The following is a 72089-nucleotide window of genomic DNA, read 5'->3' as shown; positions in this document are numbered from 1 at the left end:
GGTCGGGTGGTGGGTTGACGCACTTTGTAGAGGGCTCTGCTTTTGTTGCCAGCTTCTGCTGTGGTGTTCTGAAAGTAGGAGGCTTTGGCTGTGTTGATTAGTTGTCAGCAGGTTGCTTGGAGTTCCTGAAGGAGCGGCAGGTCGGATGCAGTCCTGGAGTAGCACCAGGTTTTCTCCTGTTTCCTGATGACTCTTTTGCTGTGGTTCAGTTCTTGCATGTACCAGGGTGCTGACGGTTTCGGTTTTCAGGTGCCTTGTTTCAGAGGAGTGTGTCGGTGGATGGAGGCTGAGGGGGTGGCATTAATTACTTCCAGTAGAGAGTCGCAGTTCAGTTAGGGGTGTTAGGTCAATGCGAGGTGGAGATTGGTGAGGTCTTCCATGAGGGATTCCACCAGGAAGTTCTTCAAGGACCTGGAGGTTTGTCGGATGGGTTTGTGGTGGGAGTGCTTGACTGTGGTGGTGTGAAAGGCACAGCCAGGTGGTCAGACCAGTCAAGCGAGAAAGGAGAGCTGTCGTAGAGGGAAGGCAGTGCAGTGATGATTAGGTTGAGGATGTTACCTTTTACGTGCATCGGGTACTTCGTGTGCTTTGGGAGGCTGAGGGTGTTGAGAAGGCTGAGGGGAGGTTCCTTCATTAATTTGGTGACCTCGTTGCCTGGGAGGTTGAAGTTGCCTAGCAAGATGTTGATGGCGTGCGTGAGGGAAATGGTGGTGACCACGTCAGTGAAGTCTCCGATGAAGGCAGTGTTGGGTTTGGGTGGTCTGTAGATGAAATGGAAGGTGACTGTGTCAGTCAGGGAGAAGGGAAGAGGCAGGAGAAGACTCTGAAGGAGCCAATGTTGTCGATGTCAATTCTTGGTGCAGGGTCAGAAGCTCTTGCAAATAACTCGAGGCCTGCGTCTGTCTTGTTTGGCCAGTCTCTGTGTTGGATGCTGTAACCTTCAGGGAACAGGATGTCTAGGATGGGGATGGAGGTGGGTGGGAGGAAGGTATCAGTGATCAAGATGGCGTCAAGGTCATATATAGTGATGAGGTTGGCAATGTCTGCTGAACAGGTGATACTTGAGCAGACGTTAGTGAGCATCAACTTCCGTTTTTGTGGATGGTGATGTGGTGCTGATGTGCTTTGGGCTGATGGGGGTGAGATGTCTGCATTGAGGAGTCCATGCCTTAAAGAAGGAGCGATGTCATTGATGTTGGCTTTGCCTGGTGATAGTGGCGATGACCTGTGCGGACGGAAGGAGAACACACATTTCAGCACATGCGTACCTGTTGTCTGAGCAGGGATTCGGGCCCTGGGTCCTCATGGTGCGAACCGGTCCAAACAGGAATTTCCCTCTGCTTCATATGCCCTTCACTTCGGAGAAAACCGGGCGAGAGACGCCCCTTGATCTAAGAGTTAAGAGCAGAAAGAAAGAGGCAGGGCTAAGAAGGTGGTTGGGGCTTAGGCCATGTGACCTAGATCCACTTGCACCAGCTCACCAACTAGAAAGGAAAAGAGTCTGGAAGGCTGCATAAGTAGCGCTTAGAAAAATGTGTGTACAGGCACGTTAGAAATTCCATATCATATCATATCAAGTAGAGGAAAAGGGCAGCAAACCCGAAGGCACCAACAGTTTCACAATGATTGACAGGTGGGTGGGGCTTTACCCACATGACCTAGATCCACTTGCACTTGCTCACCAACTGCAAAGGAAAAGAGGCTGGAGGGCTACTTAAGTAGGAAAAAAGGGCAGAAAAACAGGAGGGCACCAACAGTTAGCAGTTAGCAGTGATTGACAGGTGGTTGGGGCTTAGGCCACGTGACCTATATCCACTTTCACCTGCTCAGCAACTGCCATGGAATACATTAAGGGAATGGTGAGTGCAGACAAATTAAACATACACAATTAAAGTGGCATCTACTGAGGGAGTCATGCTCACAAGTGGCCAAGAGAATGGTGACAAGAAACAAACATTATACAAGCACAATGTGCAGGGAGAGGACCAACCAAATACAATCACACGTTGCCCTCTGACGCCTCAGGGTCACTGTCCCCCACCACTGCCACCTCAACCGCCTCTTCATTCAGCTAGCCATGAAGGGGCCTTTGGTTTGACGGGATGTATGCAAAGGAGAAGGAGGTTCCCACTGTTTGCCCACTTGCATCCCTTGGGCATAAGAGGAGGGAATGTGACTAAGAGCGCAGGGGACCTGTGAAGTGAAGTGGCTTTCTGCGTCAGCGATAGATGTTGTTGGATGACACAGAGAGCATCCTTAATCACTCTCATTTCTCCCCTATCCTCCTGCAATTCTGCTCTTAGCCCTGCAACTTCTTCCATCATGGCCCTCTGTTCCAGCAACTGCCAATCCCCCTGATGGTCAAAATGTCAAAAGTAGAATGACAACTAGCATGCACATACACAGCACAATTCCAGATAAACGTAAGCAGTCCCATAACATTTGCCCCCCCCCCCATCCCTTAGCAACTACTATTGCCTCGGCCCTCCAAGCAGGCAACCGCCCAATGGTTTGCTTGTTCTCAGCTAGCTCACTCGCCTCATCCAATGTATGCTATGTTAGCACACACCCCAAGCAGAGGTGTCTCTGGACAGACTCACACAAATCAAAGGCCGGTGGGCTAACATTTATTGAGGGAAATTAACATTTTAGTAGAGCGGGAAGGGTAAAAATGCACAAAAGTCTTTTGCCTGGTTGGCACTCACTGCACTCAGGTGTGGGGACTAAATGTGCATGGTATGAAAGAAGGCAACCATGGGCTACACAGGTGAGTGGGACAAAGCGCTGGACAAAGGAAGTGACTCTGATCATTGCACAGCCCAGAATATGAAAGCTTTCAAATGCACCTTACTACATCAGAACCCCTGATTGCCACAAATACAGTAAAACAAGCCCCTATTTGTTGCTATGACAGAAAACACTGGAAATACCAATCTGTGCTGCAGGCAATCTTGCAAGCATTGCCACTGCCAGTTGTCATGCCAACTAAATATTCTGCTTCTCAACACCTCTTCCCTTCTGTCATCTCTCTGTAGCACTGTTTTGTTTTGACATTAAGATGGGTCTGAGGAACCATCATGAGTACCAAACTGAACAAGTGCAGTCCCATTGCTGACATCTGATCATGGTTTTATTGTTCATATGTATTGGCTTTGCACCTTTTCAAATGAATGTGATTTCAGTACAAATGATTCTGGAGATTAAATGGTACATTTTCTGAATGTCCTTGATGTTGGAAACAAGGCATATGACCTGCTCCCAGAAAGTGAATAAAATGATTTTTGCAGTCAACCATAGTGACATTTTAGACTAGAAATTATGGAAACATCTGCCCCATTTTGGGGTCCATTTTCTGTATCACGTTGTTAGGGTAATTGTTTTTCTCCAAACGAATGTGGCCTTTCCAGCACCTAATTAATGTTAATTTTGCATTTAACTAAGGTTCTATTTGGGTTCAACTGAAGAGAGTTTTGATCGTCATAACTGGTGTTTTGGATTGAAATTAGAGAACAGTTTTGAGCCATTTTTGGTGAATGATAAATGCATAACATCTCTAATAAATTCTTGTCACCGCCAACTCCATCCTCTACTCCCCAGAGTGTGACAGGACTTTTGGAGAATAGTCTCAGGGACAGTGCACACCTTTATTGACAAGTGGGGCACAGTATTCACAGCTGTTTGTCAAGGTTGTAAGACTGGAAGTGGGGTTGAAAGCCCGCGGCTGGGAAGCTCACGGCTGAAATGTCTGAGGGAGAAAAAACGGAAAGTTATTTTTCTGAAAATATCAGTCTTCCCTTCCCTGAGAATTTCAGCCACAGGCTTCCAACCCTACCCACAACCACACCCCCACCCTCAACCCCCTACTTACCTTGCAGCGGCACACTTCGCTGTGTGCCACCGACTCGCTGTTTCCATGCGACAGCTCTTCTCTTTCACTTCCATGATCGGGAAACGGTGCCACAGGGTCCTTTCCTTTTTTAATTACAAGTTTTACTTTTTTCGGGACCGGCTGCAGGGGACACCCCCGCAAACTCCACTCACAATATAGTGAGCAAGGGTGCAGGGGACACCCCCTCATCCCCTGCCACCGAATGGGGGATTTGGCCAAACTTTTGAGCCGTTCGGAATTTTTGAACGGCCGAAATTTTCCCAAATCTCTCATTCGGTCTATTTTTCTCTAGCTTTTTGGACGTCAGAGTCAGACAGTAGTTCAAGCCTTAGGATACTATGACAACGTACAAGGCTATATGAGTGTTGTGGAAAGTTTCTGCTGAAAATGAGGGTTAGTGGCTGAAAAAAGTTTACAATCAAAGACCAGGTCCTTCAAATGAAGTACGATTTAGTTTAGAGTTAGAACTATTTTTTTAGGAGGAACCCTAACAAAAAAGGAAATCTGCAACCTGTAGGTTTCAGGATTGGGACAATCCCTTTAAAAGAGGAGGGGACACAGCTGGATCACATCTTGGAACATTAGTAGCCTTCTCATCACTTGGGAGTTAGTCCCATGCGCAACACAAACACGCACATGCCCACAAAAGCACACACACGCCCCTTCCCCCACCCCCACCAGTACTCAGCTCGTTGTCTGTATCCCGACATCCTTTGCTTTTTTCACAAGGCATTCCCATGTTGTCTTCCTCGAATGCTTGTACATCCTTTCTAAACCATTTGGTTCTCTTTGTTGACTGGGCCCAACAAATGCCCCCACATATGTCATCATTCCTCTTAGCACTGCTTTTGAGCGAAATCCTGTGGCCTAAACACTAAAGTTTGGAGCCACGGTGTTCGAGCTCATCCCCAGCCAGGACTTTGGGAAGAAACTCCGTTTCTTGATACTTTTTACTGCTGCGCCAGAGAGTGATTCCGCGAAAGGCTCTTGGCAACGAAGCCAAAATAAGTCAGCCTGGCTCCTCCTGGGTGAGACTCGATCTGTCTGGGCCTGACAGCTGTCAGCCGTCAGCCCTCCATCTCCAGGAGAAAGCACGAAATCTTATCATATTTCAATGCTCTCGCCTCTCACAGAGCCCCTCACTCCCCGGGGTGGAGGGGTCCCTATGAAGAGAACAAGAACTCCCTTCTATTGCCGGAGATCTGGAAACGCTTGCGCCAGGAGGGCCTACCTGATGGGGATATCACTCGTGTCTATTGAGGGAGGCGGGAGGTAAGCGCATTTCCACCTTGCGCAGCTCTCGAATGACAGACCCTGGCACTATCGCACAGGTTGCCAGCGAATCGTCCTCTTGTTCTGTTGTGAATATCAAAGAGCCGATCCAAATCTGAACCACCCCATCCCATGCATTATGCCAAGGCCAGCACCTACTCGACAGGGCACGCGCGTTCGCCTCCGAGAGCATCGCCCTTTCACCCAAGTCTTTCAAATGGCGCAGCGTCAGGAGAGCTATCAATGGCACACATCCAGCGTGGCGGCCATTTCCGGCTTTCCCGTTGAAAAGAAAAGTGTATTGAGTTTTTTTTTAAAGTACTATACAACACCTCATCTGTTCTCATGGCTGAATGGAAGCCGCCGAGTATACAAGGTGTCTTGGCATTAGTAGTGCGCATAATGTTCAGGAGTAGATCAATGAATGGCGGTTTCAGTTCTCGAAGGCCATCAGAATGAGGCTTAGGAAGGTGTCTGTACACTCGTTCAAGCACTCGACCGTTATGAAATGTTAAGTTACTTGAGATTTGACTAGCGCCACCTGCCATTTGTTATGGCTTTGAAGCGCTGTAGGTTGAATGGCCCTTCGGCAGATGCTAGTCTGAACAGTCACGATAAAAGGAGCATTTCTTTGCATGAAAACAGTACATTGGCATTAAAGCAACGGTTCAAAAATTGGCAGAGCGGATTAGTGAAGTGACAGCGTAGTAGCCGAAGTGCACAGAGTGTTGGGGTCCGGTGTGGATTGATGTGTACATTTCTGACATCTGGACCGAATTTTTGAAGGCTCTTAGCCGAATTCTATGGGACGAAGCGCTGTGGGAGGAAAGGGAGCAAGTACACATCAGTTCATAAACCCGAAGGGTAACTGGCTGCAGTTGAGAGCTCTGCTATAATGTGCAGAACACATGCGCACTGAATGAAATGCAGTCACATGACAATGATGGTCTGTCGGTCTGTTCCTGAGCCTTACTTTCCACTCACTGCAGATCTAGTCAGACGAATGTTTTACCACTCGGCTTACTCATGCACATACCTTTAGGTAACCTGCAATGGATGAGGGAGGAGACGCTCTGCTAGTAAGAGCATATCGCCTCTATCGCAAGCACCACTCACACTGGGGTACTAGTATGCACTGACAGACTAGGACCCTTTTTAATGTTATGTTACTATGCTTTGGCTGCTACCATGAGGCGATGCCATGCTCTGTGCAGCGCTTCTCGCCATGGTAAGGCTACCTCACAGGAATGAGGAGCAGGGATGGAAGCATTCAGGACCCCAGCCAACAAACCGGAAAACCTGTGGACACAAAGATCAGCACTGCGTGGCCAGCCCGACAGCCCGACAGCCAACCAAAGTAGAGAGAATGCCAACCAAAGTATAGAGAATGCCAACCAAAGTAGAGAGAATGCCAACCAAAGTGGAGAGAATGCGTTTGAAACAGAAATAAATGCGTCCCATGAAGGATTCAAGTGGGAGAGAAATTGTGACATGGGCAGCTTGTACATTTTACAATGATTCTAATAACATCTGGGAAGGGGTGTATGCAAGAAATGCGAGTTTGCTGTGTTTGCAAATCCCTGAAAAGTGAGCAAAACAACTTTTCTGTTTTGGTTTCCTCGTTTGTGTCATGGCTACCAGAAGGAGCTTATACTGCACCAAGTGCCTGCCACCGTAGTGTCTCTCAGAACTGCAGAGCCTTGTGCATTTGTGCAAAGTGCTTGAGGACAAAAAGACTTGCATTTGCTCAGCGGTGGTCAGACTTTTAAGACTTCCACGGTGTCGTGGCGAGCCTGTGCATGTTAAAACCGTGTCCAAGAAAACAAAGAGGGCTCAGCCCTTTTACACACTCCCTTGTGCCCTGAATAACAGTTGGGAGGGATTGCATGTTGGAAATGTGAATTTGTCAGGGTTGCAATTTCTTGAAAAGTGGCCACAACAACCTTTTTGTTGTTTTCCTTGTTTACACCATGCTGTATATGTACATTTTAGACCTTTGTCGCTAATGGGTTTTGGATGTTTGTCTAACAATTGAGTACCTAATGCTATGGCTTCAATACAAGCTTTTGTCTATATTAAGTAACACTCATTTTTTGCAAAATCTGCTTTTAAAAACAAATTATAATGTTTTAAAGAAGCAAATTAATGGAACAAAGTGCTACATTGCGATTTAGAATTTAGCCATAAAAACACAGCCTGCTGCGATAGGGTAAATTGTTACTGCGTGGGGGGCATACTGACAGAATGTATTCCACATGTAGAGTTTTGTGCCTCTGTGGGGTCGGCAGGGCATCCTTCATGGCAGTACATCATCTATACTCACTGACTACAGAAGTTGTATGAAGAACAGCATGCAGGCGGTGGAAAATACTGCAAAGGGGCAAATTGCATGGGAAGTAATGGGCAGCATGCCAGAAGTGAAGATCTCATGGATCAGCAAAGGTGGAAGATGCTGCTGCCCCAGTGTGCATCTTGGCGAATACTCATATACATCAATTCCCCCCGACCTGTCCCAGCACCCGGTCCACCAACTCTATAACTGGCGCAAACTGGTTACCGAACTACACCTTAAATTGGATTGCACCCTGACCGTGGCCTATAAAACGTGTCTGGATAGAATGCTCAATCAGACAGACCACTAGAGGTAGCAACTGTAGCGCGCCGAATTCGACTTGGGGACAGGTCATGTCACTCAGTCAGTTGGATCGCCCTATCAAATTATCAAGGGGCTTACTCAAGCACTCAGAATGCTCATCCCATAGGTTTCACTGGAGGTACAGAGGAAATGCGCCAGTTCAACTTGGACCATAGGGCACATACGCACTTAAATGGCTTCTGGGGGTAGCAATGGCGATGCACTAAGACACCCCAGGAGGGTAAAAACAGACTCACTTAGACGGTTCTTTCTTTTGGGGATCTGAAATGGTGCCATTGGTCTTAGGCCATAGGTGGCAATGTCTATAATTTACTTGCCTACTGCACTCAAAGAATGCCGCCAGCCTGATCCTCCCGCTTGTAGCATGCTAACCAACCAAAAGATGCACACAAACGACCAGCCTATCTCCTTGGGAGACCTAGGAAAGCGATATTGAAGATAAACTCTTGAGCTTAAGGTATGTATAAATTGCACCGCGTCTGTGGACACATGACGCAGACATGGCTCCCCATCCATGCACTCTAGAATGCAGCTACAGCAATGTCAAATTCAGTCTAGATGCTTGCACAGCCGTCCACACTGAAAGCCCCGACGTGCCTCAAAAACTCTGTCATTAGTATACAGCAAAAACCTACGAGCAATTCGGTTTAGCTTGACACACATCGAGTCTCCTGCACTAGCACTCTCTCTCAACCACCGACAGCACCCACCCACGTACCTGACCTCTGGGTTGCTTACTGGAGCCTAGCCAGCCCTCCTAAAACCTAATCCCAGCGGAATGCATATACACATCTTAAAGTAAAGTCTTAGAAATGTGCCATACTCCGACTTCGGTCCCTGAGGTGTTCCAACCACAAAGTCTACTGAGGTCAAACCAATGGGGAAATGGCGCCATATAAATGATGACTTCAATACAATACAATATAGAGCACCTTCCGGCAGGAGCATGTTGCCTAACATGACAAGGCGTCCAATTCTCCTACACCTCCTGCCACAAAAGATCATTCCACTAGCAAAACAGAACTGGATAACTGGATACGGAAAAACTGCAACTGATCCTTGGGAAAAGGACATATGTTCTTGTGCACAGTTTTTAAAGAGTATTTGGCCAGTGGTTAAGCCAACAAACTCAGTACAATCTAGGGGGCCTATGAAACCCTGTGAGATACATACATGTAGCATTAGCGAATCCACATGAAGAGGACAACAAGGTACACACAACAGAGGAAGAGGATGCAAGCCAAGTGACTGAGGGAGACCTGCATGATAGTGATCCCGTTGCTGATACCCAATGGGAAGCACAGTCATTAGATTCAACACCACAGCCAGCATAGCATGGACTGCCACTCTCTCGCCTCATAAAGGATTATATGGCATCACTTGTATTGGGTCTAAGATGCACTGAATTAAAGAGAGCTCAAAGAAAGGCAAATAAAAGTTCTAGAATGAGTCTTGGTCCACTGTTACAGAGACAACATGGAGAGCCGGAGAAAGAGGAAACGCTGTTCTGAAAGGTTACCAAACTGGCATCCCTAACATGTTCAATCATATCTTTAGGTGCTGAGGTCACAATAATTTAGAGATGTTTGATCTGTGAGAATATTTGCTGGCATGAGGGCTCCAGGTGTGTGGTGAAACAGGTGACTGCAGTCTTGGATTGACAGAAACGAGGGCTGCAACACATTCTGCCACATATATGTACTTTCCACCATTGCTACTCCCCATCTAATAATTCCACAGAAGATGTGGTATGTTGCCTCACAGACACCCACCCACTTGTGAAGCCACCCACTAACCATCCAAAGTGAGGGTTTGCCTCTGCTGATCCTAAACACACCTCCTCCCACACAGAACCTCTAGGAAAAAAACTTTGAGTGCATGACACAGAGCCATTTGGTGTCCTTCGGCACCAGAACATTGTCTATGGCCTGTGAGGCACCATACCACATCGGGTAGGACTTGGCAGGCAACTCCCACTTTCTTTTCACTTTAGACGTGGAAGGAAGTGGTGGCCAATCTGGAGGACCTCTTATCCGAGTGATCCATGTTCTTGGTCAGGATATTGGATTCTCAAGGACAACGCAAACGAGTCGTAAAACACAAGTGGCTAGACTACCCCAGGTCTCACAGGTGACCTCCTATGCTTCAAAGGATAATCCCCAAATGAGGGGACACAGTACTCTAACCAACCTTCTGTTGGGTCGAGGTGCATTGATCAAAGAAACAGCTAATCGATTGCCATCTATTTTCCTAGTAATGATTTTCTAATGCCTTCAGCAAGCACGTAGTTGTGTAATACGCTTTGTACTCCTTGATATCCTTGGTTTGTGCTTGCATGCATACACAAGGTTAGTCGTTTTTTTTGTCACAGCTCCTACGCTCCGGAACTCTCTGCCAGCCTCCATGAGAAACAAACAATCCTACCCTGCCTTCAAAAAACTTTTAAAAACGTGGATTTTTGATAAATATGATTGAATAATTCTGATGTATACTTTCTTCCGCTGTCTACTGGACCAAACGCTAAGATACCCCATGGTCTGGGCATTACATACATGTAATAAATAAATAAATAAATAAATAATAAAAACCATGAATAGTCAGCAATAGCGTTAAGGACACAGCCTCATTCTGGGAGGCAAAGACCCTTGACAGGGGAATGCGTTAATGCTCAACTACTATTGTACAGCCACAATGCCCTGCTCTGAGTAGGACACACATATGGTCATTTGAGTTACGTGTATGGGTGGTGTATGGGTGTGAGCAAAGGAGTAATTTGGGGGTCAGCGGGCATGACATCTAAAGAAAGGAGGGGAGACAGGTGAAGAAAGGGGTAGGTAGGGTGAAGGTAGGGTGCAGGGCAAAGGAAGAGGAATATACTGGAAAGTTTGGAATGAAGTGTGTCAAGTAGTCATTTCTAGGTCAAAATCTTTCTGGTGCCAGTGGTTGCAGAACTCTCAAGCTGCCACTTTCAACGTGTTCCCCTTTGAATTCTGGAACCTGTATATTGTTATGTTCAATTTAAAATTTAGGAAAGACGCAAGTTGCATATTTAAAAAAAAAACACAGGACTATGTCCTTCCCACACATGGCAAGGGGTACCTTGAGAGGTCTGCGGTTGTACCAGATCTACAATGATATATGGCATAGCAAGAGAGCTTAGCAGCTTGAGGGCATCCAGAACAGGATATGCGTGGATGATAAAGGAACAGTAATGTGCTTAAGCCCCAGTCAATGGGAGGATCTGGCACTGATGCACTGGCAGGTGGTGCAAGGAGCTCTAACGGGTGAACTGCATGAGGTGCCCACACTGGAGTACAATATGAAGAGCTGGTGGGGACAGGAGCTTGCTGCATTGCGATGTAAGGAGCTGAGATGTAGCAATTCATCATTGAGCACAAGGAAACAAAACCATGTTCCACTAGAGTTAAAATGGTCAACACACATATACCAAAATCATATATAATTAGATTGCAGCCTTAAATTGCAAGAACACTAACATTATCAATGAGATCCATTGACTCAGGCACTGTCTGTTCCTCATCCAAGCCTGGATGCAAAGCTCCTATCTGAAGTGCAACCCCACAAAGACTGAATTCCTTCTCCTAGGACACCCTACACCCCCAAGCATACAGAGTCCAGAACTGTCTGACTGACAAATAGCTGGACAGATTCACACTTCAGCTCTCACGCAGTGCAACATCTCTCAGCTTTGCTATCAACATTGAACTTTAATTCAGAAAACACATCACTCAGAAGACCCAGGCAGCATGGTACCAGGTTGCCTTTCATCCCTGCCCTTAGATTCAGAACAGTTGTCCAAACCTTGGTCATCTCCCGCCTGGATGGAGGTGACGCTGTACTCTAAGGATGCCACATGCCACATGGCAGTTGCCACGTTGATCCTTCTGAAAGCCATCCAGCATGCTGCAGCAGGACTAAGAAAATGTGATCACACCACACTCCTCCTCAAGGAGATGCACTGGCTACCCCATCAAACCTGCATCATGTTCCAGACAGCCTGCCTCACCTGCAAAGGAATCACAACCAAAACCCCATTCCCTGGCCGAGGAACTCAGCCTCTCCGGAGGCCAGTGCACCACCGGAAGCCACAAAATCACCAGGCTGGAAATCAAGAACTGCAAGAGGGAAAACAGACAACAGGGATTTTCCTGCTATGCACCTTGTCTTTGGAACAAGTTACCAATGCAAATAAGACTGTCCCTCTCCATCTCATACTCCAGGAAGGAACTTCAGAGCCTATTCTTCAAAGAACAACTTGCCAATCACTGATCGCTCCGCTCTACCCGTTCTTCTGACTGGAGTTCCCCACACCAGCTTTTCAGCAAATCCCGCACCCTACTTGTAACCGCTGGGTGCATCACCCTTGTTCAGTGATCTGTTACTTACCACCTAGGTTGTGCTTTGTAAATACCATACATACATACATACATAATACATACATACATACATGCATACACAAACAATGATGCTGAATATATGGAAAAACCACCTGTCAGCATGACAAGTGGCCTTTTACAGCATTATTATCAGCAACGCTGAGTGTAGGAATGGGGTCCATGGACAGCTGGGCTCTACACCCACCGGCTCGGCTATGGCTTTCTCACACACCAGAATTGATTCAAACGGCAGCAGAACTTCTCTGCCTGCTGTCCGTGTTCATATGCCTCTATCAGTTCCTGCGCACTGTCATGCCCTCTGCTTCGATACGTTCCCAGACCAGAGCCTTACACTGGAGCCTTACTGCATGTAGGAGAAAATTAACCATTTATGATGTATACCTTCCCCTTCCCCCTTTATTCATGGCACCAAGCTCACCTGGATGTGAGTCATAAACCCTTCCCTCCCTTCTCAATGCATTGGGAGGAAAACCCTGTTCAGCCGTATTATACCTTGTTTGATACTCCCACCCTCTGGTCACCACCATGGTGTTGTCCTTGTTAGGAAAGATGCTCTTTACTGCTCCTTTCCTTCCATCTTTATGGCACCCCTAAACTTGTTTGCTTTTATTTTTTAATCTGACCTATACTTTTTGCAGTACAGTGAAGCTTTCACTTCACTTCACTGGCCTTTGCTCATATTTTATGGGGAAACTGATATGTCCTTCAGGGTATCAGTACTCGGAAACAGTGTTTCCCTTAGTCGTGTTACTGTGTTGCTACTTGTGCTTACTTTTGTATCATTTGTGGTAACTTTTTATCATTGCACAAAGCAGCTTACACTCCAGTGCAACGGGGTGCATTTTCGTTTTGCCCTAAACTAACACTCAGAGGATTTTTGGTTACTCTAGATGTGCTTAAAAATTGGCTGGTGCAGTTACTTTCCCCCACTTTTTGGGGAATTTCGGTTTACTTTACTGCGTTAACCACATTTGGCTACTGACTGTGGCTACTGGACAAACATGGCCGTGCCACAAGATTTTACGCCTGTTTTTTTCCATTATGTTGTTTAGCCTTCTTTCCGGCCTCAGAGGCCAGGAAGATCTTTATAAGTACTTGCAAAGCCCGGGGGAAAAGCAGCTTTTGGCGGGCTACAGGGGGGCTATGTGTGTTTGCAGGCAGGATGTGGGCTGGGTCAGTATGAGTCCAATCTACATCCTGGTTTCTGTGTGTCTGATTGGTATGCATGAATGTTCCCACCAGTGGTCCTGATTGGACCACTGCTGGGGGGGGTGTGTGGGCTAGTCCTGCTAATGGCTAGTTGGAGTTTCAGCTACCACCTGGCTTTTAGGATAAGAAGAGGAACCCTACACCCATTCTTCAGAGATCTTGGATAAATCTGAAGGAGCCAAGTATCCGGTTCAGCTGTGAGACCTGCGAAGAAACCTGAAACCTGACTGAAGGAGACCTGGCAACCAACTTCTGCTGCAGCGCTGGTGGAGTCCTGTCTTGCTTGTGATCTTCAGTAGCCCTGGGAAGGTGCTATGACCCTTGGAGTGGAGGGCCATCCACTCCCGACGTCTGCTCAGTGCCCAGCATAAAAATCACCTTTGGAAGTGCCCTGGAATCGTCTTGCGGCTGACCAGCTTTGTTTTTCGGCTAGCGGGCTAACTTCGTCACAGCAGTGAGTCTTGGCCTGAAACGGTGTATCTTCAGCTGCTACTGCAAGGCTCCGTCCTGTGTAAATTCGGCATCCTAGTACAAGGGAAACCCGAGATAGACTGGAAAGTCCAACCGCGGCTATTGAGCACTGTTGAATTGCTGTGCGCGACATGCACCATCCGAAACCTGCTTACCGGAGTCCAGTCCCCAGATGGGTGTTGCATTGTTTGTTTGTGCATTCTTCGACAGAGAGTCCTTGCACCAGCTAAAGACACCAACCGGAGTGGAGCGCGAACCTGCAACCCCTGAAAATTGAAGACTGCAGATTTTGGTGGAAAAAGCAACGTAGGACACCCTTCCTTCGTTCTACCAAGTCTGGGGAAGATTCGGAGTAAGGGGGGTAAGTTATTGAGCTTTTAACTTACCCCTATATTCTCCTTATGTCAATGGGTTGAAGTAATCCGATTTCTAACACTATTGACTTTGCCAATGATTGCCTTTGCAAGACTTCTGACTTTGGGGATACTTTTGGGCATTAGCCTACATTGAACCCTAACTCTAAAAACCCTTCACTGGACCCCAGAGGCACTACCTGCATTTTTCCTTGCATCCTAAGTGCTGTGGAACTGTATCCTGAACTATTGGGCACAAGGCCCCAGGCAACATTGGATAGGGCTGGACAATTGTAGCTAGGGCTCATCTCTGTGGACCATTTGTGTATAATATGAGTCTAACCATTCCTTTGCAGGAGTATCTGATTTGTATTGTGGATCTGAACCATGTGAATGTGTATATGTATTTAGTGTAATAGTGTTGGGTGATAAGTCTACCTGCTTGTAGTCATTTTTCTAGAGTGCGTTTTGGCCATAATTAAATAACTTTATTTTTATACATCCTGTTTAAGTGCAATTTGTGATGCCCATTGTGTGACCTCATTGTGGATCCTTTACAAGCTCACCAACTCTGAAGAACTTAGCCTAGACCGCCTGTCACTGCTACCTAAACTGGTTTGGCTGCAGCTTCCCAGAGTTGTTCCTGTCACAATATAGGTTGGCCTTCTATACATCTGTCCACCAGGCCAGAGTATAGAAAATCAGTCGTAATAGTCCTTGCCTGCCTTTCTGCTGGCTAATCCTTCAAAGCTCATCTCTCACCTGGAGGATGGCATGATGTCAATATAACCTGGTCATCCCTGGGTAAAGGGAGGAACATGCAGCCTGTGCCGTGATCAACTTTAAGAGCTTAAGTGATTGGAGCATGATTCCATTTTCAACTTGCAATTGGAATGATGCTTCATTTCAAATGCCAACTGCTGAATAATGAGAGATGGGGTCAACCTCCAGTGCCACCAAAGTTGAGGGCAACAGACACTTTTATCCCCCTCCCTTAAATTACAGTTCACTTCTATCCCATCGCAGTTGATGTTGAAGTGTTTGCACTCGGGTCATTACTCTAATGGGTACGCATGGAATGTTGTACAGCACAGGATAATTGGATTTATGCATATATTGGGCCTCATCAAAAGGTGGGCGGTAGCCCTTAAATGCGGCGGTAACGGTATTACTGCCACATTTAAGTGTGAGTTGGGTGCTGAATTGGCTGTTTTACCTCCAGCTTTTTTTCTGGTGGTGAAAATTCCATTTAGCACCATGTATTAGCGCTGGCTGTATTAGCACCCAGTATTAGCGCAGTAAATTCCCCATTGGGTCTAATGGACCCAATGGGGAAGGGGGATTTTACTGTTAACACCCAACCCGTGATCCGGCAGTAATACCGCCAGACCAGTGGGCGCTAATGCTATTACAGTTGGGCAGTGTTACAGCGGGAATACTGCCCAACTCGTGAAGGGCCGGTTTGACTTGTCTTTTGTGTAATTTGTGTGTTTACTAACACATATTTGCTGCTTCATGCCATTGTACACAACAGATGCAGCCATTAACCAAGTCATTGGACTTATTTTATTGACTGCATAAGAACACAAGGAAGCGATCCATGCCAGGATTTCAACAAGTGCATTGTAGAGGAGCAGTTACATGCCTGTGCAGGAAGACCTGCCCCCCAACCTCCTGTATGTTGCAAGCCTGAGATTGTGCCACGCTTGACACCAGCAGTTGTGACCATACCACAGCAAATATTCGAAATAAGATGTCCACTGAGAAAACCCTATCAAATGTATCCCCAAAGAGACAATGGGCCTCATTACGACCCAGGCGCTAAGTGGTTAACAGTGCCGTAAAAGGCTGCAGCGCCATTAACCACTTAGCGCCTTACTACGAGGTCCCTTTGCGGGACCCGACCTGAACGGCTGGTCTGTACCAGCTGTTAAAGTAGGGACCCGCAAAGGGACCTCGCAGGCAATTTGCGGTACCGTAATTGCTGCCTTCCCCATTCCCATTGAGCCCTATGGGGTAAAAATGGGAATGGGGAAGGGCCATGGTGAAATGGGGAAATACCGCCCCGCCAACCTTGGAATGGGGCGTTATTTCCCCATTTCACCATGGCGGACTCGTTACAACACCGGCACCAACCATGGTGCTAATAGCGTCATGATTTAGCGCCGGTGTTGTAATGAGGGCAATATGTTTTTCAAAAATGGATTGTGTGCATGAATGTTGTGAATGTTGTCTGTGTGTGTGAGCCTGAATGTCCGTGTGTATATGAGCAAATACCTGTGTGTTGGAGGCACACATATATTTTACTGTGGTATGCAGCTGGCATATAACAAATGGGTGCTTATGCCATTGCGTACATATCCCTGTACTCCTGCAGAACAGTAGCCCTTTGTCACTGTTATATAAGAAATAATGGTTGCAGGTCAATCCCGGGGGATGCTGGCAGATTCTTGCTCTTTCTCATTTTTGCATTAGACTACTCTACCTCTTCCAGAGGAAGCTGACCCCAGAGACCAAGCATGGGAGACATTTCTTAATAGAAGTTTGCAAGGGGTTTGAGATCCATTGTGAGTGCTCTTTAATCTCCATGCATTCCTCTGGAAAAGAGTTGGTCACATATGCCAAGAGTGTCAGGAATTAAGAGCCCAAAAGTGATGTTGGGCTTTGGGAAGGGCTATAAATAGTTTCCTGTTTTCGTAATTTTATGCTGACCTCTTGCAGTTGTAGGTTAGCACTTATCATATGTCTCACTGCAGCGCGTGTGGTACTTGCTTACTGCCTCCAGTAGGGACACAGGAAACAACGACATGCTTTAACTCCATCTTGACTACAAAACCTGGTCTTAACATACATTTTAGCATGGATGGATTTTGCCCCAAATTTGAGTGACTGGGACATCGTATAGAATATTTCTCTAAACCTTCTTCCCAAGTAAATGGCGGATAATCTGCCTAAAAGATGGAGCATTCTACTGCAGCGGTGGCCGTCAGTGCATTGGTTCTCATTGCACGTTCATGGTGTGGGCAATTGTTTGGCTGTAGTTCAGTTATCGCTACATTTTTTGCTGGTGAATAAATTGCTGCTGATTTTACTCCACCGTAGACTCTGAGTTTTGAGGTGAAACAGAGGATTTACCTCATACCTCAAATACAAAGTTTGAGGTAATAATCCTTCACTTTACCTCCAAATATCTGTGGATTTACGGTGGCAGAATTACCACTCATAGTAAATCCCAAAAGATTCCCATATAGTCCCATGGACTCCAAAAATGGGAATTATCACTGCCTTACCACCATTTGTAATCGGCCGGTAATTCTGCTGGGCCTAGTGGTGGAAATGGTAAATAAGTTTTGGCGTAATTCAGCAGAATAATCAAATAATTACTGTCATACTCTTAATGAGACCCATTGTATTAACAGTGCAAAATACACCAGAAATGTGTTAAATTATAACACAAAAAGGGCCTGCAAGCATCAACTGGAAGAAATGCAAAAGACATATAACGTGCTGCTTGAGCTCTCCCCATACAGCAGAGCACTCTCCATACGGCATGTTGTGCTTGCCACAGGGGCACACTCTCTGCCTGTGGCCATGACCCTAAGCTTATGCGCAGCAGAACATGTTTGATAAGTACCGGTGTGGGCGGACTGATGGCCTGTCCCTTTGAAGACTTTTGGGCCTGATCACGAGTTGGGCGGTGCAGTAAAAATGTAGCAGTAATAGCTTTACCGCTGTATTACTGCACTGTCCAACTATGAGTTGGGAGAAAAGTTGGAGGATTCACCTCCAGCTCTGAGCTGGAGGCAAATCCGCTGACTTTCCAGTCATTTTCGGCAGAATTACTGCAGTACTAATTGCACGGAAATTGCCCCATTGAGTCCAATGGACTCCAAAAAAATGGGGATTTACAACAATACTGCCACTTGTAATCCAGCAGAGTAATTGCGTTGGGTGGTAATCTGGCAGATTTACTGCTGTAATACCAGTCAACTTGTGATGAGGCCTTTGCCTGCAAGAGCACATTCCTAATTTATTATTTACCCATAAGCCGCAGGATCACAGGTTTGGCGCTAACTGTTAATCTCCATTCCCCATTGGGTCCATTGGACCCATTGGGGAATGTTTGACGTATTTACTGCGCGGTTATACCGCTGGCAGTAATTCACTGAAAATGGTAATTCTATTGGTGAATTTACCAAACCAGACTCATGATACGGCCAGCCCTTAAATGCAACCGTAATATTTTTACAGCCGTATTTAAGGGATACCGCCCAACTCGTGATAAAGCCCAAAGTCTTTATTGTTATCGCTGCTGAAGAAAGCAGAAGAAAGGAAGGAGGGTGTGGCAGCAAAATTAAGACTGATGGTCAGTGAGGGTTGGATTGAAAAGAAGTGGCAGGGAGTTGGTGCAAGGAAGTGACAACTATGGTTTCAAAATTGATGATGGTGTAAGGGACACACCCAATGCACTGACACGGCCCCACAAAAACCTGCGAGAACCTTACCCCAGGTTTTCTCATGCATTCACATTCTGGATTTTCCCAGGCAGTCCACGAAAAGCACCAAAGTGGTGGGAGAAGAGCTCCGTCCACTTCAATGTGATTGGTCACAAACAGACTCCCCTTGTCTATCACACGGGATGGTCGGTTAAGATAAGGAAGGGGGATGGGAACTGCCAACAAAAATTAAAAAGGCACAGAATTCCAAGATGTTGCCTTATCTCTGAGAAATCCCCTCTTGACAACTCTGGCCCCCAGTGGCACCTAGACCCACCACGGTTACAAGGACTCTGAGAAGAGAGAGTGTACGTTGTGTTGTTATTCAGCACCGCTGATTTGGGAACAGCATTTGTGTTCCTGGCAGCTGTCAAGCAGTTGGCACTCTTGGGAGATGGGCAGAGACGAATACAAAAGAGAGAGGACGAAATTATCCATGGCCTGGACCAAGTCTAATAGCCTGTCCATCTGTATAAGGTGTGCCAAATCTTTATTACAGAGAAGCATTCACTTACTGTACCCATGTTTGTCCCTTTGTCTGATTGATCAGGACTCTTGGGAGGATAGCTCAGGGGCAACATGACATGCAAAGCAACACAGGTTCGATTCCCGGGTCCGTACTTAGAAAACTCTAGTTATTAAGCACATTATAAATAACCAATTATAATTATAAATTATAATGGATGCTTGCATTGGGCCTGTTTGCGTTGTACCTAATCTGCTACTGTCAATGCTTTTGCTCTTCTGCAAGATGGAACTTGCTCTGCTGCTCCCCATGCAGAACATGTGTGAAGTAAGACTGCAGTGTTGTCTTGTGTGCTGTTGTGAACTTTTCACATTTCATTACAGTACAAGAAAAAAAAACAGTAAGATAATAAACAGTTACATAAAAGGATTTCATCAAAGAGAAAGACACATAAAATACTGCTAATTTGAAACAACATCGAAATTCAATTGAATATCATTAATGAATTGACAAAGTGCAAATAATGCTAGATAAGAATGGCCATGCAAGAAATAAGAGCACAAAGCATCACAATCAACAATTTTAGTCCTAAAAATCAAATGTCTAAAATATATCATCCTTTTAAAGTGCAATGCAGGGCAGTTAATCACAACATGCTTCAAAGTCTGAATGCAACCCACATCCCTGTAATAGCAACAGGATACAGAGGGTGGGTTAAGCAAACCCCATCTAACTTTGATCTCCCTTGTAGGTGATATATTGAGTCTGAATAACATAAACATATCACACATTTTATTGGTAGGAGAAAGACTAAGATGTTTGGGTAATAACCAGCACACTTATGCTCGAATTTCAGGTAATTTAAGGAACTATATTTATGCATAGTTTCAATAGTTTCACACCAATCAACCTTACATAGTGCATTCTTAATTCCCATAATATCTGTAGGGATCATCTGAAGAGTGGATCCCAAATTCTGAATAATATTTGTACTTGCAGAAAGTAAAAATTGAATAGTTTAATTAGTGCCTTAGTCGAGTAAAATGTTCATATCCTTGTACATTGACATTAAGGGGCCAATTCATAGAATTCGGCGCACAAGTGGCGCACGCGGCTGGCGCACAGTGTGCGCGTGCGGTAGTCTGCGCCAGCCGCGTGCGCCGAAACACATCCAGGCGCACAGCGTATTCATGGATTCCAACATCCACAACCAGCCGTGGCGCACAGTGGCGCAGCGACCCTGCAGCAGCGTCAGTTACGCCCCCAAGAACGCCCCTCGCGCAGGGAAAAGCCATCAAAATCCCCAATCCAGCGCAAAGGGCAGCAGCAAACGCAGAGCGGGGAGCGTGTATTTCAGGGGTGTGCGGGTGTACCCACACGCGATAGGCCTGGGTACGTGTATTACAGGGGTGCGCGAGAAATTCTACACGCGATTGTCCTGGGTACGTGGATTTCAGGGGTGCGCGAGAAATTCTACACGCGATTGGCCTGGGTACGTGTATTACAGGGGTGCGCGAGAAATTCTACACGCGATTGGCCTGGTTACGTGTATTACAGGGGTGCGCGAGAAAATCTACACGCGATTGGCCTGGGTACGTGGATTTCAGGGGTGCGCGAGAAAATCTACACGCGATTGGCCTGGGTACGTGGATTTCAGGGGTGCGGGAGAAATTCTACACGCTATTGGCCTGGGTACGTGGATTTCAGGGGTGCGCGAGAAAATCTACACGCGATTGGCCTGGGTACGTGTATTACAGGGGTGCGCGAGAAAATCTACACGCGATTGGGCTGGGTACGTGTATTACAGGGGTGCGCGAGAAAATCTACACGCGATTGGGCTGGGTACGTGTATTACAGGGGTGCGCGAGAAATTCTACACGCGATTAGCCTGGGTACGTGTGTTTCCGGGTGCGCGGGTAGTTCCACACGCGATTAGCCTGTGTACGTGTGTTTCCGGGTGCGCAGGTTGTTCCACACGCGATTGGGCTGGGTACGTGTATTACAGGGGTGCGCGAGAAATTCTACACGCGATTAGCCTGGGTACGTGTGTTCCGGGGTGCCGTGAACTTTCACACGCGATTGGTTGAAATCCACGTGTGTTCTGTCATCACGTGCAATGAGGGATACACCCTCGCACGTCACTTCACAGACGCGCTCACGCGCTGAGGGCCCTTGGTCCAATGAAAATGCGTATGCGTGCAGACGCGCTTACGCGCTAAGGGCCTTTCCTCGAATTACACGCTGACGTGCACATTTTTCACGTGCCAAATCACTCCGTATCAAGCTGGCCACGCGAATACACACGGAAGACCACGCTCCTGCCCAGAAGGCCGAATCACTGCCCCCCAGTGCCCCGAGCAGCCTCCCATGTGCCATCTGCTGCTGCCTGCCTGCCTGCCTGCCTGCTGCCACCGTGCCCTGCCATTTGGTGCCTGCACATCAGCCATCTGCAGGGGTCCAGTTGCTGTGTCCACCCCTGCTGGAACAGTAGACTCCCGACTGGGATACCATCGCTCCACAGCCCAGCCCCAGGACCCAGTTGCCCACCCACGCCTGCCTCGGGGGTCGCCATGTCGGGGCAAGCACCATCTGAGACCAGTGGCGACCCCCAGCCAGAGAGGCAGAGGGCCACCAGCTTCAGTGAGAAGGAAGTTGGTGTCCTGGTGGAGCATGTCCTGGGGCATTATGATGCCCTCTTCGGAAGACCACGCGCCAACAAGGAAGGACGGGAGAGGATCTGGGACGATGTAGTGGTTGCCATCAACGCGGAGGGGGTGGCAACCCGCGACATCAAGCACATCAAGAAGCGCTGGGAGGACTTGAGGGCCAGGACCCTCAATAAGGCCCGGCGCCTCGCGGAGGGGGGCCGGGCACGCCTGAGTGACATCCAGATGAGGGTCCTGGAACGCGTAGACCCAGCGCTCCACGCCCAGATCCTTCGGAGGCAGACCCATCTGGAGTTGGCCGGTAAGTGGCCAAGCATTTCTGTGTGAGACAGGGCATGTTGCAGTGTGCTGGTTGTCTGATACCTGCCTGTATGTGTGACATAGGCCATGTACGTATGTGTGTGTGCAGGGACATCATGGTCAGGCATGTGAGTACAGTGATGTGTTCTATTGCAACATGGGGGGCTCTGTGCGGAATGGACACATGGAAGCATGGCAGTCTCTGTTCCTGGACATGGGTGGGGGTGAGGGATGGGTGCTGGTCCCATGTACACGTATGGTGTCCATGTGTGTGTGTCTGACCTGCGTGTCTGTGACTTGTCACCGCCATGGATGCATGACACATGTCTGTGACAATGTTCAGATTCACTGATGCAGCCTAGTCAACCTTGTATCCACTGCGTCTGTGGTGCACGAGGCCAGATGGATGGAACTACGGTGAGGTGTGTGCATGTGATGGAAAGACCCATGATGCATGTGAGTTTGAAACCAACATTGTATGAATCATGAGGCCCTTGGTCATGTATGCCAATGTCCATGGCCTGCGCCATGCCTGTTACTGTATGTGTTTTGCCTGCACTGACCCATGTGTTGTGGAGGGACATGATGGAAGTGATGTATGACAGTGCCACTCATCTGCTGTTGCTTCCTGTCTAGGGGACCATTGTACAGTACCCTGATGCTTGTGTTCTATGTCTCCCTCTACACAGTGGCAAGTGAAGAAGAGGGCGGAGAAGGCGCTGTGGAGCAGAGCGGCGGGGATGCCGCCACGGCTGCAGCAGAAGGGGTGGGTGAGCCCCCACAGGGGCTTGCACCGGCGGAAGACGGCATGGAGACATCCAGGTTGGTGGTTTCCACAGAGGGGGAGGAGGCCGCTACTGAGCCACACATGGGGCCTGGTGGGGGCATCCCCGCTGGTGCAAGTGGTGCAGTCCAGGGCCAGGGGCAGGAGGCAGCACAGGTCGCCGTGGAGGTGCCTGTGCATGTCACTGTCCCTGACACTGTGACTGCACCACCATGCACCAGCAGGGATGCCCCATCCCAGGCCCGTCCGCAGGTAGGGGAGATGTCCATGTCATCTGACACTCCTCTACCTGCGGACGAGGGGACCCCTGGCCGTGTGGAGAGGGTCCTGATTGGTGTCGCGTTGCGCACGGCTGGCATTCGTGATGAGGTGCATGCTTCCCGGGAGGAGCATGCACATCATCACGAAGAGCACCGTGCGTACGTGAACCATTTGGGAGCCGCCATGGTCGGGGGTTTCCTACATGTGTGTGGCCTTCTGGCGACCCTCTCCTCCTCTGTGGGGGCTATGCGCCAGTCGTGCTCCATGCCGTCTTCCGGCCCAGATGCCACCAGGGCCCCCTGTGGACCTGCCCCGACCAACGCAGCCAGCTCGGTGGGGACCCCATCCCTGCCACAGTCGGGAGTCGAAGGTCCAGCAGGGGTGGACACACCAGCAACTGTCCCCCTGCAGATGGAGGATGTGGCGGCATCATCTGGCAGGGCACGTGCACGACGGCATCGGTGGATTCCATCAGCCTGGATGCCGTCGTGCTGGCAGAGGCAGTGGCGTCGGAAGCAGCAGCAGGCTCGACGTGGGAGGCATCATGGCTCGGGGCCATCAAGATCAGAGGGGCAGGCATCGGCCGGAGGGCAGGAGAACCCTGGGATGGCAGTGTCTTCCGTGTGGGAGCAGTTGGTCCAGCGGATAGGTGCGGAGCGGCAGCGGGCGGAAGAGGAGCGGCTCACCATGGTCAGGGCGGAGTTCTCCATGCGTCGGGCGTTGAGGCGGGCTGAGTGCCTCGAGGAAGCTCGCAGGGAGTTTGAGGTGGACACGGGGTTGTCCCTGCGAGACCTCGGGGCCAGGACAGAGTCCCGCCTCCGTGACATCGACATGGAGTTCGATGATGCCCTGGCCGGCAACATCACAGAGTGAGCCGCAGGACTTGCCCGCTGCCATTGTATATAGTTCTTTAGTTAGTTAGTGTTAGGTTTCCTTTATTTTTTAAGTTTTTTTTTGACCGCTCGGACAATGGCCACTTTTCTGTATATATTTTTTTCATTAGTTAGTAGTAGTAGGTTTCATTTATGGTGTTGGGCTCATGGACCCTGGGATATTCTTGTACATAGTTTGATGTTTGGAAAACATTTGTTGAATTTATATTTCTGTTCACCATGAGGCAATGGTTTTTCCTTATTTTTTCCCCCCATTATTTTTCTTTGGACTACATTAGTTTTTGGATTCCTTTGTTTTTTGATTTTTTCTATTAGTTCTCGGACATGGACCATTTGTTTTGTCATCCCCATTGTTGTGTGTTTTATTTCTTTACTTCATTTTCATCTTTAATACATATATTTATTACTTACATTTGTGGTATTTTCTCATTGGTTTCATGCATGTCATGATATGGGCTTTGACATTCACTTGCACCCATTGTGTATGTGTGTGTGACGGACATGTGTTCATTTACATACTTGCCATTGGGGTTGTATCATGTAATTGCATCTACTATGTGGGTGGATGCAATCCTTGGCTGGGTGTTTGTGCTGGGTATGCTGGCCATTACTGCCATGATTGCGTTTCGTCAGGACCTGGGGGCAGGGGGACATGAGTGGGGGCCTGCTGGGGGGTGGGGGTGCAAGGGGACATGGTTGGGGGCCTGCTGGCAGGTGCCCCACAGTGCTGGGGGGTGGGGGTGCAGGGGGACATGAGTGGGGGCCTGCTGGGGGGTGGGGGTGCAAGGGGACATGAGTGGGGGCCTGCTGGGGGGTGGGGGTGCAAGGGGACATGGTTGGGGGCCTGCTGGCAGGTGCCCCACAGTGCTGGGGGGTGGGGGTGCAGGGGGACATGAGTGGGACATGGTTGGGGGCCTGCTGGCAGGTGCCCCACAGTGCTGGGGGGTGGGGGTGCAGGGGGACATGAGTGGGGGCCTGCTGGGGGGTGGGGGTGCAAGGGGACATGAGTGGGGGCCTGCTGGGGGGTGGGGGTGCAAGGGGACATGGTTGGGGGCCTGCTGGGGGGTGGGGGTGCAAGGGGACATGGTTGGGGGCCTGCTGGGGGGTGGGGGTGCAGAGGGACATGAGTGGGACATGGTTGGGGGCCTGCTGGCAGGTGCCCCACAGTGCTGGGGGGTGGGGGTGCAGGGGGACATGAGTGGGGGCCTGCTGGGGGGTGGGGGTGCAAGGGGACATGAGTGGGGGCCTGCTGGGGGGTGGGGGAGCAAGGGGACATGAGTGGGGGCCTGCTGGGGGGTGGGGGTGCAAGGGGACATGAGTGGGGGCCTGCTGGGGGGTGGGGGTGCAAGGGGACATGGTTGGGGGCCTGCTGGCAGGTGCCCCACAGTGCTGGGGGGTGGGGGTGCAAGGGGACATGGTTGGGGGCCTGCTGGGGGGTGGGGGTGCAGGGGGACATGAGTGGGACATGGTTGGGGGCCTGCTGGCAGGTGCCCCACAGTGCTGGGGGGTGGGGTGCAGGGGGACATGAGTGGGACATGGTTGGGGGCCTGCTGGCAGGTGCCCCACAGTGCTGGGGGGTGGGGGTGCAGGGGGACATGAGTGGGACATGGTTGGGGGCCTGCTGGCAGGTGCCCCACAGTGCTGGGGGGTGGGGGTGCAGGGGGACATGAGTGGGACATGGTTGGGGGCCTGCTGGCAGGTGCCCCACAGTGCTGGGGGGTGGGGGTGCAGGGGGACATGAGTGGGGGCCTGCTGGGGGGTGGGGGTGCAAGGGGACATGGTTGGGGGCCTGCTGGCAGGTGCCCCACAGTGCTGGGGGGTGGGGGTGCAAGGGGACATGTGGCTTGGCTGGGGGGCATGCCCATGGTGGATGGGCTGCCTGCGGGACATGACCAGGGGTGCAGGGTAGTCCCCTGTGGTGTGGGCTGCCTGCAGAGGTCGTGGAGGGGGTAGAGGGGAGACCTGGGTGGACCCACACTGGCAATTCACCTCTTCAACTTCCCGCACACCCACGTAATACACTGCCCCACTCGCACAGGCCCAATCGCGTGTAGGATTTCTCGCGCACCCCTGTAATACACGTACCCAGGCCAATCGAGTGTAGAATTTCTCGCGCACCCCCGGAATACACGTACCCAGACCAATCGCGTGTAGATTTTCTCGCACACCCCTGTAATAGACGTACCCAAGCCAATCGCGTGTAGCATTTCTCGCGCACCCCTGAAATCCACGTACCCAGACCAATCGCGTGTAGATTTTCTCGCGCACCCCTGTAATACACGTACCCAGGCCAATCGCGTGTAAAATTTCTCGCGCACCCCTGAAATCCACGTACCCCGCTCAATCGCGTATTTGACTTCCCGCGCGCCACTTTTTTGATGCGCTGGGACTCTACCGCCTGCCTTCGTGTGGCGGCCGTGTTTCAGCTTGTGCGTGTCTTTGGCTGTGCGTGGCTTTGCCCTATTCGATTCCATGAATACGTGTGGTTCGAGTGCGTGTGGGCGTTCCGTCTGCTTCCCTGCAGTACATCCCCAGTTACGCCCTTATTTTCGCGTGTTGTTCCCCATTCCGCGCGTTACGCCCCATGTCCCGCCCACTTTCTGGTGTGTGCGCTGAGGTTGTGCGCTTTCACTGTGCGCGTCGCGCACGCCTTTCGCGATGTTGCAGTGACTTGTGCGCCATGCATGGGTTTGGCGCACATCCCGCGGTGAACACGCGCAGGGACTTCCATGAATCGCACGCGTGCGCGTGCACCTGTTTTTTTCCGCTTGCGCATGCTTGCGCATGCTTGCGCGAAGATTTTCGGCGCACGTTTGTTCCATGAATCGGCCCCTTAGGTGGATCTAAAAATGTCCACACTCCTCTAATTACTTTCCAACAAAGTCTAGCAGTTAACAAATACATCCCAGTGCATATCGAATAAACACAGCGGGAAAATGTAATGCTTTCCTCCAAATCAAAGCCTCAAGCGCTTCTACTTTCTCAATCACCCATATGGGCATTATCCCCATTCCATATATTAATTTAGGTTTGACATTACCCACCTAAAATAACACCAGAGGCTTGATTGAGAACTCACAATACTTATGTTTGATACCCCGCACATGTGTCCCCAGGCACACTGCCTTAGCTTTTTAAAATTTCATAAATGTTCCTTTTAGATGGTTTGTTAAAGATGGGGAATCCCAAATACAAAATGTTTTCAACGGCGGTCAGCTTCTGCGAACCCAAACACGAAATAAAGTGATTAGATTGTTTTCTAGACGTAAAATCCAAACTATTTGTTTTATCTGGGTTCATAGATTGAAAGTTGTTTTGGGCATAAGAGGCAAACACAGTAATCAGTCTTTGTAGACCCATAGGTGAAGTATGAAACATCATGATGCCATCGGTGTATGCCAAATGAAAATAACTAAGCAGTGCAAGTCTCGGGGAAACAAAACTTACAGGAGCTAAAACCTTATCCAGATCAGATAAATTTGAATCAAAAAGACATGGTGCCAAGATACACCCTTGATGTAAGCCATTATTGGTGGCCATTTTCTGTGGCAATAACCCCTCATGACTTAATCTGACCTGAATGCAAGAATCACTATGCAACAATATTAACAGTTTTAACAAACCTCGAGGAATCCCCCACCCAGCCAATTTCTCCCATAACAAATTTCTATTCAGAGAGTCAAATGCTGCAGTGAGGTCCATGGAGGCCACTTCTTATTTTTACTCCAGGTGGCATCTTGCAGCAATCTAACCAGGAAAACATTCTATGAGGTGCCCTGATTTTTGCGGAAATCAACCTGGAATTTCTTCATTCTGTCTGCCTTATATGCCCATTACTCAAGATGTTTTAAGAGGATGGTGCAAAAATGTTTTGATCGGCGTCCATGATCATCAATGGCCTATAATTACATGGATTGAACGATCCCCTTTTTTAAAAACAGGCAATACATAAGATGTATGCCAGGATTCTGGCAGGACTCCTTTTACAAGTATCTGTTGAAAAAAACAAACCAATAAGCAATCCCATACATCACATGCTGCCTTGAACATATCATTATTTAGCCCATTCGGACCGGCGGCCCTGGAATAGCTAGCCATCCCAATAGCACCCATCACCATATCCAAATTAATAACATAGGTGCTAGTAAAGGCCTTCTCCATGGAGTAACCTGTGTCAGACCTCAAAAGATCCTTCCAGTAAATTATCTTAAAGTGTCTAAAGTTGGAGGGAGGTCTGAGTATTTTCCAAGGCATTAATAACCTGCCATAAGGCTGAGGAACTACCATTCTTCATTAATCAAAACATTGCCTCACCATCATTCTGCAGATTAATACCTTTATGACTCCTAATCCAGTTCTTATAACTGTTCGTAGCAGTTTTCATTAAACCCATCTTCAACTCTAAGGGTTTTTTATTATTTAGGATAAATGAAATAGTTATGATATGATATGATATGATAGTTTATTTATATAGCGCCTATACACAATGTGTTTCAAAGTGCTTCAAGGCAAGGGAGGGAACAAGGGAAAATACAATGACATTCTTACAGGCCATGAACAGTAAGGATGTGAAATTAACTATCGTACTTGGCCTGACAACATTTCAGATAGTGCAAGAACTACGACATAGATAAGGGAGAGTGGTAAGGAAATGGAAACAGACAGGCGACTACCGTACTAGGCCTGACGACACCTCTGGTCAAGCCAGAAAAAAAAAAGGTGAGAGAGAGGGGTGCAGGAAGGGAGGGGTGGAACAAAACAAGCGACTATCATACTAGGCCTGACGACATTTCAGATAGTGCGGGAGGCGGGGTGGGGAGGAAAAAAACAGTAACGGGAGGGCGGAGGAAACAGGCGTTGCTATCATATTAGGTCCGGGGACAATTCTGAGAGAGTAAGTGCATAGAAGAAAGTAAGGAGAGGAGATAGAAAAAGGGAGAAGGGAAAGGAGGAGAGAACAGAGAGTAAGCAGTCAAAAAGAGTGGAAAAGCAAGAGTGGAGAGCGAATACAATTGCAGAAGTCAGTAGTAACACATAATGTTGCAAGCCAGTATACAAGATGAAGATGGGAACAGCATGATTCAGGGCCACCATGAGTACAAGATGCAAAAGAAGTTCAGCATGAGAGTTGAGAAAGGGTGACGCACCGTGAATGAATGAAGTCCATAAAAGTCAAATCCAGCATTGGCCACAAGACGGTGATGGTGAAACCAGAATGTATCATGACGGACTCCTGCAGAAGGAGGCTGGAGGAGGTTGAGGGGGAGCAGGGTAGAAGAATCAAGAAAAACAGGCAACACCTGTGTGCGAGAGGGGGGGGGCACAAGGGAACATCACAGGGGGACCAGAAGGGGTGGCGAAGGCCTGTGAGAACAGAGGGGATAACACATGTTGGCGCATGCTTACCTGCTGTCTGAGCAGGGGGTCGGCCCCTGGGTCCTCCTGCTCTGAACAGGTCCAAACAGAAATTGCCCTTTTCTTCATCTGCCCTTCACTGCAGACGCCCAAGCGAGAGACGCCCTTGATCTAATAGTTAAGAGCAGGAAGGAAGAGGCAGGGCTAAGAAGGTGGGTGGTGCTTAGGCCATGTGACCTAGATCCACTTGCACCTGCTCCCCATCTGCAAAGGAAAAGAGGCTGGAGGGCTCCTTAAGTACGAAAAAGAGTGGCAAGCAGGAAGGCACCAGGTGGGCGGGGTTTAGGCCAGGTGATCTAGATCCACTTGCACCTGCTCCCCATCTGCAAAAGAAAAGAGGCTTGAGGGCTCTTTAAGTAGGAAAAAGAGCGGCAAGAAAGAAGGCACCAGGTGGGCGGGGTTTAGGCCAGGTGATCTAGATCCACTTGCACCTGCTCCCCCTCTGCAAAAGAAAAGAGGCTGGAGGGCTCTTTAAGTAGGAAAAAGAGCGGCAAGAAGGAGGGCACCAGGTGGGTGGGGCTTGCTAAGTGGGGAAAAGGAGCGGCAAGCAGGAAGGCACCAGGTGGGTGGGGCTTGCTAAGTGATGAAAAGGAGTGGCAAGCAGGAAGGCACCAGGTGGGCGGGGCTTGCTAAGTGGTGAAAAAGAGCGGCAAGCAGGAAGGCACCAGGTGGGCGGGGCTTAGGCCAGGTGACCTAGATCCACTTGCACCGGCTCCCCATCTGCAAAGGAAAAGAGGCTGAGGGGCTCCTTAAGTAGGAAAAAGAGCGGCAAGCAGGAAGGCACCAGGTAGGCGGGGCTTGCAAAGTGGTGAAAGGAGCGGCAAGCAGGTAGGCACCAGGTGGGCGGGGCTTGCTAAGTGGTGAAAAAGAGCAGCAAGCAGGAAGGCACCAGGTGGGTGGGGCTTGCTAAGTGGTGAAAAAGAGCGGCAAGCAGGAAGGCACCAGGTGGGCGGGGCTTAGGCCAGGTGACCTGGATCCACTTGCACCTGCTCCCCATCCCCAGTTTGCCTTAGCAACCTCTTACGCTACACAACAATGCTGTCAAATGTATGAGTATGAAAGTGAGCAGTAGTTTTTCTACACCTAATGAAACCCAATCTATTAAGGGCATTCTTCATTGTTTCTTTCAAAAAGTCAAGGAATAATTCTACCTTAACAGTACAGAATTCCATTCCAAAGTACTAATATTCCAAGACTGTTGCAAATTTACATCCACAGCATCCAATGCCCCATTATGTGTGTACAACCAATTTTTACCCTGGCTTACCCTCAAAGGGACAGTTGTCATAACCTCTTTAGTCTTCATAGGAGCAACAGAGGAAAAAACAAGCATATTATGATAACTCACATCAGTCATTCTTACATGGAAATTGTTACAGAGGGCATACATCACAAGATCTGCAAACACATAATCAATTATTGAGTGCAGAGCACCGTTCTTCCATGTATGACTAGGAGGACAATCTCCTGACTTATGTCGATTGAGCATAACTAAACCCAAGGAAGATAGCATATGCATCCACATGTTTTTCCGATAATTGCCCTTTTCGAATCACTTTCCCCACCAAGTGTCCCCATCACTGTAACTGCAGAGGTGAACAAGCAGTCAAAGTTCAAATCACCAGCTAATATAATATGCTCATTCCCTTTCTCATCCCACCAATTCAGAATCTGACTTTCCAATATAGACAGGAATTCCATCAAGGGACAAATCCCCTCATTCCAATATATATTAATGATCAGACAATTCCACCTGAGATTATTTATGAAAACGGGAGCAGAGATGGCCAGGACACCCTTCTGCATTGCCACCTTTTTAACAGAAGCACAAATAATATTAGATTTTATAGCAGTCAGGAGCCCCCTAATCCGACGACCCAGTAACCCTGTTTGGGCAGGTTGAAAATGAACAACATATCCATCGGTCAAGGGACAACCAACCAGGTCCCTTAATCTTAATGCTTAATCTCCTAAAGTGACTTCCCAATTCCGGTTCTGTTAATAGGTGGAAGTGTCCTCTGGAATTCCATGGAATAAAAGACAATACTGCATGCTCAGGACATACATCAAAGGGAGGGATTCCCCGACCTTGTATTTATGGCTGCATTACTCCAGGACCAGTCCAATGTATCCACTACCTGCTGTTCATCAGCCGGAGTCCACTGCTTTATCTTCCAAGGCAGTGCCCCCTTAGAAGACTTGGTGTTACTAGCCTTAGTTTTAGCAACCGATTTACCCACATCCAATCCCTTACTCCTACCCTGTGAGACCTGCATCCCAAAGCACTTCAGCAAATCTGATTCCCTCCGAAGGAGAACATAGGCTCTTCCCATTACAATTTCGATGGCAACAATATCTATGCTATCATCATACATAAATTCAATGCATTTAATGTTCCTGGAAGTAATAGATTTAAGGCGAGAAATCTCACAAAAGAGAAACAAAATAGCACTACGATTCATGGCAAAAGAACCACGACATGACCCATTATATTCACACATCAGTCTACGTTGGTCATTCTTGTTGACAGAACGATCGCGACTCACAACATCCAACCAGCTTCCACCTGCCAGACATATCACAGGACTCTCTCTATCATAGATCAATCCCCTTTTAGAATACTTTTGGGATAGCAATCATTGTTACTTATGTCATGGCCACCTGGTGGGGTGGCCATTAGAGCAAAAGACATTATTATGGTATTGACATTATTATCACCGGAGGAAAACATAACCTTCCTAGAAAGCCCCTGGACGTCCATCATATCAGGACCACATTCATCATTTAATGGGAGCGTACAACATATCTTAGGAGGACGAGGGATACCTGATTCTTTAGCAAACTTAGTCCCTGAAGGAAAGTCTACCTTCCTTAAAGTACCAGGATCACCCATGCTATACATGTCCCCATGGGCATTACCTGAAGGCAGCCTACCATTCATCAGGTTCTGAGGTGCAGAAGCAATAGACTCCTCATCAGCCCCACCTACCATACTTGTATAAGGATTCCGTGTCAATAAACCAACCTCAACATTTCCAGGACCATACTTATCAGGAGCAATACAAGATACTTGGAAGGGTAACTCCAATGTATTAATCGATTCTTTAATAAAGTTCTTGTGATCCTTAAACTGACTCTCCAGTTTGATAGCTAAGTCAGACTGTAATTTTCCACCAAGTTACGTATGAGAGTCCTAATTGTCAACCTGCCTTCCTCTGCAGATTTATAGGCTATTGCCGACAAGGGGACAACAACCACACTAGAACCATTAGTTTCTTCTGCTGCTGGATTATCCATTCTAGCCTCCCGTGGAACCTTAATCCCGCTGGGGCCAGCCCCCTCCTCAGAGTGTTTAGGAAAAACAGATTCATGCACTGTCAGATTTTTGAAGAATTGTCTGGAAGAGTTAGAATTAACTATTTTAGTAAGTTCTTTGTTTTCTAAGGCTGTTTCCCACCTCCTATAGGAGCAATAGATAACAAGGGCGCCCTAGGAGCCTTGCCTATAGGCCCCGTCATTACACCTACTTCATGCTACGACTTAGTTATGTCAATCACAATCGGAGTAGGTAAACTCACCCCTATGTTCTCATTAATCCTCCCCACACAAATCTCTGGAAATGTAGGAACCAGGTTACCTGTCACCAGCCCAATAGATTCCGGGATCTGTACTGAAGCATTCATCAAGTCTGTAAGTGTGGGACTGTCCACCCGCTGATTATTGGAAAGCGACAGAGAACTAAGGGATACAATGCTACCACCATTCACAAATTGCTCCGCGCCATTCGGGTCACTAACAAAATGGCACCCAGCTGGCCTACTCGTATTTTGTAATACAAGCTTATCCACATGGCTCGTCAAGACCTGTAGTAGGATAGTGTGTGCAGACACCTTTTCAAAGAGTTTTTCGTACAAAATCACAAACTCTGAAAGAACCCCATTCAATGCTACAATGGCCAAAGCATTTTGATCACAAGTCTGGGAGGGTTGCAGTGACGTGGACACACCTCCCCAATTCACTTTCATCAGAGATTCAATAGAAGAACCATCTGTGTCACTGTCACTAGAACTCTCCTCAGTTGCCAGCTTTTTAAAATAGGGGGATGTGGGTATTAATGTATCTGTCACTATTACTTCCCACAGTTAGACTGGTATTAAGGTCCAAGAGATCAGCATCAAAGTCCTCTGTAACCTCCTCTCTCTCCCACTCCAGGTCTTTATCCAGAGTTTTTCCCACTGGCTCAAAAGAAGAAGTGGTCAACGTTGACTGTTTTTTTTCCCCCAAAGTTTTCACAGCCTTAGTACCCCCACTTGCTCCCCCACCCCCACCCCCGCGTTAGAGAAGTCACTGTCAGAGAAAGGAAGGGGGAGGGCCCTTGCTTTGGCAATTTGTTGTCCTAAATCACAGTCCACGTTAAGCTTCATGAAAAAAGCAAGTGTGTGTAAATCGGAATAAAAGATAGCTATTTACCAACAGATTTGCCAAAATAACAGCAAAAAAAGAACAGTCACGCTGGCGGACGCCACTAACGAGCAATGAGTGTACGCAGTGAAAGTCTCGCCTGTCTCCAGGGACAAGAATTATATATTCTGAGCTCGTGCCGCCAGCCCGCCAAACACCAAACACTCAGCTCACTCCGCTCGCTTCGCAAAGGCTGAGGTATAAGTCAGGAAAGGTCCACCTCCAAGTGGATGAAATGGGGAAAAGACGCTGTCTGTATGGTAAATGCTCCTGCCTTCCTGTCAACACCAAAAACTCAGCTCACACCGCTTGCTCCACAGAGGCTGAGGTATAAGTGAGGCAAGGTCTGCCTCCAAGTGGAAGAAATGGTAAAAAGACCATGGGCCTCATTACGAGGCGGGCGGTAAGGGATTACCGGCACCGGTAAGGGCACCGGTGCCGGTAATCCCTTACCGCCCTACTACGAGTTCCCTTTGCGGGTCCTCCCTTAACGCCTGGTTTTTCCAGATGTTAAGGATGGGACCCGCAATGGGACTCTGGAGCTAATAACGGTACCGCAATTCGCGGTACCGTTATTAGCGCCTTCCCCATTCCCATTGAGCCCTATCGGGGCTCAAATGGGAATGGGGAAGGGCCCTGGTGAATGGGGAATTACCGGTCCCGCCAACCTTGGAATGGACCGGAAATTGCTCCATTTATTTATACCTCCAACCTCGTAATGAGGCCCAATGTCTGTTGGGTAAACGCTCCTGCCTTTCTGTCAACACCAAACACTCAGCTCACATATGCTAAAACAGTTACCTGGATGGAAACTGCACTGCTGTGGTCTGTTCATGATGGGGTTTGAAGTGTGCGCTGCAAAGGTTAGTTGGGTTGGGGGGTCGGTTAAGGGATTCCGGGCCGGCGGACATATATAAAGTGATCTATTTGATCACGGCGACACACCGTAACTGGCATTGACATTTTCAGAGGCGCAGTGATCACATAGATTCTGTCGAAACTGGAGATCCAATGTGTGCTTTACTGAGCAGTGCAGTTCATGGGAATGTGAGGCTGTACCATGGCATACGAGGCTCTCATTAGCACATGGCCCTGCACTTTGGCCTACGAGACTGCACCCGTGTGAGACCGTAGCTGTGAATGTTGAGGGCATGTAAAACTGTTCCCACAATACGAGGCTGTATGCAATCATGTAAGAATGAACCTGGGCACATGGCCACCTCGCATCTCCCCCCCTTACTGTGACACCACCTCCAAAGGTATTTCTTCTGCAATATGGCATACCATGGACCTCCTTCAAAGTAGCGTCCATCTTGCTTCATGTTAGCTCTCTTTGCATTTTCGAGCCTAAAGACCTGCGACTCCTTTTTCCAGAACCAGCAAAATTACATTCAGACTTTTAACTACTTAATGTACCTGGACCTTCTGGACAGTTAGCCTTTAGTCTTACCCAATTATAGCACACCCATCCCCCTTATACCCAGCCAGCTTTCCTCCACCCCTACAGCCCTCCGGCCTAATTGGCGCTCTGAAGTTGTTTTCTTTGGTTACAAACCTCCATAATCAATACATAATAAATAAATAAATATGATGTTTTGCCTGTATGGGAATTTTTATTTTTATTTATTTATTTATTTGCATTTTTTTAATCTTAGTTGCGTATTTATAACACGCTTAAATACCCATAGCTTTCTAAGCGCGGACCCCGGGATTGAACCTGTGTTGCTTCCAAGGCGAACACATTGCTGCTGAGCTATTCTCCCGGGACTGGGCACCTGGAATACCTGGGCATAGCATGGTTACACCTGGGCTCAGGGTGCAGAGCATAGATATGTTATGCTGAACCTTAGCCTATGAAGGTGTTTCTGGCATACACCAGCGAAACCTGGCCATTTAAAGCTGGACTTGGGCCACGGACAGTGTCCTGGCGTACATGCAGTGCTTTAAATGGGCAGGTACTTGCCGGGCCTGAGTACCAGCACTTCTTTTATTTGTAGGTCATGGTACCGGCACTTCTCACCAGGAAGCCATACTTCCAATGGAGCAGTACTGGTCCTTCTCATCAGTAAGCAGGTACTCTGACACAGTGAGTACCTGTACTTCTCAGTTTCCATTTGAAGCACTGGCTACATGGCAGTGGGGGTCGCTGCTGATCTAGCACTAGATCAGTAGTCTTCAAACTTTTTTGGCCAGGGCCCCCCTGAGCAAAATTTGGGCAGGTCGGGACCCCCCAGAAATGCCAAATGGACAGTATATATTGCGCGCCGTCACCTGCTCCCATCAAACTCGCTGGGCTCCCTCATCCCACTCCTACCCAGTCGCTGGTCTCTCCCCACCCCATCACACACCCAGGGCTCTCCCCACTCTGCTCCCATCACTATCCCATGGTTCCCGCCCATTGTGCTCCCACCATAGTCCCTCGGTTCCCCCATCCCGTTCCCAACACAGTCTGAGGGCCAGTGGCGGCTGGTGAATCTTTTTTAAGTGGAGGGGCATTAAGGGGAGGTTCGGGGGGGTTTCCCCCTGTGAATTTTTTTTTAAATAATAGGTTAATATGTTGCATTGTAGAGCATACTTTTAACAAAAAATGGGTAAATAGCCAAACAGTTTGCAATTGTTGCTGGGAGTCCAGGGGGCAGGCATTGATATTTTATTTCTATCGCGCTCGTACACAAGTGTTTCAGAGCGTGACAAGGCAAGGGAGGGGAACAGAGGAGAATAAAACAGCGATCTTACTAGGCCCAGTGACATTGAGAACGCGCAAGTGTGAGGGGAAAAGTGCATGGAAGGGGGGAGAAGTGGAAAGTGCGAAGCAGAGGAGAAACAGATAAATAACAATAAATAAATAATAAAGGCAACAAACAGTGGTAGTGCAGCCAGCAATTTGCAAGTGCTACGTTTAAGGCAGCAGACAGGGTAGGTCTGATAAGTGCAGGAAGAAAGATGGTTCTCCTCAAGTTTTAGAGTGGCAGGGCGCTGTTCCAGAGGGAGGCCCCAGCCGAAGACAGAGATCTACCCCCAGCTCGTTTCTTTGATAAACGACTGACCCTGAGGGAGTTGGAGGTAGAGGAGTGAAGAGCTCGAGAGGGGAGGTATTTGCGGAGGAATAGCTGAAGGTATTTTGGACCGAGGCCCCAGAAAGCCTTGTGGACAAGGCAGAGGGTTTTGAATGATAGATGTCCGGTAAAAAGATACCATCCCTGTCCCCTGGGCCCCACTGGTCCTAACACAATGAACATGATTATGTGTATATGCAAGGCGCTGCACATTCATACAGCAATCACTCTATCATTCACATGAGCATCCATCACCATACACTCACTCATAACGCATCCATACACATGTTTAAATAAAAACAATGAACATAAACGTACCTTCTGCATTGGCCTGTGTGTGGGTGCTGCTCCAGCTGCTCTGTCCGTATGTGCGAGGAGGCGCAGGAGCTCCCCCTCGGACATACAGACATGCAGTGCCCCAGCCAGCATTTCCAATGAGCTATGCAATGCTGGCGAAGCAAAACGCCCCAGCACTTGCATGGCTCAGTGAGCATGTGCGGCTGGGGAACTAAACTGAACTGTCAAAGGGAAACAGTGTTTCCCTTTGACAGTTCAGCCAGCCCAGGAGCACTCCATTAGCTGGATAAAGCAGCTGAGGGAGTGCTCACTGTTTCACTGGGCTGGCTCCTTAGCTCCTCCATAATGGGTGAGGGGCCACTATGCAGTTAGTAATGTTGACCATTGTTGCTGAATATATCACAATTTACTTACATTTTAACACAAAGCACCCCTTTGGGTACTATTGAAACAGTGGGCTTCATAACTACTCTGGCGGTAGCTGTGCCGGTAAAACCGGCACGGCTGCCACTGGAGTTGCATCCGGGTCTGGCACCCGCGAATGGGCAATTACTAGGTCATGCCGTGTTAGGCGGACATGATAATTGCCCTTTCGAAGGTGCCGGTAGATCCCCATTCCCATTTGAGCCCCATATGGCTCAAATGGGAAGGGGGAGCTCGGATGCACCGGCACCGTTAATAACGGTGCCGGTGCATCCGACGAGCTGAGGTCAGACCTGGCGGGGGCTGTCAAGCACCCACGAGCACAACTCTTACTATGGCGGAACGGTAGCAACGGTGCCGGTAGCTTACCAGCACCGTTGTTACTGGTCCGCCATAGTAGTAATGAGGCCCAGTCTGTGACTAAAGGAATGAATATCCATTTACAACTGTGGGCCACTTTTTCATTGTTGCCTGAGACAGTTTCATGCTTCAGCCCGCCCATGTGGGCCACCCCTGCCCATTTCTTCCAATCTAAAAAAAAAAAAAAAAAAAAAAAAAAAAAAATATTTTTTCATGCTGAGCTCTCAGGGCCCCCCTGGGATGCACCCGCGGACCCCTAGGGGGTCGCGACCCACAGTTTGAATACCACTGCACTAGATGAACATTTCAAGCTGCTCTTTTTGGTCACTTCACGGGGGGATCGGGTGATCCCCCGGAACTTGCTTTCCGGTTGTCCTCTGAAGCCCCGAAACATTGGAGGCTGGCTCTGCCACGCACAGCTGCTTGCTGGTGTCCATGCTCGCCCTCATTGTTTGGGAAACATCTGGAGAGGACGCCATTTGCAGGCCTCGCCCTCCTTCATACTACCAAGACTCCCGCTTGAAAGGGATCTCACACTGTTAATGGGAAGGAAGTGAATGCACTTTGCAATTTGCTGGCACCAGATGTTTTCATTGCGAACGGAAAAAATATAGGAAGTGCCTAAGTTGAAGGTAATGGCTGTAATTCAAACAATTTGTTGAAGGCATGCCGGTCCCTGGAAATATGGTTCTGTTTACTTGAACCCATATGTTTTATAAAATCAGACTTTCCTGTAGGAAGTAATGGAATTAACATTGGGCAGTGGAATTCCGGCTCCCAGGCACCGGCTCACTGTTGATCAACATTACTTGTTTATGAGACATTGACACCTGTGCAGGGTCACAGTTAATGGCGTCATCAACCTCTGGAGCCCGTGTCCATGCATACAGGCCTGGGCAATGGAAAGCAAAAGCACAATTCCCACCCGTTGTCTCTACTTGGTGACACTCACTGTTGCTAAGTGCCAACGCGTCCTGTGACACCTGTGGTCAGGCCCTGGGTATTCAGCCGCAACACATAACATTATGTCACTGTTAGTTTGATTTTTCACAATAAAACCACGAGCCAGCAAGACAGGGCATAACATGTGACCACAGTTAATAAGGCAGGGCAAGCGGAAGGTTTCATCGATAGGAGGCACGCTATCAGGTAATATGAACCCCATATATAATGCCACCATACATATAGTCACCTGGAAACGGCATAGGTGACATTATATATGGGGACAATATATGGGGTAAATGGGATCGGGGGTTGCGGGGGCTGTCCTCCGCTCCCTTTAAAAAAAAAAAAAAGGTTTAATATGATAATATCGCTGCAAAAAAAACGGCGCCATTCTTTGTATGGTGATATTTTTGCGGGGATATTAACACATGTAACCGGAGACACTGTGGGCCTGATCATGACTTTTGCGGTAACACCGGCGGTATTACCGCTGGCGGTATCAGCCCTACCGCCGAACTCCCCGGCGCTAATAGCGCCGGATCACGAGTTCGGCGGTAATGTAATTCCCCATTCCCCATTGAGCCCATTCGGGAATGCCCCATTCCCCATTGGGCTCAATGGGAAAAATTTGCTCTCTTACCGCCGGCGGATTTCCCGCCGGCAGTAATAGCGTGAATTTTCGGTGGATTTCCCCCCAGCCAAGAGCTGGGGCGAAATCCGCCGAAATCCTGAAATGGCGGACCCTTAAATCCAGCGGTAATAGCGCGACCGCCGGATTTAAGGGTTACCGCCAAAGTCGTGATGATGCCCTTAGTCTGGAGTGTTAGGTGGAAGCAAGGGAAAGCCTAAGGCAAGTGCCACTGACACATCCAACCTCAACCCAAACCTTTTGCCGCAGGTCCAAGAGTCACTGACTTTAGGAACTCGTAAACATGAATACAGTTACATGGAGATACGGTTTTGGTCTCTGTGAATGTTCCCACTATAACCCTTCTCCTCTCTTCATGTCCCTTTTTCCTTTTCACTCCACAGACCACAGGCTGTCATACTACAATACGAAATGGCTAGACTGGTTGGATATAAATGCCAGTTTTGCTTTGTAGTAGCACTTATCATGCTTGCTTTACTAAAGATGCCCAATACAAAATGTCATACCACAATAAGAAATGGCTAGACTGGCTGCATTGAAATGCCAGTCTGGCTACATATCAACACTTATCATGCTTGCTTTATCAAATATGTCCAATACAAAATGCTGTGCTACAAAAGAATAACACCACTGATCGTGCTTATTTTATCAAAGATGTCCAATACAATGCCACAGTAAGAAATAGCTAGACTAGTTGCAAGAAAATGCCAGTCTAGCATCATATTAACACATATCATGCTTGCTTTACCAACGATGCCCATTACAAAATATCATACCACAATAATAAATGGCTAGACTAGCTGCATTGAAAAACCTGTCTAGCTACATATTAACACTTATCATGCTTGCTTATCAAAGATACCTAATACAAAATGTGCTACAGAAAGAATAATAACACTGATCATGCTTGCTTTATCAAAGATGTCGGATACAAAATGTCATGCCACAGAAAGAAATGGCTAGAATGATTGCAAGAAATTGCCAGTCTAGCATCATAATTACACTTAACATGTTTGCTTTTTCAAAGATGCCCAATACAAAATGTCATGCCACAGTAAGAAATGGCTAGACTGGTTCATAAAAATACCAGTCTAGCTAGCTACATAATAACACTGATCATACATGCTTTATCATAGGTGCCCAGTAAAAAATGCCATGCCTGCCCTCTGGTTGCTCCAGCACCTCGTACACACACAATGTGATTATGTGTGCATGTGAGGTGCTGGGGGAGCCCAAGGGGCAGGCATGCTAAATTTTACTAGATATCGTTCATAGATACCCAGTAAAAAGATATCATGCCCATCCCCTGTCTACGCCACCCAGGGTCTCACATAGGAAGCTACATTTTGCTGGTGGCGACGGTGGGCTCTGCAACAATCCTCTCCTGCCAAATTCCGCTCCACTGCCCAGAACAAACACACATGTACACACATGCAAACAAACTTCACAAACAGCATGCACTTCACTCATTCACACGTACACCAATCATCACACACTCACTCATTACACACAACACATGCATATACACATACATGCACATATATAAATGAGTGTACCTTCTGCCCCAGTCTTGATGTTTCCTCCCAGTAGTCAAGCTGCACGTAGCACAAACACAAAACGGGAAGCAAAGAGGCCTTTCTGGTTCGTGCACATGAGTGAAAGAGACAGAGCACTGATAACAAAGTACCCCACTCCATTTGGATGTGCGAGGAGGCGCAGGAGCGCCTCCATTGCTCATGCAAGCATGCAGTTCCTGAGCCAGCATCCCCAGCCAGCTTTGCTCATTGGATATGCTGTGCTGAGGAAATGAGGGAGTGCTCAGTGTTCACAGTGGGCTGGCTCCTCCATTATGGGCGGGGGTGCCGGTGGGTCAGCGCCCCCTCACCCATCATGGAGAGGCCACCGCTGGCACACCGTCTATGAACTTATGCACAGGGTCAGTGTGGCAGGAGATGAAATACTGAACTGCATTGTTGGTAATACGGTGATTTTGAACACATTAAGGGATCCATAGACATGCTCTACAGTAGATGGCTACCAGGGTAGCTCAGCCAGTTGAGTGACTTTTGCAAATATGTTATATATTTAAAATTGGCTGTGAATCATATGACTTTTTGCAATTCTTTGAGTTGGGCTGGTATCTTGCTTAGATTCAGGGTGAGGGTGGCAGAATATCTGCCTCAATAGTGAAAACCAAAAGTTGGCACCCATGAACCTACAGTTACATTTCCTAATAACTTCTGTTGCCGCAATATTGCCGCAATAGAAACATGCATTTGTGATCAAGCAGTTTGACAAGAAGGTACAAGCTTTAGAAATATATCCTGTGATAAAACAAAAAGGAAGGGGCACAAAAATCACAGGGATTTCTGTGGCAGTCCGACAAAAACATAAACGCATTTTAAAGAAAACTAGTGAATGTAAGTTTAAGAAGCATGTTTCAGTTTGGAAATGTCTTTTGGTTTTTTCCTAGACAAGTGTAAGCTGCACATTTGGAAAACAAAAGTGTGCCCAGCATCAAGGTTACCTATTTCTAACAGGGATGCCCCCGCCCCAGTGATATTTCATGGCTTATTTATATATTGATTCCCGTGGTGTCCTTTACAGGCCATAAGAAAGAACACAGGCTGAGCAAATAGGCCTTGACAACTCACAAATGATGGCTGGGAAAAGGAGCACCTTTAAGCCTCCTGGAAAGAGTTATTTGCCGGGGGCGGGACAGGGTGAGAGCAGGTCACCAATAAAGGGGGCTAGGTAAAGCAGGCACTAGGGGGGCCAGTGCACTCCTTTACCCGCTCTAAGAACCCCCATGCCAGTGACCCTCCAACACACACATTGACAGTGTAGCCCTCACACACGCACATAAACACTCTCAAACAACCACACGGCCTGGGGCTGCACAACTCACCGTATCGCACATCACACACTGCCACTTGCACACACCACACACACACACATAGACAATGGGCCTGATTTACAAAAGCTTTTTTGAATGGGAATCACCCATTGAAAAACGCTTTGTAAATCAGAGCTTCTATCTCGAAGAAAAGTCAAAACGTAGCTGACAGTTCGCCTAGTCCATCTGCTGCACTGTCTCCAGCATCCCGCCAGGAGCCACGCCACCAGGAATCTTTGGGGTGAAAGGTTTCATGGTCCAGGCGTGCAGATATTGCGCATGTCTGGGCTCTGAAATTGAACGCCCCGAATGAGAGGAGGATGCACAGGAGCGCCCTCTCTCGTTGCAGTGACCCAGCCTGCATTCCCATTGGGTCATGCTTACCTGGCTGGGAGGGCTATAGCCCCAGACAGGCATGATTTATTGGGCATGCACCAAAAAGAGTAATTCCTGCAGGGAGAGAGAGCACTCCTGCACACTGCTCTCCCTCTCTGTTTTTCTGATTGCTCAAATTACTTTGACCAATGAGAAAGAGAGAGACTCAAAGTTCTTCCATAATGTGTGGACGGGTGGTGAGTCGACCCCCATCCGTCCATAATGAACGAGCCACCCTTGCATTTGAGAGGCACCTGGTGGGAAGGTCAATCTGCAAACCCTTGTAGCTCTTACAGTGCCTCATATGTTACCTTTCTCAGAGAGAAGCGAATGTCTAGTGTCAGGGCAGAAGCAGGGTAGCCTTTACACTGCACATGCAGCCGGATCCGATTAGCACTTCCGGAGCCTCATTTTGGAAGGCTTGGAGAATGTGGACGAGCAGAACCCAACGCCATGCACTTACAAGTGAGTGGTCTGATCTGCAGGATGGAGCACATGTAAGCATGGGAATCCAGGCGTATCTTCTGTTTCCGTGTCTAATGCCACTCCGTGCAGATATTGTGACTGGACCACAGCCCTGAAAATATTGGGCCAGTGCAAAGATGTGACTCAGTTCATAGTGGGGCAGTTCCCTACCTTGGCCCCCTACCTCAGAACCACAGGCCATATGCATTTATAAAACAAACCACCCATTCAATACTCTTTTTGGAATGTAACAGATCACATATTATTGGAGTCAGCAAACAATTAGTGTAATGGCCTACAACACCTTTTGGGTGGCCCTTTTCAATTCCCAGGCTTTCACCAGTATTTATTGTCCTCTGTAACTTGTGTCACTTCCGGTTGGTAAATAGCAGACATCCTCCTCGTGTTACCAAATGCCAGGCAGTAGCTCCCTTGCCTGGAGCAAACAAACCCAGGACCACTTCCTTCAGTTGACGAGGAGTCTCGACTGTCTGTAAGGGGGTCAGTGCCTGTTGAACGCAGTGGTCAAAGTGTATGAAAAGAAGTAGTGGAACTATGTTCCCTGCTGGCCTGCTCCGCTCCCCACAAACCCCATCACCACGCCCCCTCCCACACACAATACACACACCCAGGCACTTGCACCTGCTGTTTAAGTGAACGTTCAGTGCAGTGCACTGAAAGTGCAAGTTTCAACTTCTTCCTACACTTTTATTTTAAAACGAAAGCATTCGGGAACAGTTTATTTTTAAAATAAAAGTATAGGAGCTGTAAAAGGTCATTTTAAAAAGTAGAGGAGCACCGCCCCCGACCGCTCCCCCTCACTTCGACCACTGGTCGAACGCCACAACCGGCTCGTGTGCAGCCAGCGGGTACTGCTTGCGGCTGGAACTCGGCTAGGACCACTCAGTAACTCGACCTGTGACAGAAAAATGTGCACGAAAACCACACAACCCAGAAACTGAAAAATGTAGTAGCACTAACACAGTTACAATAATCTTCACAAAACATTTACATGCACAAAAGAACCACTAACACCACCGAAGACGCTTGCTTGCGACCTTATTGTACAGTAATCAATCTCTGGACCATAGATACCTCAAGGAGTGGGTGGGTGTTCTTGCGGGGCTGCAAAGAGGAAGAGTTTCTGCCACCCTGGACCTTTAAGCACCCCCCACCCCGTGCCTATAGCTGGTTTTGGGCCGGCCCAGGGTAATGCCCCTTCCACACTTTCCTCAGGAGAGGGAAGGTGATGAAGACCCCCAGGAGGGGGGCGGGGGGCAGAGGGGAAGCTCAGTATGCTGGCTGTCCCTCTAGGACCCCCTGCAGGGCCTGGCCACCCACTAAGTGTGCATTTATAAGTGTTCCCACTCACTCAGTCATGCAAAAGTGGTGGTAATAGGCAATGGCACCCATCAGGTAAGAAATACAGTGACACCATTTCAAGTGATCCATTCCGATTGCAGCGACACTTTTCACGTGCAAACGGTGTGCATGATCCACAATGATCCATACATCTCTTGCTGAATCCACATTGGGAGGCAGCTGGAGACGCATTAGTGTTCGCCGCATGGAGCAGAGTGACCCACAGATCCGACTTCCCGCTCTACATCCTATTAAATGCATGGACTACAAACCAAAATTGCACATATGAGGGCACACTCACACACATAGTTTGTGTGTTTAGTATCAGTCATGCAATTTAACAGCCCAACGAAATGAGCCTGGGTATTTTTAACGTGGCTGGTTCAATAATTGAGAAAAGAAACTATTAAAAAAATGATCAGGTTAATGGGCGGGATATTTGTCTGTACTTGTATTTATTTGAATAACAATGATGTAAATGACTTACAATAACACATTTACAGATGGCTTGGTTAGGTACGGCTACATGCTTGTCCCCGGAGGGAAATGTAGAAATAATGACAGACACCAGGTGGTAGGGGAAAACACTTTATTTAATTTGTATGTAGTGTTTCTGTGATTTTACTTAAAATGACTTACCTGTTTGAACTGTACCAACCAGCCCAACATGGGGCTGGATGGAACGTAGAGAAAAATAAAAAAGGGGTACAATGGATAACACTCCCCAGCCTAGGACAGTTGGAAAGGAAACTGTTGGGGAGAGAGAAAGAAAAAGGCAGCACACCTCAGCTCTCTGGGGGTAGTGGCCTTGAGCACCCACCGCACCCCAGTGCCTAATCACTTTTTAAAACCGGGTATAATGTGTGTGGCGGTCTGGCATCTTCTGTGGGCCTCGAGCTGCGCAGGAGCTCACAAGGCCTCGCAGGCCCAACATCAAAGTCCCCTGGACACGGGGCCACCTGAACAAACATCTGCTTTTGCATTGAATGCCACACTTTGCTAGAATTGTGAGCATTAGCCTGCGTCGCATCTAGATAGGATTGTGAATGTTAGGATGTGCCACACTTAGATGGAATTGTGAACATTAGCCTGCATCGCATTTAGATAGTATCGTGAATGTTAGGATGTGCCACACTTAGATGGAATTGTGAATGTTAGCATATGCCACACTTAGATGAAATTGTCAATGTTAGCATGTGCCATACCTGGATGAAATTGTGAACGTTAGCCTACGTTGCATCTAGATAGGATCATCAATGTTAGGATGTGCCACACTTAGATGGAATTGTGAACATTAGCCTGCGTCACATCTAGATAGGATCATGAATGTTAGGATGTGCCACACTTAGATGGAATTGTGAATGTTAACAAATGCCACACTTAGACAGAATTATGAATGACAGCACGTGCCACACTTAGATGGAATTGTGAACATTAGCCTGAGTCGCATCTAGATAGGATCATGAATGTTAGGATGTGCCACACTTATATGGAATTGTGAATGTTAGGATGTGCCACACTTTGATGGAATTATGAATGTTAGCATGTGCCACACCTGGTTGAAATCGTGAACGTTAGCCTGCGTCGCATCTAGATAGCATCGTCAATGTTAGTATGTAACACACTCAGATGGAATTGTGAACATTAGCCTATGTTGCATCTAGAGAGGTATATGAAGGTCAACAAATGCCACACTTAAATGTAATTGTGAATGTCAGGATGTGCTACACTTAGATGGAATTGTGAATATTAGGATGTGCTATACTTAGATGTAATTGTGAATTTTAGCATGTGCCACATTTAGATGGAATCATGAACGTTAGCCTGCGTCACATCCAGATAGAAATGTGAAGGATAGCATGCCCCACATTTTGATGGAATAGTGAATGGTAGCATGTGCCACACTTAGGAGGAATTGTGAATATTGGCCTTAGTCACATCTAGACAGGATTATCAAGGTTAGCAGATGCCACACTAAGATGGAACAGTGAATGCTTGGATGTGCCACACTCAGATGGAATTGTGAATGTTAGCATATACCATTAGCCTATACCACACTTAGATGGAATTGTGAATGTCAGCATGTGCCGTACTTAGAACTATGTAGGTCTGCATGTGTCTTACTTGGACAGAACTACATTGTTTAGCATGTGCCACACTTGGATGGAATCATGGACTTTGGCCTGAGTCACATCTAGACAGGATCATGAAGGTTAGCAAGTGCCACACCCAGACGGAATTATGAATATCAGCATACACCACACATGGATAGAATTGTGAATGTTAGCATGTCCTGCAACATGGAAATCTAGCAGATCACTTATGAGCAATAATGCCAATAACCAACCCACTAACAATTTCACCCTCTGCATACACCTCTCAAACTCTAAACAAACACAACCACAACCCTACAGTACAACAAACTGCACAAACTTCACTACACTGCAGCAACAAAACAAACCACAGGGCCTCATTCCGAGGTGGGCACAAAAGGAAACCGGGCACCGTTAAGGACATTGGTGCCGGTAATCCCTTTGTGCCCTATTCCGAGGTCACTTAGCGGGTCCCGCAATGGGTGCCTGGTTTTACCAGGTGCCCTTAGCGGGAGCCGCTAAGGGACCAGAGAGCTAATAACGGTACCGCAAATTGCGGTACCCTTATTAGCTACTTCCCCATTTCCATTGAGCCCTATGGGGGCTCAAATGGGAATGGGGAATGGATTTTTCAATGGGGACTTACCGGTCCCTCCAGGGTTGGAATGGACCGGTAAGTCCCCATTGAACCAGGTCAGACCCGGACCCTGTATGGGAGGTAGTCACGGCGCAAATAGCACCATGACTACCTCCATACTCAGAATGAGGCCCATAGACTTGCACAACAGCACACTACGGCTACCGACCGGAAAGCACCCCAAGCCCAGCGGACGGTGTTACCCGCTTTGAGGCTGTCAACAGCACATCAATGCTCTCTTGCACTTTTTCCGCTCGTTCCCACTAACTCAACCCCTGTTCCCTTTTCAGATCCACCAGAGCGTCAGGGGACCGCTCCGGTGGTGATAGTGTGTGGTACAAATACCCTTTAACATTAACATTCACATTGAGCATGTGTAGTGAAAAGGTGCTGCATGTGGTGGATGGGGCACCACCAACAAAAAACATGCCTGGACAGTATCAGTCCTTTTCTCCAGCCCAGGGCCCATTCTCCATCCATCAGAGACAGCCCCTACACAGGTACTGAAAAGGGGTCGCCACCCCTATGTAGTATAGTATATATTTACTTGTCAATGTTTATATTTGTCTTTATTTATATGTGTCTTTTTACAGTTATTTATAGTTATACACAATAAGATGTTAGTGCACGTCATTCATTAAGTAGTGGATTAAAATTGTGCAAGGGTCTAGGTGTTGGAATGTATATAGATTTGGGCAGGAGTGTACATAAGGGAGTGCAGGGACATATGAAACCGCTGTGGGGTGTAGTGTTCTGGAACATTTTGTGGACGAATATAGTCACATGCAGGGGAGCGGGAGTCTCTGGGAAGTGTGATTTAGCATGAGAGAACGGATTTGGAAATGTAGTTTGTTGAGGAGGCACACATTATTATTATTATTATTATTATTATTATTATTATTATTATTATTATTATTATTGTTTAATTCAGTGCAAACCTGGGGTTCGGTCACATATCTGGAAGTACAGCTACTCAATTGGCCATCCACAATAGACTTTTTAACTTGTATGTGGTGATCTTTGATGTCAAACATCTGCTTCAAGACCGAAAAGCACACATATCACTGCTGTGGTATCATGAATTTGTACGTCTCCGCGTTCCTGTTTGGAAGAGCCTGGTGCTCATGCTGGCTATCCCTTAACCATATACAAGTCAATGCTGTGGATCTTCATCGGCCTAGCTTTTTGGAGTGCTACACTGTTGGCTTTGTAGAGTAGACACATTGTAGAACCCCTGCAAGGATCCTTGCAGTAGGAGCCTGAGAGAGTATGGCTATAATCGGAATCATGGCTATAATCTCATTCATGAAAGCTTTCTGATGCTTGGATTTTCCAGAAGTTTGGCCTAATGCAAGGCACGCCAATAACTGATGTTTCTGGATGCTCACGTTTTTGGGATTCAGTGCAGAGCTACCAACTGACATGCAATAAAATCCCAAATACGCGAGGCTGCAAAAGTGACAAAAAAGCCACAGCCGGGGCAGTCGGAGAAGCATTGTCATGGTCCTACTAAAGTGTTGACTTTTAGATGCTGGGAAAGTCTTTCATCTTCTAACACTGGATCTGTGGAGGACTGCTTCTCTTCAATCACTTACAGGGTTCGACCTACTGTGAATCATTATAGGGTCCAATTAAAATTTAAGATCAGAGATCAGTTTAAACTTTTCTACAGATAAGAGCTCTGTATCTCTGTTGTTGTATAATTGTTTATAGTGCTCAATTTCTTCTCGGAGCTAGGTCAGCGCGCAAAAAAACAAATATGCTGTCAATTTCCTGACAGATCGAGTGGCCTGTCTGCATTGTTGTAATAGACTCCCTAGTCAGTACAAGAGCAAGGAGTACTTCATAAGCCATGCACCTGCAAACATAAAGGTTCCGCCCTGTTTGAAAAAAATATCGATTAGCTTGGGGTGTTGCATCCATTTCTAGGTTGTTACAAACCAAATATTGTGAATTTGCCACTAAATAATTTCATTGACAGGGAGGAGAGGCTGTGCATTTATAGAACTCCCTGCTAGACCTATTGCTGGAACTTTGAATTTGGAGACACAATTGGAATTACATGTAGATGTTCTCCAAAAAGTGTTTTTCAAAAAAGGAAAAGAAGCAGAAAATAAGGAAGAGGAATGTAAAGGTAAAAATGTAATCCGCTTTGAGGGTGATCAAAATAGATTTTAAAGTAGAGATATTGCAGTCTGGTGAGTTTCAAATTTAATGACAAATCACGTTTGCAAATGGAAAAATGCACACTTTCAAAAACTTTGGGACTATACCCACTTGTAAATATTAAAATCTTCAAACACTTCTTTACAGCCGGTTCCTAAACCACCGAAACATCATGGGGGTAATTCATAGAATTCGGCGCACAAGTAGCGCACGCGGCTGGCGCACAGAGTGCGCGTGCGGCAGCCTGCGCCAGCCGCGTGCGCCAAAACCCATTTCTGCGCACAGCATATACATGGATTTCAACATCCATAACCAGCCATGGCGCAGAGCAGCGCAGCAACCCTGCAGCAATGCCAGTTATGCCCGCAACCCCGCCCCGTGCACCAAAAACATCGCACAAATCCCCTACATGGCGCAAAGGCCAGTGGACCAGCATACAGCCCCCCAACCACGAAAACGCATTGAAAACCCCCCGCACACCCTTCGGAATACGCGTACCCCGCTCGCGCTAGTGAAAACGCATGTAAAGGTCCACGTGCACCCCCGGAATACACGTACCCCACTCGCGCTAGCAAAAATGCGTGTAAAAGCCCACAGGTAGCCCGCTCGTGCTAGCGAAAACACATGTAAAAGTCCACGCGCACCCCCAGAATACACGTACCCCGCTCACGCTAGCGAAAATGCGTGTAAAAGTCCACGTGCAATGCACATACCCCGCTCGCGCTAGCGAAAGAATGCGTGTAAAAGTCCACATGCACCCCCGGAATACACGTACCACTTCCCACGAAGAGCACGTACAGAGCGATTGAAACCCACGTGAGACCTTCAACCCGTGGCGAGGGAAACGCCTGCGCACACGTTACGTCACCTACACGCTTACGCGCTAAGGGCCTTTCCTCGGAATTTACGCAAACGTGCTGTTTTTCACGTGCCAAATAACTCCATATCAAGCTGGCCACGCAACACCACACGGAAGACCACGCTCCTGCCCAGAAGGTTGAATTGCTGCCCCCCAGAGGCCAGAGCTGCCTCCCACGAGACATCTGCTGCTGCCTGCCTGCCTGCTGCCACCGTGCCCTGCCATTTGGTGCCTGCACATCTGCCATCTGCAGGGGTCCAGTTGCTGTGACCACCCCTGCTGGAACAGAAGACTCCCTACTGAAGTTCGATCACTCCATAGCCCAGCCCCAGGACCCAGTTGCCCACCCACACCTGCCTCGGGGGTTTGCCTTGTCCGACACAACACTTCCGGCTCTAGTGGCAACCCCCCAGCAGACAGGCAGAGGGCTACCAGCTTCAGTGAAAATGAAGTTGGTATCCTGGTGGAGCAAGTCCTGGGGCATTCTGATGCCCTCTTCAAACCATCGTGCGCTGAGAAGGAAGAATGGAAGAGGATCTGGAAGGACATAGTGGGTGCCATCATCGCAGAGGGGGTGGCACCCCGTGACATCAAACACGTCCAGAAGCGCTGGGAGGACTGCAAGTCCAGGACCATCAAGAAGGCCCCGTGCCTCTTGGAAGCATCGGATGCAGTGGGGCGCCGGGTCCAGCTTACCACCCAGCAGATGAGGGTCCTGGAGCGCATTCGCCCAGTGCTTCACCACCAGATCCTCAGGATGCAGGCCCGTCTGGAGTCGAGCGGTAAGTGGCCATGCATTCACGTTTAAAAAAGGGCATGTTGCAGTGTGCTGGTAGTTAGCTACTTGGCTGCATGTGTGACATGGGTCATGTTTGGATGTGTGTGTGCAGGGATATGGTGGTGCTGCATGTGAGTCCAGTCAGGCGTGACCCACATGGATGGTGTATGTGTTACAATGCATCATGCGGAGCAGCATGCGGAACGCACGCATGTATGCATGCCTGTGTCTGTACTTGGACATGTTTGGGGTGTGAGAGATGTATGCTGCTGTCATGGACATGCATGATGTACATGTCCGTGTGTCTAAGTATTGTGTGCACCATGGATGCATGACACATGTCCGTGACGGTGTGTTGATTCACTGATACAGCCTAGTCATCCCTGTATCCACTGTGTCTGGGGGTATACCGGGCCAGATGCATGACCCTCCGGTTATGTATGTGCATGTGAGCAACATGTCTCATGATGCATGTATCAGCCCTCCATTGGATGCAACTACGGTGCCTTGGACATGGATGCCAATGTATGTTGCATGTGCCATGCCTGTTCCTGGCTGTGTGTTGCCTGCACTGACCCATGTGTTGTGGAGGGACATGATGGAAGTGACGTTTGACAGTGGCACTCATGTGCTATTTCTTTGTGTCTAGGGGACTATAGTTCAGTACCCTGATGCTTGTGTTCAATGTCTCCCTTTACACAGTGGCGAGTGAAGAAGAGGGCGGAACAGCGCTGTGGAGGAAAGCAGCAGGGATGCCTCCACCAGCCGGCGACGCAAGGCCTAGTCACCCTCCCAGGAAATTCCATCATCCGGGAGCGAGGGGACTGGTGCTGCATCTGCCACTACGGCTGCAGCGGAAGGGGTGGATGAGCCCCCACATAGGCTTGCAACGGCGGAAGACGGTGCAGAGCCATCCAGGTTGCTGGTGTGTATAGAGGAGGAGGAGGCCTCTACAGAGCCGCACATGGGGCCTGGTGGGGGTGGTACCACTGGTGCAAGTGGTGCTGTCCAGGGGCAGGAGGCAGCACAGGTCGCCGCGGAGGTGCCTGTGCATGTCTCTGTCCCTGACACTGACTGCATCACCATGCACCAGCAGGGATGCCCCGTCCCAGGCCCGTCCGCAGGTAGGGGGAGGTCCACGTCATCTGGCACTCCTCTACCTGCGGACGAGGGGACCCGTGACCGGATTGAGTCCGTCCTGATTGGTGTTGCGTTGCGCACATGTGACATTTGTGATGATGTGCGTGTTTCCTGGGGGACCACGCACATCATCACGAAGAGCTGTGTGGCAACATGGCCCAGTTGGGAGGGACCATGGTCGGGGGTTTCCTCCATGTGTCGGCCAGTATTGCGGCCCTCTCTTCCTCTGTGCACACTATACGCCAGTCGTTCTCTGTGCCGTCTTCTGGCCCAAATGCCACCAGGGCCCCCTGTAGATCTGCCCCGCCCCAACCAACGCAGCCAGCCTGGTGGAGATCCCATCCCTGCAACAGTCGGGAGTCGGAGGTCCAGCAGGGGTGACCACCCCACCAACTGGACCCCAGTGGATGGAGGATGTGCCGGCATCATCAGGCAGGGCACGTGCACGACGGCGCCCGTGGATTCCATCATCCCGGATGCCATTGTGGTGACAGAGGCATTTGCGTCGGAGGCAGCAGCCGGCTGAGAGTGGGAGGCATCATGGCTCGGGGCCATCAACATCACAGGGGCAGGCATCAGCTGGAGGGCAGGAGGACCCTGGATTGGGAGTGTCTTCCGTGTGGCAGAGGTTGGGCCAGCGGATAGATGCAGAGCAGCGGCGGGCCGAGGAGGCATGGCTCACTATGGTCAGGGTGGAGAACTCCATGCGCAGGGCATTCAGGCGGGCTGAGTGCCTCGAGGCAACTCGCAGGGAGCTGGAACAGGCCATGACTACATCCCTGCGAGACCTCGAGGCCAGGGAAGAGGCCCGCCTCCGGGACATCGACATGCAGTTCGATGATGCCCTGGCCTGGAACAGCAACAAGTTAGCCATTGGACTTGCCCGCCACCATTGTACATAGTTCATTAGTGTTAGGTTTCTTTTGTTTTTTCTTTTATTTTGGAGTTCATGGACATTGCTCCACTTCATGTATATAGTTTTTTTTATTCATAGGACTCTTTTGTAGGTTTCCTTTTGTTTTGGATCATGGACCATTTGGACTTCCATTGTATATAGTTCCAGACTTGTACATACTCTCTTTTACATTTTTCCCATGGATCAATGGTTTTCTTTTATTATGGATTATTTATTTCTTATTGACATTGGCAATGGACCACTTTTTTATTCAACATGACGTTTATTTTTCTTTTCATTGAATTACCATTTTTTTGGTTATATCTTTCATTGTATATTGATTTCCAAGTTTGATTTCCTCTATGTTACTTCATTATGTTTTTACTACATTTTTTCTAACTTCATGATTGGTGTTGTGTTCTATCATTGGTTTTGTGCATGTCTCAATGAACATTGCCTCAGTCATGTGTTGCCACTGTGTGGCTCTGTGCTGCATTGATGCATGGGCATGGTGGTTCTTTTAAGACTGTCATGGCATGGGTAATTTGGGAGTGGGTGCTGTGGATGGTTGCATGCTTGTACTGGGGGATAAGGGGGATTTGGGTTGGCATTAGGGCCATGGGTCTGTTTTGTTAGGAAATGTTGTTTGGTGGGCCATGTGTCGGGGCCTGCTGGCAGGTGCCCGTCAATGGGGCTGAGTGGGGGTGTGGGGGGGACATGAGTCGGGGCCTGCTGGCAGGTGCCTGTTAATGGGGGTGGGTGGGGGTGTGGGAGGACATGAGTCAGGGTCTGCTGGCAGGTGCCCGTCAATGAGGGTGGGTGGGGGTATGAGGGGACATGAGTTGGGGCCTGCTGGGTGGGGGACATGTGTCGGTGCTCCCGGGTGCATGGTGCCATGTGGGCTGCCTGCGGGGCATGGTCAGGGGTGTCGGGTAGTCCCCTGTGGTATGGGCTGCCTGCAGGGCATGGGGAGGGGGAAAGGGCACACCCGGGAGGGCCCACACTGCCAAATTGCGTGTAAAACTCCCCACGCACCCCCGGAATACATGTACCCCACCCGCGCTAGCGAAAACGCGTGTAAAACTCCCCACGCACCCCCGGAATACATGTACCATGCCCGTGCAAGTGAAAACACATGTGAAACTCCCCGCACACCCCCAGAATACACGTACCATGCCCGCGCTAGCGAAAACACGTGTAAAACTCCTTGCGCACCCCCGGAAACACATACCCTACCCGCGCTAGTGAACACGTGTGTAAAACTCCCCACGCTCCCCCGGAATACACTTACCCCACCCGTGCTAGCGAAAACGCATGTAAAACTCCCTGCGTACCCCCAGAATACACATACCCTGCCCGCGCTAGCGAAAACATGTGTAAAAGTCCATGCGCTCCCCCAGAATATACGTACCCCGCTCGCATTAGGTAAAATGCTCTGAAAAAGTCCCCTCTGTGGTGTGGGCTGCCTGTGGGGCATGGAGAGGGTGGATGGGCTGCCTGCGCATATTCTGGGGGTGCGCATGGACTTTTACATGCGTTTTCGCTAGCGCAGGCGAGTTAAGTGTATTCCGGGGGTGCGCAGGGAGTTTTACATGCAATTTGGCAGTGTGGGCCCTCCCGGGTGTGCCCTTATCCCCCCTCCCCATGCCCTGCAGGCAGCCCACACCACAGGGGACTACTCTACACCCCTGACCATGCCCTGCAGGCAGCCCATCCCCCCTGGGCATGCCCCGCAGGCAGCCCACACCACAGAGGACTACCCTACACCACTGGGCATGCCCCGCAGGCAGCCCACATGGCACCATGCACTCGGGAGCACCGATACATGTCCCCCACCCACCCCCATTGACGGGCACCTGCCAGTAAGCCCCGACTCATGTCCCCCCACACCCCCACCCACCCCCATTGACGGGCACCTGCCAGCAGTCCCCGATTTATGTCCCCCCAACCCCTCACCCACCCCATTTACGGGCACCTGCCAGCAGCCCCTGACTTATGTCCCCCTACACCCCCACCCACCCCCATTGACGGGCACCTGCCAGCAAGCCCCGGCTCATGTCCCCCCACACCCCACCCATCCCCATTGACGGGCACCTGCCAGCAGGCCCCAACTCATGTCCCCCACACCCCCACCCACCCCCATTGACGGGCACCTGCCAGCAGGCCCCGACACATGGCCCAGCAAACAACATGTCCTAACAAAACAGACCCATGGCCCTAATGCCAACCCAAAACCCCCTTGCCCCCAGTACAAGCACCCAACCATCCACAGCACCCACTCCCAAATTACCCATGCCATGACAGTCTTAAAAGAACCACCATGCCCATGCATAAATGCATAACAGAGCCACACAGTGGCAACACATGACTGAGGCAATGTTCATTGAGACATGCACAAAACCAATGATAGAACGCAACACCAATCATGAAGCTAGAAAAAATGTATTAAAAACATAATGAAGTTACATAGAGGAAATCAAACTTGAAAATCAATATACAATGACAGATCTAACCGAAAAAAATGGTAATTCAATGAAAAGAAAAATAAACATCATGTTGAATAAAAAAGGGGTCCATTGCCAATGTCAATAAGAAATAAATAATCCAAATAAAAGAAAACCATTGATCCATGGGAAAATTTAAAAAGAAAGTATGTACAAGTCTGGAACTATATACAATGGAAGTCCAAATGGTCCATGAGCCACAAACAAAAGGAAACCTACAAAAAAGTACCGTGAATAAAAAACTATGTACATGAAGTGGAGCAATGTCCATGAACTCCAAAATAAAAGAAAAAACAAAGGAAACCTAACACTAATGAACTATGTACAATGGCGGCGGGCAAGTTCAACGGCTCACTTGTTGATGTTCTGGGCCAGGGCATCATCGAACTCCATGTCGATGTCCCGGAGGCGGGCCTCTTCCCTGGCCTTGAGGTCTCGCAGGGATGCAGTCATGGCCTGTTCCAACTCCCTACGAGTTGCCTCGAGGCACTCAGCCCGCCTCAATGCCCTGCGCATGGAGTTCTCCGCCCTGACCATAGTGAGCCGTGCCTCCTCTGCCCGCCGCCGCTCTGCATCTATCCGCTGGCCCAACCGCTGCCACACAGAAGACACTCCCAATCCAGGGTCCTCCTGCCCTCCGGCCGATGCCTGCCCCTGTGATGTTGAAGGCCCTGAGCCATCATGGCTCCCACCCTGAGCCTGCTGCTGCTGTGCATGTGCCCTGCTGGTCGATGCCTGCACGTCCACCTCTTGCTGGGGTCCAGTTGTTGGGCTGGCCACCCCTGCTGGACCTCAGACTCCCGACTGTGGCAGGGATGTGTCCTACACCAGGCTGGCCGCTGGGTCAGGGGCAGCTCCACAGGGTGCCCAGGTGATACTTGGGCAGGAAGATGGCACGGAGGACGACTGGCGGATAGGGGGTTCAGTTGAGGAAGGTGTTGCTAGAAGATCCAGCACACGGAGCAACCCAGCCTGGATGACCTGTCCCAGTAGGCCGACGTGGTCAATGAGGTATTCGTAATGTTGTGCATTGTCCTCACGAGAACCCTGCACGTCATCCCGAATACCACGTTGACGCAACTCCCGCCCAGCTAGGACAGCCTCAACCCGGTCCCGGATTGCCACGTCCGCAGGGAGTGGAAGGCCAGTTGTTGTTCGCGCATCCCCTCCCTGAAAACGGGTCTGGACGAAGGCATCCCTGCTGGTGCGGGATGATGCAGTCACAGGATCGGGGACAGGATTACACACAAGCACCTCCCCGGCAGCCTGTGCTGCCTCCTGTCCCTGCCCCTGGACTGCACCACTAGCATCAGTGGAATGCCCCCCTCCAGGCCCCATGCGTGGGCCTTCTACGGCCTCCTCCTCAACCAAACTCCCCACCAACCTGGATGACTCTGTGCCATCTTCCTTCATAGGCCCCTGTGGGGGCTCAGCTGCCCCTACTGCTGCCGAGGAGTCCACCTCCAACCTCCGACTCTTGGACCTTCCCTTGGCAGCTGTGGCCATGGACGCAGCACCAGACTCCTCACTCCCGGAAGAGATGACAACGTGGGAGGAGACCTGGGCCTTGCGTCTCCGGCTGGCGGTGGGATCCTTGCCTCTGTGCTCCGCCCCCTTCATCAGTCGACGCTGCAGACAGGGAGAGACAGAACACAGGCATCAGGGCACTGTACAATGGTCGGATACACATGTCAAAGTTGCACATGAGTGGCAGTGTCAAACCTCACAGATGCCATCACACTCCCCAACACTCATATCATTTGAACCCACACGGTGGTCAGTTAAAATGTCGAGAAAAAAAAAGTCGAATGACAATAATGTCAAATAATAAATGTCGAAAAAAAAAAGTCGAATTCCCTCCTTTTTAATTATATATTTATTTTGGGGTCCGGGAATAAAAAAAATGGGTAAAAAAAAGGGGGGGGGTTGGGGAGGGAACCCCCCCATTTCGAATAAAAAAGTCATTAAAAAAATGTGACTTTTTTTTCCGACTTTTTTTTGTTGACATTTTGACATTTGACTTTTTTGTTTTCGATTTTATCACTATAAACCAACCAACACACATGCAGAATCTGACAGGAATCGTGCAGCAGGCAGCAGCATCCATACGCACACAACAGCATGAACATCCGAAGGTTGGCATGACGTCACAAGCAACATGGGGAGTGCCGAACACATGCACATGCGCCAACATACAGACATGCATCTGTACATCTCCACTACCTGTGACAATGCAATCATCGGCAACTATGTCACATCTGCCAATCGGGTTCATACATGTCCGTGTCACATGCATCCATGTTGTATCACTGTCGCACACGTGCAACCCAGACATGCACATGTATGCCGTGCACATACATGAAGGTGTAACCAGCATCCATGTGTCACACCCCAACCATGCCATAGTACATACACATAAATACCAACATGTGTGCATCTCCACATGCAGTTGTGCATCATGCTTTGGAACACATACGCCATTGATGTGCATCACTCATGACAGGACTCCCATGCAGCACGGTCATGTCCCTGCACATACACATCCAGACATGGGCCTTTTCAGACATATGTCCAAGCTGCACACTCCTTGCACACCTCAACATGCACTGCGTCCAATAAGTACGCATGGACACTTCTCGCTCGACTCCGGACCAGACTCCCTCTGGAGGACCTGGCGGTGAAGCGCTGGGTTAATACGTTCCAGGACCCTTATGTCGTTGGTGGTAAATTGCACCCGGTGCCTCACTGCATGCGTTGCTCCCAAGAGACGCCGGGCCTTCAGGAGGGTCCTCGACTTGAAGTCCTCCCAGCGCTTACGGACGTGTTGTATGTCGCGGGTTGCCACCCCTCTGCATTGATTTCAACAGTGGTGTCCAGCCAGATCCTCTCCTGTCCATCCTTGTTGGCGCGTCTTCTTCTGTAGAGGGCATCATAATGCCCCAGGACTTGCTCCACCAGGATGCCAACCTCTCCTGCTGAGAAGCTGGCAGCACTCTGCCTCTCTGGCTGGGGGTTGCCAGTGGTGTCTGATAGTGTTTCCCCCAACATGGTATCCCCCGAGGCAGGTGTGGGTGGGCAGACGGGAGTCTTCTGTTCCAGCAGGGGTGGGCACAGCAACTGGACCCCTGCAGATGCTGACGTGCAGGCACCAAATGGCAGGGCACGTGGCCAGCAGGCAGGCAGCAGCAGATGGCAGGTGGGAGTCTGCTCGGGGCTCTAGGGGGCAGGAAAATTGCCTTCTGGGCAGGAGCGTGGTCCTCTGTGTGTTGTCGCGTGGCCAGCTTGATATGGAGTGATTTGGCATGTGAAAAAACAGCACGTCAGCGTGTAATTCGAGGAAAGGCCCTTAGTGCGTAAGCGCGTATGTGACGTGATACATGTGGGCGTTTCCCTCGTCACGGGTGTATGGTGATTCTGCATGTGAAAAAACAGCACGTCCGCATGTTAGTGCGTGTAATTCAAGGAAAGGGACTAAGCGCGTAAGTGACGTGACGCACACAGGCTTTTCCCTCAGCCCGGGTTAAAGGTGAGTGGGGCCAGCAGTTCGCTGTATGTGCCTTTCGTGGATACCGACGTGTGTTTCTACTTCTGGTTGTTTCACGCACCATCACAACTTCACAGCGGATCAAAGAAGTATCTCTTCTTTTGGCAGGGGTATTGGCTACGTGTGTTTTCCATTATCATGCTAGTCAGATGTTGAGTCGCGCATGCTATTTTTCCCACTGCGGGTCCCCCTGTGTATCGCGTACCCATTTTTGAGGTCATAGTACCCTGCGTGTCCCACGCGTATGTGTTTTTTGTGTCTCTGGGTACCACTGCGTACTGCAGGAGGTTAATTCAACACACACGGGCTACCGGGGGTTGCGTGCATGGTTTTACTGCAGTTCTGGGGGGCCTGAGCGTTGCGTGACCTGTCACATTATCACCAGGGTCACATACAGCCTTGCAGGTGCACAGGGGTGCTGTTAACATCTTGTATCCCACCCCCTTCACCCCAATTGCCCAGGACAATTGTCGTGTATACCTCCCATTGGCACTACTACATCTGTGCCGGCACTACTACATCTGTGCCATGGTTGGGAGGCCAAGAAAGGTGAGGGGCGCCTCAGCTGGGTGTACTCCATGTGGCGGGCGTGGTAAGGGACGTGGCCGGGGTGACCAGTGAGTAGGGGGACTCCAGGGTGTCCAGGGTGGCTGCAGAGGGGGACGAGGCAGGGGAGCGCCACTTCGGCACAATGTTGTGCCACGTGTTGGTGCAGTCATGCCACCACCCCCTGTGGTTCCTGGAGATGCAGCTCTTGCATCTGGCACTGGTGCCCATGTGACCCGGCAGTCGGTTTCATCGACTGCCACAGGCCCAAGGGTAGTGGTAGCTGCAGTTGCAGCTGTCGACACCACCACCCAGGCTCAGGGTCGGCCAGCGCATGTTGCGTTGGCACCTGAAGAGGCCCAGGATGATTTCCAGGAGGTCAGGAGGCACACAGTAAGTGCATGCAGGGCTGCCCTGACGGAGGCACATGTACCTGGGGCAGTATTGTCATCTGCTGCCCGAGCAGCCAGGTGTTGGCAAGTGCATGGGCATATGCAGCCAACACCACCTCGGCTGTGAGTCTACCATCCAGGACAGTCCCGGTCAATGACCTTGGCACAGCACATGTTGCTGCACAGGGTAAAGTCAAGGGCACCCAGCAGCCACTGACGCAAGTCAGGGCTTCCGTCCTTGTTCCACTTGCCATTCCCTCAGTTCAATCCACCAACGCCACTGCCCATACTGATCAGGGTGGCATTTGCCAGTCAGGGTCCGGACCACTGTCCAAGAGGAGGAAGGTTGCATCTGCAGCAGAGGCTGGGACCCCAGACACGGCTCTGGCCTCCGGCACGTCGAGGAAGAAGCCTTTAGGCGAGCAGGAACTGGACTTTCTTGTGGACTACGTGTTGGGACACGACCATGATATGCTAGTGGGCCCGAATTGTCACACTACGGCTGCCCAGCGTTTGTCCCACTGGAATCATGTTGCGGAGGGTGTCAGTGCAATTGGCCATGAGGTGCGCACAGCTCAGGAGTGAAAAAAGCGTTGGAATGACCTCTGACGCTCTGCTATGCTAAAGCATGCCTATAAATTACAACATGACTCTGGTGACTGGCAGTGGGCCACCACTTGAGGAGGAAGATCTCACTCCACACGAGTCAGTCGCTGCAGAGTTCATACCGCCAGAATTGTACGAAGGAGTGGGAGAGATGCTGGACTTTGATACCCTGTCCAGTGAGTGTTGTCGCGTGTTTGTACAGACCATGTGTGGTTTGCTTGTGTGATGTGTTGTGCTTGACTGCCACTACATGCTATGTGTACATGGTTCTCATGAGCTAGTCATGCAATGCTTCACTGATGCGTGCCTGCTGTGCAGCATGCTGGACATGTAGAGCAGACAGGGACTGTCCTCATCACCACACCTGCACCCTGCTCACATGCTAGTCACCCGGCAGCCCCTCCGGTCCATGTTCCAGCTCACTGGCCCTTCTGCATGTAGCCTGGGGTGTCTTTCCACTCAGCACTGGGACTATTTCATCGCATGACTGACGTGCATGTGGGTTCTGCCTGCATGCAAATACTCCACGTAGGCATGCTCCCTTGCCCCTCCACCCCCCTGTACCCCAATTTCACCATGGCACTGGTGGGTATCATGTTGGAGTACTGCAATGGCCTGTTCAACGCTCCTATGTACATGCACACTTCCCCCTGCCAACCAGCCAGACACATACAGTGGGGTGCATCCTTTGTCCTTGATGTAGGGTGTCTCACTTGGACTGTGCAGATGGCAGATGCTCCATAGGGACATGAGTGCCCATTCATGCTCCATGTGCATTCCATGCATGCCCCTATGTGTCCTTGCCCGGATGATCATTGTAGTACGTGTCAGGATGACATAAATTTAATGGCATTTGATCATCCATTCCATGCCCACTCTGGCTCAGTCCTGCATCACACACATGTTTAGGGTGTCACAGTCTGTGTGGGGCACAGGCCTCCCCCCTGTTTCAGGCCCCCTGACTCTGTTCAACTAGTGTAGTGGCTTCTGCACACATGTGTGTACTACTGAGGGTTCATCATGTGTCCTGCTTACTGTCCCATTCTCATCTGCTGTGTTGTCAGTTGACTCAGATGATGCAATTGACGCTAGTCAACACTCTCTGCCAATGCACAGTTCTCTGGTAACCCTTTCGCTGCCATGCAATGCCTCCATGCATTTTCACTAAGGGGGGGGGAGGTGTCGCCTGTAGCCATGCAACCCATTGCATGCACATTGCACTTGATGTCTGAACTTGCCCTTACACTGCCTTCATGTTTATTTATTGACATCATAATGTACTTGTTCATGTAGATAGTGGGTAGTGTACACATGTTCTGCACTGCATCAACCCACTTCTGAGTCGTGTTACACCGTTCTACATGCCTACTCACTGCTGCAATGTCAAAGTGATCTGGAATGTATGGTCAGATTTTCATCCATTCACTGTCAGGAATGCCACGCGCACAGGTGCATCCTGTGACACATGTACTCAGTATTGGAACACCCTAGCGGGTGTTTAGCAAAGTTGATTGGTCAATCTGCAGCCTATACCAACGGGTCTAGGGCGCAGATTGATTATAGCCTGCCAATCGGGTTGTAATGACTGTGGAGCTGCCTTCACGTGTGTATATGTACACTTTCAGATACATCAAAGCAAGCAGTGTTGTAGCTGCTTGCTTTGCTGTATTAGATGCTGTTCTTCAGGTTCACAATACAGGTGTAAAGGGAAAGGGGTGTTTTTGCACACGTTCACATGTACATGTGCAAGCAGCTTCTACATTGTGTAGTGCAACATTGCGGCTACTCACTTATTTGTGTGTGAAAGTGTTAATTTACACGTGTCTTGCACAGCTTTTTGGTTGATTGACTAATATGTAGTTGATTGACGTTAATGCTGGTGAGATTTCAGCATTGCGCCCATTATGTTCAACTGGCATAATCCTGAAGATGCACTGTTGTGCAGTATGTGTATGCCCAGGCCCACTTAGCTAATATGGTGGGGCCTGGCTGTGATGAATTTACACACGGAATAATGGAATAGTGCACATTCATAGCACAATGTGTTCAATCAGGCCCTGAGGGGTGTTCTGGAGGCTTCACGGCCTGCAGCTCGGACTGTACTGGGCGTTATGGTCCCTCATGCCTGGTTGCAGGCCCTCGCTTTGCTTGGGACATTCACTATGTCTACATGGCCCATGACGCCCGGTACGGGCTGATCTGCAGATGCATGAAGCTATACTGGTGATGATGGTTTAGTGATGCATGTGTACATGCATATTACGTGTGTCATTGTGTGTTTGGATTCACTTGCAGGTGTGGGCATTTAGCAGTTCAGACATGCTTATGGTATGTGCCATCTCTTTGTTGCCATCTGTCATTCCTGCCTGTGACATGTGCCTGACAGAGGTGGTGAGTGATGGAGGTAATATACTACATTTTGTACTTGTGTAGGCTTTGATATTTAGACACATCCATTTCTGCTTTTGGGATGTGTTGCATATCAATGCCACTGGATGCATGTCAGATTCTAATTTCTGTGTGACATGTCTGCTTCATGTGTTGGCTGTCGATGTGATGTCTATGTGTGTGTGGGTTATGTGCTTCTGACATGTGTACTCATGTTTGTTTTTTACACTTTTCAGATGATGACGCAATGGAGGAAGAGGATAGTGATGTCATTCCAGACACAGGGTTGCTATCACACCAGCAACCCGGCACAAGTGGGGGTTGTGGGGTGGTAGGCCACGAGAACCCACTTGTGCTCCAGACCATCGTGTCTAGGGCTGGCAATGAGTCTAGCCCGGATGATCACTCTGATGACAATGTTGAGTTTGATGCGCGTCATGTCCATTCGTCAACGGTGAGTGATTCTGATGTGGACGATCCTCTGTCTGCGACACCTGCACTGAGGGGCTAGACAGTGGTGGGACCTCTGCCTGTGGTGGATTGGGACGCACGGTCACACTCCACACCAGTTGCTGATGTGCCTGGGGCATCACATCAACGGAGGAATGTAGTCCTGCAGCTGCGGGCGGTGCCAACATAAAAAGGACCGCGGCTCCTTGGGCCCCGCGGGTGTCAAGCCCAGCAACGCCGTGGCCATGCGCCACCGGGGTATACTGAGCGGGAGCAAGCCATGGATGCCAATTCCAAACAACAGGGGGCAGCAATTGATAATATCGCTCAGAGCATGGAACGTGTGGCCCAATCCGTGCACCCCCCTGCTAGGCAGGTGGATCTCCAGCAGCGGGCAGCACAGTCCACGGCCCGCTTGCTCAGGCTGGGCATGGCGGCCTCAGACAGGGCACGCCGGGCTGAAATGGTGTCTCTGCGTCAAGCTATTGCTGCTCATGCAGAGGCACACAGGGAGGCCCTGAGGGTAGACCATGATTCCCTCTGATCTACTCTGGGTGTGCTCTTGATGTCCCAGAGGCAGCGGACAGAGGAGAGGTTGGAGTAGCTTGAGAATACCATCTCGGCTGAGCTACCTGCTTGCCGGGAGGTGCTCCAAATATCATGCCAGGCCATGCAGGAAGAACTCCGTGTTACACGTGTTACCTTGCAAGAGGAAGCACGCGTATCACGTGAGGTTCTGCATGCTGACCTACGTGTCATTGCCGCACAGAACCAGGTTCACTGGTCCCACAGACTTGCTGCCGACGAGGGGTAAGCTGTGCATAGGCGTGGTCAGGGTACTGTGCCACGTCTACCTTTTGAGCCAGAGCGTGAGGAGGACGATGACCTATCTCCCACATAGGTCGGGCCGTGCAGGCGTTGAGCCCATGGAGTTTTTTTTTATCTCAACATCATTGCATGTGGGTGTTGAGGTGCACCCTGTACCTCCCCCCTCCTGGCTGCCTTCCCTCCCCCCCAGGTCGTATGTGGCCATTTTTGATTTTAATAGTTAGTTTAATTAGTTAATATAGTTTAAAATTGCTTGTCTATTGTGCATTCATGTGACAGTGTGGTGCTTTGTGGCTTTTGAAAGCATCCACTGTCTGTTCCAGCTGGTCCCTTCAAGCTTGTCTCATGTATGTGTTTGCAGCTTGGGGTCCTGACTCACATATGCCACTCCTGCTTCCCCTATCCATGGGCTCGTAAGGATGGTTCGGTGTTACAACCATTTACACAAGGGCATTAGACTTTCGTAATATCTGTGGCCTGTCTGCTGCTGTACTACTTGTGTTAACACCCCTAGGGGGGAGTATGGATGCTTTCTCCATGGCATGTCTGCAACCAATTTTTGTGAGTACATTATTGAAATGTCCATTTATAGATGTTGATAGTGATGTATGTTATTTTCTTGCTAGTAGATGTGCTTGATGCACTTCATGCTGTAGACAGTAGCCCGCACCCTTTGCCTGTCAGAGTCACACTGATGGTGGGAGGGGGTCGGATGTTGCCAATGTCAAGTTGGTGCATGTTGTGTTCAGCCCCTGGGGATTGTGGCAAAGGAGGATGCATTAGGAATGTGACCCAAGAGGCACAAGTCACGGGCCAGTCCTCATCTGAGATGTCCGCCTATACTATTACTAAACTCTGATCCCTTAGGACGGCACGTTGTGTCTGTTTTCTCTCTTGGACTTTGATGCTGCCTGAGTGCGCAGTTTTCCTACTGGACTACTGCTCTTTAACTTGTTTTTCACACTCTGGTGCCTTTAGTCCATGTTCTTCTTCCTGCTACTGGCCTTGATGCAGATCTGTCCGCCTGCCTGTCGGGCTGTTATTTCCACATACTCTCACACTGCCTAGGTTTGCCTCTGTAGAATTCTGTTCAACAGCATCTTTCTGTCACTCCTCCTGTCTTTCATCTATTAAATCCATGCCTTTATGTTGGCTGTTGGCTTTTACCAATGCTATTCGACTGTTGTGGCTCTTGATTTGCTGTCAGCTGTTTCCGGCTATCTCACATTCTCTGTGCCTTTCAAGACTTCTGCTGTCTCTGCCTTTCTTTGTTCACACTATCTATGAATGATCGGGTTTCTGGGCAACCATCCTGTTGTGCCAGCCTCCTTGGTTATTTTCGACTCAGGTTCCAGCTCTAGCTGTCAGGTTACGGAACTGGGGTTGTGTGGGAGGAGGTGGGATGTAGGTCTCAGACATGGCCCATTAACAACCAGCATGAAGACACACACAGTAAACGTTCAATACTTATTGATGCCTTTTATGCCCTTTCTGCAGGAAAAGGAGCATCCAGACTACCTTTGCCAGCAGACACCGGTCCAAGAGCTACTAAACCCTTGCCACGTTGGGTGGGGCACACATGCGCATGTGTGCGCAAGCAGAAGCACGGGGCTTGTGCTCAGACGTCCAACAGAAGCAGACGTGTTTCCTGAAGCTCCAAGCAAGGTGAGCAGCACGAGGGGCCATGCCCCAGCCGACCTTCCTCCAGGCCCCTCACACATGCAAGCTAAGTTGCGACAGTGCTGGGGAGGTTGGCCAGGCGTTGGGGAAGATGCACCCAGTACAGCTAAGCCGCTCTGAGGACAAAATGCCAAGAAACTTTCCCAGTTGTCAAGGGCACACGCAGGGAGCATCAGCCATATCCTCGAGTCCACCCTGCTCCATAGAAGCTAAGTTATTGGTGCATTAGCGTTCCTAGACACAAACTAATACAGCGCAAGGGGGGGCAGGCAGCACCGTACAAATTCGAGTGCAGTGCATATCATTAGCATATGGAAATTGCCACGTGCGCTACCTATAGAAATCCATGGCTGGCAGAACGCAACTTGTACTGAAGTTGCACCTTGCCTCACACATCTAGCAGCTCACCCAAGGACCATTCTATTATGTGTGATTCTTAACACATGGTCTTCCATTTACCGCGGGGCCACGTGTGGCTGCCACAATGCATTAACAGTGTATGAACCATCACGGGGGCGCAAGGAAGAGGATACGAACAAAGCAGCAGACAAGAGTGCTTGTTTGGGGAGGAGTCACTAAGTTTGAGGCATGAATGGTGTTATGTGTGTGGGGAAAACACACACAGAATACTAACTCACGCTCTATTTGCAGCATTGAACTGCTCCTGTTACCGGACCTGAGAGTGTGCAGGCAGGAGGCCAGCACTCACCCCAGAGATAAGTCTCTCTTTGTCTCGGCTTTGAGCCATTTTGTACAATTTGCATGAGGAACATGGTTTCTCGGATTGAGAATGTGTAATTGTCATTAGTAGGATATTTGGCCTCATCACGAGTTGGGCGGTAACGCCGGCGGTATTACTGCTGGCAGTATTAGCCCTACCGCCAAACCCCCCCAGCGCTATTAGCGCCGGATCACGGGTTTGGCGGTAATGGAATTCCCCATTCCCCACTGAGCCCATTCCCCATTGGGCTCAATGGGGAATTTTCGCACTCTTACCACCGGCAGATTTTCCGCCGGCGGTAATAGCGTGAATTTTCGCCAGATTTCCCCCTTGCTCAGAGCTGGGGAGAAATCCGCCGAAGCCCTGATTTGGCGGACCCTTAAATCCGGCGGTAATAGAGCGACCGCCGGATTTAAGGGTTACCGCCAAACTCGTCATGTGTTTTGCCTACTTTCCCTTTCCCATCCACCTCCCCTCTCCTGTCCCTCATCCAGTTATCCTGAATACTGATGCCTATCCAAACAACGGATCCCTGACCCGCTTTCCCCGCAGGGGTCTCAGAGGCCTGTGTAGGTTTGACCTTGCAGGCGCCCAGACCGTGGAGGGGTCAGCAACTTCAAGTCATCTACTGGAGACTCTTCCAGGGTTTTTTGTGGGCTACAGGCTTTTTCCCAGGTTTGGGGGTTTGACTCCTTGGAGTTCTCTGCGATTTGGTATTTTTACCAGTCAAGGTGGCCTCTGAGGGGTCTGGACCCTATTTCCACGCACGGTAGAACAAGGAAACCAAAGGGTTGGGAGATCCTGAAGCCAGGTAGACTAGAAGGAAGAAGCCAACATACCCCAGACACAGTTCTTCTGGTCATGGTGATGAGTAAATGAGGGAGGGGATTTTGTTGTCGGACACTACCCTTGGGCTACAGTGTTTGGGCACTCTCTGACATTGTCATTGTGGGTTACTATGTACATGATGTGTTCTTCAGGTCAATGGCTGTTCCTGTGTTGGCTTTACTTTTCAGTGTTAGGGGATTGTTGTGGTTTGACATACTGGGGTGTACACATGGGCAATGTTCACATGTGATGTGTACAGGACACTGAGGGACACTTGATTTCACATGCATGTATTGCGTGCATGTCCCTACTGACACACACACTTACACAATGCTCCACTACACATACAACCACCCTTCCATGCCCACACGTGCACACAGATTGCCTTCGCTGGCATGCTGTGTCCCTGCAGTGCATGATCACTTACCATTTGGGGATTGTGTACATGCGTCAATGGGTTATTTTTGTTGCTTGTCCTTTTTATATGATGCTCAAGGTGTATCCCCAACAGAATGGCTGCTCACTGTGCTGTGTGCTGAGCGGTGTGTTGCAGGAGACACACACAGCACATGGGTTAGGGATTTGCGGATTTGGCTTGGCCACTGTGAATGCCAACAGGCATTCTGTCTTTTGTTGATGGTACCGCTGGTGGCATGCATTTGTGTATGACTGTGTATGTGGGGGGGGGTGGTTGTTGGTCAGTCATTTGACTTAATTCCATGTCAGGTATGATTGTCTCAGGCCTGTTTCCATTTATCACATGTCACTTCGTATCTAATTGGTCATATGTTGGGCTTTTGGTTTGCTCTTTTGCTGTTGCATGCCATGTCATGGTGTGGCAGACAAGGGTGATGTGGGTTGGGAGGGTTTGGGTGACATACCAGTGATTGTCATGGCCTGTTTTGCAGGGGGGTGGTGTGATGTACACCTTGTATGTGTTCCTTTTGGTCACACTGGATTGGTTATGTTTAAGTAGCTAGGGATGCACACAACGTGGCACTTCCGTGGCAACATTCTCAAGGTGGTAGGGTTGTGACAGTTGACTGTCTCTTTGTCATCATTGATTGTCACCTGGTATGTGCCAGGCCTGTGTGCACTCCGCAGGGGTGGGAGTTTAGGTGAAAAATGTGTCCACAAGCTGGGTCCGGGCTGCCTCGCCACATGCCCTTTCCCCTCCCATGATCAGCGCCTGTTCCTGTGGTTGGGGATGTGGGGGCACCACCATGTCCACCGGTACGCTCTGCCGCGTTGCAACATTGTGCATGACACATGCTGCCACAATGATCCTGCACACTACTGGGGGTGCATATAGTAGCTGCCCGCCAGAGCGGTCAAGAGAGTGGAAGCGTGACTTGAGCACCCCGAATGTGCGCTCCACTATGCCCCTGGTTGCAATATGGGCAGCGTTGTATCTTACCTGGGGTGGTGTGGTGGGGTTCCGTATTGGCATCATCATGTGGTTGCTCAGAGGATAGGCACTGTCCCCTGGGGAGGTGATAATGGTTGTGATTAGTTGGGTTTGTGTATTTGTCTGTGTGTGACATGCATGCATGTGCACAGGCATTGTACTCACCTAGGAGCCATGTGTCACCATGCTTCCCAGCTTCCAGGGCCCGGCTCCGGGCAGACATTCTGTATGTGAATCTGTCATGGGTAGACCCAGGATAGTTTGCATAGACAGAGGTGATGATTCCCTTGGCATCGCATACAACCTGTACGTTGATGGAATGCCAGTGCTTGCGGTTTCGATAGATGTGCTCATTGGCCCTAGGTGGACATAGGGCTACATGGGTGCAATCTATTGCACTGAGCACTTTGGGGGAGTGTGCCACCCTGTAAAAGTCCAAGACCACGGCCTGCCTTTCTGCGGGTGTTCTGGGCATGTATATGTGCCTGCGGACTGAGGGGCATGCAGTCATGATTGCCAACAACTGGTGTAGGCAGCATGACTGCGTGGCCTATGAGACGACCCAAACTATGGCAGTTGTCCACTGAAATGACCCAGTGGACAAAAAAAGCAGGACATTGAGCACCTTTTCCAAGGGGCTCAGTGCTTGGGAGCACAAGGTGGGTGATGTGAGGTCATCCTCCCACTCAGTGACCAGGTCGAGGATGATACGAGGTGGAAACCTATACCTGCCATAGACCTGGTCATCCAGCATCCCAAAAAGGCTGGTCCTGGGCAAGAAATTGCAGGGCCTGGCTATTCTCCTCCTCCTGCGGTGTCCCACGATGAGTGCTGCGACAAATGGGGCATTTATCGTAGCTGTGTATACGTGTTTGTTGTTTGCGCGCACTTTTATACTGAGCGGGGATGCTTCCACCTGCCTTCGTATGGCTGACGTGTTTACGCCTGTGCGCGTCTTTTGGTGTGCACGGGTTTCCCGTATTCGATTCCATGAATACGTGTTGTCCACGTGCGTGCATGCGGGCGTCCGTGTATTTCCCTGCAGTACTTCCCCAGTTATGCCTTTGTGTTCACGCGTTGTTCCCCATTCCGTGTGTTCCACCCCGTGTTCCGCCCCCTTTTTGGTGTGTGCTGACGTTGTGTGCTTTCTCTGTGCATGTCGCGCACAGCGTTCTGGATGTTGCAATGATGTGTGCGCCCGTGTGCGCTACCCGTGGATTTGGCGCACATCCCGGGGAAAACACGTGCAGGGCCTTCCATGAATCGCACGTGTGCACGTGCACTTGCTTTTTCACGCTTGCGCCAGCTTGTGCCACGGATTTCGGCGCACATTTGTTCCATGAATCAGCCCCTTAGTCTGCTTTGAATAGACACTAAGGCCCCAAGTGCTGCAGGCAATTGTCATCAGTATTTGGTATAACTATCACCAGTCGATCAGACTAAAGCACATCGATAGGTCTTTGTTATCAGTGGCTTGGTATCATTAGTAACTCAGAACAATCAATGTCTTAGTATTGTCAGAACCTCAGTATCACCAGTAGCGGGTGAGCAAAATGTTCACCCGAGAAGCGAATAGTGCAGAATCTGCATCGCTTTCCGCTTCCACGCGATCCGGGAAATCAGCATTACTTTTCTGCCTCATTGAAATTTTACTCGGTTTTGTGCAGTTTCACATGGTGCGTGGTGTTTCATTCCCATGTTAATTTCATGTTGCGCCATGAGAAACTTCACTCAGATCTTTTTTTATCCATAGAAGTTTCGTGCAGCGTCATGAGAAGGGGGGCCCCGGGGGGAACGCGAAGCGTTTCCCCCCGGGGAGTTTTTTGGCGATGCACATGGCCAGCGAGTGGCCGTGGGGCAGAGCGCCTCCTGGGGGGGTATTTAAGGGCTCAGGGAAGGTTCGGGAGGCAGGCGACGGTTAGGACTTGATGATTGTCCTGTCGCCTGCTCCCGAGCCTTCCCTGTAGCTGGGCCTAGGGTCGCGGTAGGAGAGGAGGTAGGGGATAGCAGGGGTTTTGGTGGCGGGGCTAGGTTTAGTAGGGGAGGGTGGAGGTGTGTCGGCGGGCGTTTGGTTTTAAAAAAAAAAAAAAAAAAAAAAGGGTGGTGCTTGCGGACTCCGCATATTAGGGGGGTATTGTATATAAGGTACCCCCCACCCCTCCCCCCCTGCTTACCGGAGCAGCCGTCGGTGGTTTTGGATCAGGGAGGGCGGGTCGCGCCAGCTGGGGCCGCGGCTTTCCATGTGGTTTCGGGTTGCCGGGGAGGGAGCAGAGCGCCGCTGTGAGGTGCATCCCTCGTTGGGCTTAGTGTGGTCGGGGTTTTTTTTTAGGATCCGGTGCCGTCCCCGCTTCTCTTGGTGGGCGTTAGGGGGCAGTGGGCCGGCTGGGGGGACTGTTGTTGGAGCCGTTGCGTGCCGGGCTTCCCTGGTCCTCGCGCGCGGTGCTGGCTTGCTGCAGTGGGGGGGCAGAGCTGTCCTCTTAAAGGGGCCGCTCTCTCTTTCATGTAGTGGGCTGCTAGGCTCTGCGGTGCGGCGGGTGAGCCACCAGGGGGCAGGGTGTGGAGGTGGAAGGGCACGGTGGGGCCCAGTTAGATTTTAAAAAATAAATAAATAAATAAATAAATAAATAAATAAATGAATAAACGGAAACACGCAGCAGGCGAGAAGGGAGGGGGTTTGGGTGGGGGTTTTTTTCTCAGCAGCAGGGATATGATATGGCATTTGAAACGCTCCTATACACAAGTGTTTCAAGGCTGTGCTGTGGCTCCTGGTTTTTTGGGTTTGTTTCTT

The sequence above is a fragment of the Ambystoma mexicanum genome, chromosome 9, assembly GCF_040938575.1.
Source record: "Ambystoma mexicanum isolate Mex_15411 chromosome 9, UKY_AmexF1_1, whole genome shotgun sequence".
NCBI classification, from domain to species: domain Eukaryota; kingdom Metazoa; phylum Chordata; class Amphibia; order Caudata; family Ambystomatidae; genus Ambystoma; species Ambystoma mexicanum.
This window is presented reverse-complemented; position numbering follows the sequence as displayed.